Below are 72,089 nucleotides of genomic sequence, written 5' to 3' on the forward strand. Positions count from 1 at the left end.
ATAACGGAGGTTGGCTCTTTGGTTGTAATAGCTTTCTATTCTTTGCTTTTGAGCTGCCATCCTTATATGTGCCATGTCCCTACGTTCATCAAACAACTCCAAATTGACAAACATTACTTCATTGTTTTCTTCTTCATTTGCTTGAGAGTATCTCAAGGTAGGCTCCCCTACTTTCACCGGGATAAGGGATTCTGCTTCGTACACAAAGGAAAAGGGAGTTTCTCTCATGCTTGATTTGGCCATTATTCGGTACGCCTATAATACACTGGATAGCTCCTCGAGTCATTTGCCTTTAGATGCTTCCTATCTCTTTTTGAGATTTTGTATAATCACTTAGTTCCTTGACTCCTCTTGACCATTTACGCTCGGATGATAGGGCGAAGATGTGATCCTTTTGATTTTCAAGTCTTCGAGGAACTTTGTGACATTTGCGCCACTAAATTGCGACCCGTTGTCGCAAGCTATCTCTTTTGGTATCCCGAATATGCAAATTATGTTCTCCCATAAGAAATCCACCACTTCACATTCGCCGATCTTCGGATAAGGACCTGTTTTAACCTACTTAGAAAAATAGTCAGTTAAAATCAAAAGGAACCTTACCTTACCAAGGGCCAGTGGTAGTGTCCCAGCAATATCCATTCCCCACTTCATGAGCGGCCATGGAGACAATACCGAGTGCAATCGTTCCACTAGTTAATGTACCAACAGTGCATAGCGTATACACTTATAACATTTTTAAACAAAAGCTTTGGCGTCTTATTCCATTCGGAGCCAATAATATCCTGCCCTTACCAATTTTAGCACTAAGGATTCTGCGCCCGAATGATTTCCATAGATCCCTTCGTGGACTTCTCCCTTAACATAATTAGCTTCAGAGGCTCCAAAACATTGGGCTAGCAGGCCTTGGAAAGATTTCCTATATAATTGGCCTCCTTTTAAACTATACTGTGCTACTTTGGCATGCAACGCCCAGGATGCCTTAGGATTTTGAGGCAACTTTCCGTGCTCGAGGTAATCAATGATCTCATTCCTCCAGTCCTAGACCACATTAGTCGCGTTTACCTCGGAATAGCTATCTGCGTCCAGAACTGAGTGCATAAGTTGTACAACCGTACCGGAGTTCGATACCTTCATTTTCGTATGTGAGCCAAGGTTAACTAATGCATCCGCTTCTGCATTTTCTTCCCTCAGGGTATACATGATTGACCATTCCCGAAATCGAGCAAGTAGAGCCTGAACCTTCATTACGTATTACTACATGTGTTCCTCTTTGGCGTCGAAGATCCCGTAGACCTGATTTACCACCAGCTGGGAGTCGTATTTGATTTCAATGACCTCAGAATCTAGTCCCCAGGTCAGTTCGAGCCCTGCAATCAAAGCTTCGTACTCTGCTTCGTTATTAGTTAGAGGAACCGTTCTGATAGTCTGCCTTTGGGTTTCTCCCGAAGGCGTGGTTAATACTATGCTGAGCTCGGACCCTTTTACGTTGGAAGCTCCGTCCGTAAATAGGGTCCAAACTATTGATGTCGATTCTGACACCATTACAACTTCTTTTGTTGCCAAAGATAACAATCCCAGATTGAAATTGGCCACAAAGTCGGCCAAAACTTGTGACTTAATTGCAATCCTAGGCTTATATTCTATGTCAAATTCACTCATTTCGCTGGACCATTTGGTCAGCCTACCTGAAAGTTTGGGTTTATAAAGGATATTGCGTACCTTCGTTCTCACGGACTAAAATAGCGCTTACCGCTACCTCCGAGACTGCTAGGTAGATTAACAATTTTTCGCCTTCCTCCGGCTTCAACACAAACGGAGGACTTGACAAGTACCTTTTCAAATCCCTCAAATCCTGTTGACATCCCGGGGTCCATTAGAAGTTGTTCTTCTTTTTGATTAGTGAGAAGAAATGATGGCATTTCTTGGAAGACCAGAAAATGAACCTGTTCAAAGCGGTCAATTGCCTTGTGTGCCCTTGAACCTCTTTTACTCTTGACAACTGGTCCAGGATGTCTTCGATGGCTTTAATTTTATCGGGGTTGACATCAATCCCACTTTGTGACACCGGGAATCCCATGAACTTGCCGGAGCTGAACCCGAACACACACTTCTCCAGGTTAAGCTTCATGTTATGCTTCCTCAGGATGTCAAAAGTTTCTTGCAAGTGTTTAAGATGATCACCTCCATTCAAAGACTTAACAAGCATATCGTCTCTATAAACTTCCATGGTTATCCCTATCTATTTTTCAAACATTTTCTTTACGAGCCGCTGATAAGTGGCTCTGACATTCTTTTGCCCGAAGGGCATTATATTATAGCAATATGTGCCGAAATTCGTTATGAACAAAGTTTTTTCTTGATCCTCCGGGTTTATCTTAATTTAGTTGTACCCAAAGTAAGCATAGAGGAAACTCATTAACTCATGCCCGGCCATTGCATCAATCATTTGATTAATGTTTGGCAATGGGAACAAGTCCTTTGGGCACGCGTTATTTAAGTCTTTATAGTCTATGCACATGCGAATTTTATTCTTCTTCTTTGGAACTACTACGTTAGCTAGCAATTCTGGATACTTTACCTCTCGGATTGAACTGATATCAAGTAGGCGAGTAACCTCTTCTTTGACGAATTTGTTTCTCGCATCGGCAGTATGTCATTTTTTCTGTCTTACAAGAGGAATGCTGGGATCCAAGCTGAGCTTGTATACAACCACTTAGGGTGGGATACCTGTCATATCCATATATGACCACACAAAACAATCGATGTTAAATTTAAGAAACTCAATAAATCCGTACCTTAGTTCAGGGTGCAATCCTATCCCTATGTGGAATTTCCTCTCCAAGAATTTTTCGAACAATACGACTTGCTCAAGCTCTTCCGCTGTGGATTTTGTTGCGTCAGTCTCTTCTGGTAACTGGAAATACCCTGGAACTTGATAAGATTTTAATGCCTCTTCATTTTGGTTGACTTTTCTTGACTCGGGAGCAGGCGCCGATTCCTGTAATTGCTATGCCTCATGCTCTTTCTCTTTGCTACTGGAGACCGAAATTGCATTCATCTCCCTTGCTGCCAGTTGGTCACCTCTTATTTGTTTAATTACTTCGGGAGTCAGTAATTTCAGCAACTGGTGATATGTCGATAGCACAACCTTCATCTCATGCAACCATGATCTTCCCAGGATAATATTGTAGCCCATATCACCATCTACCACCTCGAAAAGGGTCGTCTTCATCACCCCTTTGGCATTAGTAGGCAGTCGGATCTCTCCTCGGGTTGTCATGCTTGCTAGGTTAAACCCGACGAGGAGTTTTATGGCCGGAATGATGCTTTCGGTGAGCTTGACTTGCTCCAACACTCTCCATTATATAATATTGGCTGAACTCCCTGGATCCACCAGAACACATTTAATATAAAAATCTAATACATTTAGAGAGATTACCAATGCATCATTTTGCGGTAGCAACAATCCATCTGCGTCCTGCTCTATGAAAGTGATGTCGTCTTCGACGACTTCTCGAAGTCTCTTGGTTTGGGTTATTGATACCTTCGTATTTTTTCTGCCTAGAAAGTAGCCTCGTTAATCGCATTCCCCCCGAAAATCATGTTGATCGTCAGAAGCAGGGGATCTTCTTCTGTTTCTGAGGGCTTCGTATTATCACGATTCCGATCGTAATTGTTTTTAGCCCGATAACTTAAGAATTCCTTGAGATGGCCAATTTTTAGTAGTGTTGCCACTTTTTCGCGCATGTGCCAGCAGTCCCCAGTCCGGTGACCATTCGTCCCGTGATATTCGCACCACAAATTAAGATCGCTCTAGATGAGATCAGATCTTATTGGTTTTGGAAATCGTGCTTCTTTAATGTTCCTCATAGCCAACACCAACTCTACTACACTGACGTTAAAGTTATATTCTGAAAGTCTAGGATAAGAAGAATCCCGAGAACATGACGTTTCCTTGTTTGGTAATGACATGTTGTTCCAAACACGATCAATTATTCTATCGGTAACGAACCTGTCAGCCGACCGGAAACTTCTATCGCGTCCTTCGGCCTGTTTATAGGGAAAAAACTGGCTCCTCGAAGACTGTCGATCTGTATCGAAATCGTCTTTTGACTTCTCTATTCTTCTTCTGGTCACGACCCTTAACTAACGTCGGAAAATCGAGTGATCATCCTCAATCCTTATCTTCGACTCATATCAGTTTTGAACATCCACCCAAGTTGTCGCTTAGAACTTGAGTAAGATTTCTTTTAACTTCTAGGAAGCATCAGAACTTCTCAGATTCAAACCCTTGGTGAATGCTTCAGCCGCCCATTCATCCGGAACGCTCGGGAGCAACATCCTTTCCTTCTAGAATCGGGTTACGAATTCCCGCAGCAACATCCTTTCTCTTGCACATTTCTGGTCTCAGCATGGGCCTTAATGAAAGAATTTGCGAGGATCTCGAAAGAGTCTATGGAATGCTCGGGTAAAAGCGAATACCACGTCAAGGCTCCCTTCGCGAGAGTCTCTCCAAATTTCTTCAGCAAAAGTGATTCAATATCGTAGGGAGCTAAATCGTTCCCCTTCACCTCCATTGTGTAGGTGGTGATATGCTCTTGAGGATCTGAAGTCCCATCATATTTCAGCATGGTTGGCATTTTAAATCGCTTCGGGATCAATTATGGTGCCGCGATTAGTTTGTACGACAATTGAGTGTACTTCTTTGAATACAACCCTTTCAACACTGGTGGTGCGACCGGGATTTGGTCCATGCGGGCGTTTACTTCCCTCATAAATCGTAAGAGTTTGTTTTTTAAAGGATCACTCTCGTTATTGTGACCGAAACCGTTTGCCCCGGCCTTATCGAAGCTGACCTCGCCCCTCGAGGTATTGTTATCGACCCTTTGCGTTGTTTGATTTGTGGGAGCACCGGGAGGAACTGGACCCCGTATATTCGCGTTATTGGAAGCACCCGATAACCCCTGCTTTATTTCTGTCATAACCTTATCTTGTCGTGTAAGATGACCTAAAATGGCTTCCTGTTGCTCCTACAATACCCTTACCGCTTCGACGACGTGCTCTTCTTCAGCATCATCACGAGTCGCTTCCCGAACATGTCATGGGTGCCGCCTATCGTGGACTGGAGTGGCCTCGTTCCCCTCACTGCGGGTATCACTGATTGAATCCTCGTGCCACGGCTGATATCTTTGGGCCTCGAGGTTGTGTGTTATTAACACCATTATCTGCCATTTTCTATGATATTTTGCTAAGAATAAATAATCAAACACGTCAGTAAAAGAGGCAAGGGCTAACTTAATTACACAACCGTCTAAGCCTCACTGAGGGTGCCAAACTGTTTACACGTAAAACGGTACAGTTAAATTTATACATGATTTATAGACGAATGAATTAATTTGATCCTAAAATAATAGATGAATTAGATAAAATATGATACTTATCCTTGAGATGGAGATAAAATAGCAGAAATAATAATTCAGGGAGCAGGGCTTCTGGGTACAATAGCAACGATATCAATAAACAAGAAGATAAAAATTATATTGAGCTTTGAATAAAATATAGCGTGTATTTGACAGAAAAGTCGTGTTTACAATCAATAGAGCTCGCTATTTATAGCTGTACCCAGGTAACACGGTCCTAGGATCAAGATTCTCTTCAATGTCAATTTTGAGGGCCATTGAAGAATATGTAACGGCATGCAGTGAATGCCATATTCCTTGTAACGTGTCGTGTACTTAATGCTATAGAATATTTCTCATTAAATGCATCCATTTCATCTATGTGAGTATCATTCTCCCCGGTAACAGACGGGATCGTCGTTTTTGAATTCAAATATCTTCTGTCATCGGCTCCACGTGTCATTTCCTCATGCGATCATTTAATATAAACATATTTTACCCTATACAAATATATGTGATATGCTTTTAAAATATAGTAATATTTTACCTACATATACAATATAATTTTTCGACGAAAGATGACCAATTGATCACCCTTACTAGAGTATACCTTCGCTCCGGGGTACTATTACCTCTAAAATGTAACATTTCCTATCTAAAATCTCCATGTAGTGCCAACGTGGCATGGAGAGTGGCTTCATTATTTTTTATAGTGTGTTAAAGCGAGAAATTAGGCAAAATATCCATAGACATTTTTTTCATTCATTTTTAAATTGTTATTTTTATTTCTTGTCTTGTGTATTTTTCTTTTTCTTTCTTATTCGATTTTTTTCTTATTAAATTATTTTTTTTCAAATCTTTTGCTATAACAATAAATTAGTTGAAACGTATAATATATATATATATATATAATAAAGCTTGGAAAATGAAAGATGATGTGGCATTTTTCTTTGACCAAGGATCACATTTGTCTTTTTTCTTATATTTTACACATTTTTTCTTATTTTTGCATTTAAAATATCTAACAATTAAGTATTCCTTACTTATTTATTTCATAATTTATATACTATTCATCTCTTTTCCTAAAACGTTTCTATACTTTTTTACCGTTACATGTTTTCCTTCACTTAAACCTCATCATTATTGCTATTTATTTCTTTCCTTTAAATCTTTTTATTTTCTTTCTATGCATTGGTTTTTTTCCCATAACTCAAAAATATTTTCAATGCTCAAGGACTGCTCCAATAGAAGTATTTTGCTCTCGAGACATCTAATTCTAATCCTATATTATTTTGTAACTTTATTTGTTTTACTTGATATCATCCGAAATTATAGTTTGTGTAACATTTTTATTCATGTTTGATTTCCTCAATTGTATTTGAATTTGGAAATGGTAGCTTCAGTCTTTCTTTGTTTTCCTGCCTCCCAATAAAAATAGAGATCAAAGGACTATGGTTAGCCAGAAATTGGTAGAAAAATAAAAGATATATCACTATTTTTTTTATAAATAAAAGAATATTACCCTATTAAAATGGAGTCATGATTATGCACCAATAAATTGACTTCTTTACCATTCTCCTATTCTGATTTTTGATTCTCACTTCTCCCAAATTCTTTTCACATAATTCTTGAAGTTTATTGGAAGGATTAAAAGTTTTTATAACACTTTATTTTTATATTTTTTTTTCTTTTGATTTACTTTTAATTGTTATACTGTAAGAAAATTATTACATTAATATGGTCTACAAATTTCCTGAATAAATTTAATGAAATGTAGTAAAACTAAAGAATTCACATTTTTAAAAAATCAGCTGATTATTATTTATAGATGTAAATGTTATGGGAATGTTGTATTTGCTAATACTTTTGGTTTCCTGGTCATACCTTCGAGCCATGTTTACGAGCATCCCGACGAACTATTTACTTTTTGGTCCGTTAAAAAAAAAATGACGTGAGAAGTTTCTATAACCACACAAATACTTTGAGCGCGTCTTTTGATTTATTTAGGATTTTTTCTTAAACTCCGTGTCAAGTCAAACATTCAAACATGCGGAGTATAAGATTAGAATCTAGTATGTAAATGCCTTAATGGAAGCCAAAAAAAACATTAAAATTGGTGTTTGGATTAGGAAAAGCTTTATTTTGAGTCTTGTACGGTGTTGTAAGAATTACTCCAATATGACAACAACAATAACAACAAACCAGTATAATCCCACTTAGTAAATGGTCTGGAGAGGTTAGTGTGTACGACTTAGGTCAGAGAGACTGTTTCCAAATAGACCCGGCATCCTTCCCTCCTCCAATAACTTTGCTAGACTCGAACTCGCAACCTCTCGGTTGTGTCACACCAACCTCCAACGTGAAAACAACAGAATTGGTTTTAATTGATTTATTTTTTCCTGAAAAACGAGAAAGGTGTTCGACCCATCCGTCAATTCAATCTCCTTCGGCTGCGAACTCATCGGCATTCTCTTTCTCCGAACGCAATCGACTTGTAAGTTTGGTTGTAATACTTTTAAATGTATAAAAAAGACTTCAATCCTACTTTCTGTAGTTCAAATTTGCACTTCCATTTATGGGTTGAATCAAACTTCTATTACAGCAAGGGATGATGCTGAACCTAGGTGAGCTTTCACGTTTGCTACCGAGGATCAGTGCTTGAATGTGTTATATTTGATGAAAGCTCTCACGGGTTACTTAGAAAATATCATCAGGAAAATGCTGAGTTATAGTCTTAACTGTTTATTGAAGTGCTTGTTGTTGGATTTTGACCAAATGCCATTCAATTTATGATTATTTTTTTTGATTTTGCACCGGGTGTCCGAGTCTCTTCGAGACCCGACTATTCCCGGGGGTGCACAGGCCCTCGGAAAGGAGTTTCCCGCAAGTGCACCACGGTTAATTCAGGTTTTACCCAGTCCGATGGCCCTCAAAAATTGTTTGCACCCAGTGAGTTTCGAACTTGAGACCTTGAAAGGGAGCAAACCCCAAGGCTCAAGTCAATTGCCACCAGGCCAACCCCTGAGGGTTCATTCAATTTATGATTATGCCACCTACAGTTTGAGCTATCTAGAATTTAATGTTATATACATTTAGACCTAGAACATGCTTAAACATTGAGCTGTGGCTAACACTAAACACCCTTAGAAAATACCTTCTAGCCATAAACCTAGTATATGAGTAACAAAAAAGGCTATGTGACTTCTTTCCATTTGGTTAAGCCTTGGTAGATAGAATTAATCGATGTATGTATTGGTAAGAGGTAGCAGGCTATGTTGCTCGGACTCTTCGAAAATGTTGCAGAGTGCGTGCCGGATCCTCCAAAAATAGTGCATTTTTGGAGGATCTGACATTGGTACGACACCATTTTGAAGAGTCCGTGCAACATAGGTAGCAGGTACCTGGTGAATTGGTTGATGGGACATCCAAGTCTAAGTATAGAGCATATCAATTGAGGAACTTTCTTGAAAAGTAGGTTTAGAAATGTAGTTCCATGACGTAGATAAGTATAAAGAGCTCTGTTATAGGTAGAAGTTAAAGTGCCTATGGTTGGGGAGTGATGGAGGAACCACAGAGAGAGTACCATTATGCTTATGGTTCAAACGGGGGTAAGAATACAAAGTTCTTCAAACATGCTTCGGAGGTTTAATTACATTGACAAGTTGATTGGACAACAATGTTTTAAAATGTGGAGGGGTAATAATACAAAGTTTTTCAAACATCCAAGTCTAGAGCGATGGGACTGTTGTATTTGCTAATACTTTGGTTTCCTGGTCATTTACTAGTGCAGATGCATTCTTCCGATGTCAAACCTTATTTTTACACCTTCCAGCCATGTTTATGAACTTCCTGACTGTTGGCATGGGACGATTGCATAAGTTGTGAAGTGGCAAGTTGGTTTTCTAGAATCTGTCACCTTGAGGACTAATCCTGGCCAGTAAAAGATGGTTGAAGATGATGGTGCCATAAAAATAGGCATAAGCATGGGAGAATGAATCTGTCAGTAGTGGCTGTTTAGGTGTTATAAATTGCTTATCAAAGGTTCCACACTAGGGTATCACTGCACCTGTGCACCATAAGGATGGGATTTTTTTTTGTTTTGACAGAGAGAAGCCAAAAAATAATAAAAATTAATAATAATCTTTTTGAGAGAAAGGATGAGAAGCTTGTTTGTTCGCCTTTTTAATTGTTGGTAAAACTTCCGATCTAGTTGGATTTTACCCTTTCATTCCTTATTCTTATTTATGAATATTCCACAATGTATCCCTCTGATAAGCTTCATGTTCCTTTCTGCTGGGCTGGTTCTTACACATGCAGTCAGGAACTGCTGTGGTGTCAGTTTCACTCAGTTTCACTTGCTTTCTGTAGTACTTTGGATTGTTTCTAACAGGATCTCTGTGCTTGATTTGTGCATGGATTTTTATTTTCTGTTAATCGGGCATGAAGCTATTGTTGGACTTGCTGTTCTGCTGATAAACTTTCTCCTGCATTATTCCTAATTTGGTCGGATACACGTGCGGGTATCCGATACGGGTGCAAATCTAGAGGCCGGATCCTTCATGGTCTAAATTTTACGATTCGGAGATACGAATTCAGGTATGAATACCGGTGTGGGAATTCGTCTATATCTAAAAATAGATCTATAATAATATGCCTAAATTATGAGATATCTTGTGGAAAACTTACATGTAGCTTGTAGAGTGTAGTAACTCAATCTTTTATTAGGTTGCTATCTAGAAATCTATAGTAGCTTTTGTCTTGAGAAATCGATGCCAAATCTTATTTGAATGATGAAGAATCCATTTTAGACGTTATAGAATCCTTGTAAGAAGAACAAGGATACGTTTTTGCTTCTTTTGGAATCTGTAAATGGTTACTAGTACAACCTTGTGCTGGGCTTTTTTAACACATTAATGTTACCTTTGTCAAAAAGAAAAATCAATGCCAAATCTTATTTTTAATTTCCCTGTAATTTGTGGTCAAAATACCCAATGTTAATTGACCAAATCCGGTACGTATTGCACACCCATACTAGTGTTGAAGTGGTGTCGACACGGATGCAGCACAACAAATGAAGAGTCCACGGAACTTAGTTATTTTCCCTCTTACAACAACAACATAAACAACATACCCAGTATTATCCCACACCGTGGGATCTGGGAAGGGTAGTGTGTACGCAGACCTTACCGCTACCTTGTGAGGATAGAGAGGTTGTTTCCAATAGAGCCTCGGCTCCGGATATTTTCCCTCTCTTATTGTGCTTAAATATTTACTCATCAGTGCGCAGACTCTGTTCTCTTTTAAATTCTGATGTAGATACTGAAGCATTATGCAATCAAGAATGGCTGAACTCGAAGAGAAATAGGTAGACATAAAAACAGTCTCAGGACTAGTGCAACAGCAGTCTCTAAGGTGTAGTGCTCATGGCTACTCATCGCTAAGGCTGTTTTTTGGTACTAAAACTTTGGCGGATACCTGTTAACTTAGTTAGAGGTAGTAAATGCTCATTTTTTGTTCGTATTGCACAAGATTATTTTCTTAAGGTTTGCCCAAAACTGGAATGCAGGCCATTTATTTGTATGTTATTTTGTACAGGTTATTAGAGTGTTTCAAACTGCTCCTGCATTCATGTCCTGCTATTCTCTTTAGTGGTGATGGATCGACAAGCTCATGATTATGCTGCTATGGCTTTTTCTCAGCAGCAGCACCAAGCAGCTAGCATGCAACAGCAACAACAGTTTGGTTTTCATCCCCAGCATCAACAATTTCCTCGTTCAGTTCATGGTCCTCCATTTCTGCCTCCACATTCTTCTCTTCAACAGTTCCCTTACCCTCGCCCCATTCAGCAACCACAACTCCATCCACATACACTGCCTCCTCAACTTCAGCATCAACAGCAGCCACCTCCTGCGTTTCCTCTACATATGCCTCCTCATCATGCACCATCACCTTTCCACAATCCCTATGATTCTCCACCGCCTCCAGCTCCTCCACCATCTGATCCTGAACTCCAAAAGCGTATTGATAAATTAATAGAGTATGCTGTCAAAAATGGTCCCGAGTTTGAAGCAATGATCCGCGAAAAACAGCAAGATAATCCAGCTTACAGTTTCCTCTTTGGTGGTGAAGGCCATTACTACTACCGCTATAAGCTTTGGATGTCTACTCGCCCACCTGGTGGACCTTTTAATGCTCCTTTTCCATCCTCTTCTTTGCCCATGATGCATCCACCAAATCCTATGATCAGTCCATCACCTTTAAGTCCCACATATAGTGGCTCCAATACCGCTGCTGGGGCTTCTGCTGCAGTGTTGGGTCCACCTCATTTACATCAACCTCCTTTCCCACCATTCTTTGCACAGCAGTCCTCTCAGGCTTTCGGCTGCCCAGATTATGATAATTCATATAGGTCTTTCAAAGGTTTATCAAGGCCTCTTCCATCAGATGTTGAAATGGAATTGAATAATGTACTAAACACTCTTAGTGGTACCAAAGAGTCAATTAAAGGTGCAAAGAGTTGGTTCATGCAGAGGTCTCCATTTATACCTGCTTTGGCTGAGGCAATCAGAGATAGGGTATTTTCTGTAGATGACCCTGAGAGACAGCTGCATATAGTCTATCTTGCCAATGACATCCTATTCGAGAGGTAATATATCATTTAGTTACCTGATAATTTACTGCACAAGTAGATACCTCTGCCTGAATGAATTCTCTATCTTGCCCGAAATATGAACTAGACTTCCTTTATTTCCTTTTCACACACACAAAAAAAGAGAAGCTTTTTTCAGTTTAGCCTTTTTCTAGAAGGAAAAAAATGTCATCTTTTCCTAAAAAGTTGTGTCACTTTGGTGCATCTTATTGATTTCTTGTTACAGCTAAGCAGTATTAAACATGCCCTTATAATCATAAAGAATTAAAGAAACTGAGTACCTGAAACACTCTTAGGCATCTGAAGGCAGCTTTATATCACAGATCTTTCTCTGTCTTTCGATTCCCCCGTCCTCCCAAAGTCCGGCAGTTTGATAAGGTTATACTTGATGAATGTGAATTTGAGTTATATGAACTTTAATATCAGCCCCACCATCACAAGCTGATGCCAGCTTTGAATTAAGCAAGGAAAATGGGTGTACTCCTAAAAATGGTAGGAGGTATAGAACTTGGAAGAAAACTATTTTATCAAAGTGGAAGGTAATCCTAGCTATGATGCTCATCTTATGATTTTATGGTCTTTTCTTTAATTTGGGGGAAGAGCAATGCCGAAATGTGGAGATGGTACACCCTTAGATAGTGGCCAGATAGACACCTCTACTTGACGAAGATGTGTCTCGTAAACTTCCATATCTTGCCTGGCATATAGTGTGTCTCACACTCAATATTAAGCGAGTAAAGTTTTGATTGTACTGACAAAGTTTAAAGATATTAATTAAAAAAAAATCCCCCCCCCCCCCCCCAACCACCAAAAAAAAACTCTATTCATTGCAGATTACCCATTGCCGCCATCAACAACATAAAGAATCATTGGAACATCGATCTCTTGAAGAAACTTAGGGTTGCAGGAATACAACCAAAAGCAAAATGAACTAATAAAGCAGTAAAAAAGTAATACGGAAAGACAAATAAGAGAAACCAAGAGAGGCCGCAAATGAGAAGAAGAAAAAACATATGGGTGAGCAGTAAGGATTACAGATGGACATTATCCAAGCAAAATTTGTAGTATCTAGTTGAGTTTTGAGGAAGAAAAAAAAAAAGGATCCAGCGGTTATTCCAAGTTCATCATTGTTTGTGCTTGAATTAGAAGACAATATTGTTATTTGAGAGAAGCTTCAGTTTGATGAATTGCTGATAGGAGGGGGCTGATGGAGGAGAACAGAGTACTCCATTTGTTCCATTTTATGTAGCAACATTTCTTTTTTAGTTCGTCCGGAAAAGAATGACAACTTTCTAAATTTGAAAATAATTTCATTTAAACTTACCTTTTTATCCTTAATGAGAAGCTTTTATAGCTGCACAAATGTTATGGAACATTTTTAAGACCACAAGTTTCGAAAGTCTTATTACCACACAAATGTTATGGCATGTTTATGACCACAAGTTTCAAAGTCTTCTTTTATTTCAAACTTTGCCATATAAATTGGAATAGAGAGAGTATTTGATAGCTTACATGTGAATTTGCAGAAGAAAAATGGAGGGTAAAGTTTGCCTATTTTTTTCTTCTGGGAAGAAGGAGATGGGGTTGGGTGTGGAGAGGGGTTTTTATTTTTCATTTTTGCATTTTTTCTTCTAATGACACGTTTCTATTTTTTGATGTGTCTCTTTATCTCATTCGTCCATTGACACATCATCGGCATTTAATTTTTACGCGCTTGATTTTGCTGGCCAGTGTATTTAAGAAAGACACTTCTGTCAAATATAGGTGTCTATCTGGTTACTAGCTAAGTTAGAGTGTCTAATTGAGAAAATCGTGCCAAGTTTGAGGGGCTATCTGTGTATATTTTTTTGGCAATTAATTTCCTTTTGTATTAATCACCGAAGATCAAGCTTTACTATTCCATAGTCCAGCATAATACTCCGCTGACTATCTCAAGTTGTGAAACGTACTGCTAAGTTACAGAGAAATTAACTAAATTACTCTTCTAACAAAAACTGCTGCATTTGATTCCTAGCTCTAGGAACTACTCTTAACATTACAAATGTAAGCTATTTCTCTTGCTAACACATCACTGTTACAATATCTTTGGTCAAAAATACGTGTGTTCCTTTCAATCCATAATGCATATGAAGTTTCAGCATATACCATTCTGAAGATACTGGCCTTGTTTACTTCCCTTTGCCTTTCTTGATAACCCATTGGAGATGCTGATCCCAGTTGTGATTGGTCATTTGATCCTCTTGAATCCATCTCGGTACTTTCTTCCACAAAGCTGCTAACGAACATAGTATAAACAAGTGATCTCTTGTTTCCATATGTCCTTGGCACAGAATACATTGCTGATTGATATTCGATCCCCAGCTAGCTAACCTGTCCTTGGTAGGCAATCTTCCTTGAAGCATTAACCATAAGTTGAAAACAGCCTTTGGTCGAGCAGAATTCTGAAACAGTATACACTTCCAACTTATTTTTGGTAAGTCACCTAATAACTGTAAGTATAGTTGTCTTATACTGCCAATGTGACCATTTGATTTCTGAGCATGCTGTAAAAAACTTCTTGAACCAATTATTTTCCTTACCATCCAACTAGCCTGTTGTGGGATTGGCATGTGCTGTAATTGCTGCTGCTTGATGTAATAAGCATTAATCCACCGGATCCACAATTTATCTTCTTTATGGGCTATATCCCAGTATACCTTAGCAATTGCTGCCTTGTTCCACAGAGATAAGTTAATGAGGTTCAAGCCACCAACAGATTTAGGAGTACACATCTTCTCCCAAGCCACAAATGCCTTCTTAGTAATAGTGTTACTGCCAGACCACACGTAACTTCTGCAAAGAGCCTCAGTCATCTTTAGAACTATAACAGGTAGGATGAACAACTGAGCCCAATAGGCTTGGATGCCAAATATAACTGATTATACTAGTTGCACACTACCAGCATAGGATAGCTTCCTGGCAGTCCATGAGGAGATCTTGGTTGTGATTCTTTCAATCAAAGGCTGCCATTGGATCAGTGCTATTTTCTTAGTGGACAATGGGATGCCTAAATATTTGAAGGGTAAGGTTCCTTGCTTAAATCCTAGATGATCCAGGATCTGCTTCCTGAGTTCTAGCTTCACTCCACCAAAGTAAACTGAGCTTTTACCTAAGTTAGCTTGTAATCCTGAAGCCTCAGAAAATTGGGAGAAATATTTGTACATTGTGACTATAGAAGGCAGATCACCTCTGGCAAACAAGAGTAGGTCATCAGCAAAACTCATATGAGTTATGTCTAGTTTCTTGCATCTGGGGTGGTATTGAAAATTGGTTTCCTTTTTCAATTCATTGAGAGATCTACTCAGGTATTCCATCACAATAGCAAATAGGAAAGGAGATATAGGGTCTCCTTGTCTAAGCCCCTTAGCAGCATTAAAATGTTCAGTTGTTTTTCCATTCACAAGGACAGTATAGCTAACTGTTTTGATACACTCCACGATCCATTTGATGAATCTATCAGGGAAGCCAATCTCCTCCATCACCTACTGTAAGAAGATCCACTCAACTGAATCATAAGCTTTTTGGAGGTCAATCTTCACCATGCACCTAGGGGATATTTGGGCTCTAATATAAGACTTGACTAGTTCATGAGCCAAAATTATATTGTCTGCTATCTTTCTGCCAGGGATAAAACCAGCTTGGGCTTCACAGATTATACTTGGCCTTTCTGTAGTCTGGCAGCTAAGATTTTGGAAATTATTTTGTATAAAACTGTACAACAGGCTATTGGTCTGTACTCCTTGACTGTGGTGGGCTTATGTACTTTAGGTACTAGAGTAATGGTAGCACAATTCACTGGTTTATACATCTTACCAGTGGAGAAGAATTCTTTGACAGCTCTTTTAATTTGATTGCTGATGATGCCCCAAGCCTTCTTGAAGAATACTGCATTAAAACCATCAATCCCTGGTGCTTTGTCATCCCCAATAGTTTTAAGACTCTCCATAATTTCTTGATCTGTTACTTCTGCACATAACTCCATTCTTTGCTGATGAGACAGAACAGGACCATTTTTCATGTACAGTCTATTTATGGCAGTAAGTGAATTGGCTGCTGAACCCATTAGTATCTTGTAAAACTCCATAATCTCCTTTCCAATAGCTGTAGGATCAGTCACCTTATCCCCTAAACGTTCTTGTAAAACTCCATAATTTCCTTTTCAATAGCTGTAGGATCAGTCACCTTATCCCCTAAACCTGCTGTAATATCTGTAATCTGCTTTCTTTGAGCTCTATCTTTCATAACTGCAGTAAAATACTTAGTGTTAGAGTCACCCACTTGAATCCACTTTGCTCTTGCCTTCTGCTGCAATGCACTCTCCTCTATTAGAGACCACTTCTCAAGGTTGAGTAGTGTTTCTTTTTCCCTATGCAGCAAGCCATCAGTATAGGAGTTTGTAAGCTGCTCCTGGATATCCTTCAATTCTAGCCTAGCCCTTTCAATTCTCTGAGTAATGCCCTTGAATTCCTTAGCATTCAAAGCCTTTAAAGGAGCTTTCAATGCTTTTAATTTTATCCAAACTGATTTCAACGATCCATAAGTACTTGAAGAGTTCCAGATGTTTTCCACAATCTGATAGAAATCTGCATGAGTAGTCCATATGTTGAAAAATCTGAAAGGCACTCTTCCTGTCCAAGATGAAGCTGCTAATGTTAGTAACATAGGAGTATGATCTGAGATTTGGGGTAGATCATAGATAGTCTCCACATGTCTCCAAGACATCATCCACTCATAGTTGCCAAATACTCTGTCTAATCTGCTACTCACCCTATCTACACCCTACACCAGGTTGTTTATTAGTCCATGTATAATATTCTCCCTTCCAAGATAATTCTGTTAATCCTGCTTGTTGAAGACAGTGACCAAACTCTTGAATCTCTGAATAGCTAACAGGGTTACGAGAAAGTCTGTCATTAGGATATAATACTGCATTGAAATCCCCTGCAATTAACCATGGGCTTATAATGCTTGTTGATAGTTGCTGCAGATTATCCCATAAAGTTCTTCTTTGCTCTATCCCATTAAAACCATAGACAACAGTAAGATAACAGTCTATATCCTCCCTTCTACTTCTTACTTGACAATGAATCATTTGGGGATCATCTTTAAGTCCAGTCACAATGAGATGGTTAGCATCCCACAGCAGCCATTACCTACCATTCCTAGCATCTTTGTAATTAGCCAGCATACTCCATCCAGGAACAAGTGCTTTTGAAATTCTTTGAGCATTTCCTTCTTTGACCTTGGTTTCTACAAGTCCTACTAACTTTATTTTATTGCTTCTAATATACTCCCTAACCTCCTTCTGTTTATATCTTTTATTTACACCTCTAATACTCCAGAATAACCAATTCATTATTGATTACTGGTTCCACCTCTATCCCCAAGTGGTATGTGAATCTCATACTTACTATTAGACACTGCTTCAAATCTGTTTCTCACTGGAATGGGAGAAAGAGGAGGAAAGTTGATGAGATTCAGTTCTAGACTTTGCACTGCTTTGCCTTTATCCTCTTGTCTTTCAGCTATAGTCACCACACTAGGCTGAACATTGCTTTCCTTAGGACCCTGGATATCATTTACTATGTTGATAGTAGCTTGTTGTGGCTCAGCTGGGGCTATTTCACTCTGCACAGGGCACTGTAGGCATTGGAGCCTTGGTCCTCCATTCCTGTGTGATGATCTTATTGGCTTTTGGTTTCTTAGTTTGAACAGGCTGTTGTGTCCCAGGTTTCATTTGGTTTGAGCATTTGTGTCCCACCACTAAACACTTCTCACAATAAGTAGGTCTCCAATCATATGTGACATTCTGTAAGAACTTCTTCCCAGTTGGATCCATCACCCAAATTTCACTTGGCAAATCTGTGGAAACATTAACCTCAATGAGCATCCAAGCAAATGATACTCTAGTCTTCTTAGTGGTGCGCTCATCAGCAAATATAGGTCTCCTAATCACACTAGCAATCCTGCTCAATGAACCTACTCCCCAACAAGACATAGGTAACTTGGGAAATTTAACCCATAATGGAATAACAGTAGGAAATTCCTTAGTGAAATCAAAATCAGGTGTCCATGGTATTAGGATTATAGGCTTATTAGCTATTGAATAGGGACCAACACACAGAATTTCATGGGCATCTTCAATGGTTTTGAATCTGATTATGTAGTAACCTTCATCATGATAGAATAAATCTGGCTCAGGTACAACCAATGCAAATTGATGTATCTCTTCATCGCATTGTACCCTGAGCCATCTCCTAAAATATAAGCAATCAAAGCACATTTCCATTTGTTTTCTTCCGCTTCCACTTCTAATTTGTCTAATTGAACCATAGGTTGTCCATCTACAATTGCCCATAGATTACCATTTGTAGCAAATCTGTTCTTCTGAAATAGTGTTGCCCATGAAGCTTTGGATTCTTCTACCTTTTCACTGACTTTCGCTGCTGAGCTTACTTGATTCTGAGCTGGTTTGTGCAAGTTCACTATTCCATTGGTTGGAACTATCATCGCAGCTGATATGGACCCAATCCAGCTTCTTAGAGACATTAGAATGGCTATCTGTGTATTTGCTCAAACCTAAACCAATTGTTTGAACAACTAGCAACAAGATTACACAATGTACGTTAATAGAGTAGTGAAGATAGGAGAAGCAAGATATAAGTTTGAGAAACAATCATAAGCAGAGGCGTATGTAGTGTTATAATACCGGGTTGATCTGAACCCAGTACTTTTGACGCGAAACATAAATTAAGTTAAAAAATTCACTAAAATTGCAACTTATAGTGTGTCTGAACCCATAACTTTATAAATACAATAGGTTCAATATTCAGAACTTTAAAGTTGAACTCATAGTATTTAAATCCTGGATCCACATCTGATCATAAGAAACAACAAAAAACAAAAACCTCCAAAGATAGATGGCCTTTTGTTGAAAAAACATATAAATTAGGTTATATAGTGTTTGTTAAGGCTCACCTAAGGTGTGAATAAGCCTCTCGGTCTAGCATGGGTTGGAAACTAGCCTCACTCAAGCGCACTTACTGCAAGCACTAAGATGCTAAGACATGCATATGATCACCATTGGGTTCCGTCTTGATGATGGCAATAATGAAAAATAAACTTAGTTGACAAAGTAATTTGTTAATTGGAAAGAGAACGTCAAGAATATGTGTGATAAAATAGGAATTGGAAATTAGAAATTTGGTATGAGTAAACAATTGTTGTATCAAAATTAGAAATTTAAAAGCATGTGAATCAACACTTTAACATGGTTTTTCTATTTGATTTACATCAAATTTATTTTACATGTCTCACTTAATTGCAATTTCTTCATTCGTTTTTCCATATAGCCATTGTTGGAGTTAACCGTATTCTTTTCTTTCTATTACCCACACGTATATACATTATATTGTATTCTAAAACGAGATCAGTATTTCAATTTTTTAAATTAAATGCAAAAACAATCTACACTAAATTAAACCGGTACTTTGGGTGCAATATGATTTGGATTGGTTAGTAAGCGGTTTTTAGAATTTTTGCTCAGCCCTACTTGCCTCTACTTGCTGTTGCTTTGGTGGTATTCACATGACAGCTGTGCTCAACTTCTGTTTGTGTATCACCTACATGAGGGTTTTAGGCTTTGTGGTCTTAGGCGCTTATTGACATGCACCAGTTGCATGTGCCCTTGACTTTCTCAAAAATAGCGAATCAAGTGAATGGATTAACAGCAATTTGGTTGGCTTAAAAAAATGTATATATTATTTCTCCTAAGTTTTAATGCATTTCCGCTTCCACAAAACTCCGACATATAAGTACTGTGTATGTGTGTGACTGCGTGTAAAAGTGTGTGTGTGTGAGAGGGAGAGACACATAGTTACTCATGTTGTTTTTGATATTTGCAGCTTGCAACGGCGAATCAATCCGCATGAGCTTGACAATGAGGCACTTGTTTTTAAGCCTGTTTTGGGTCCCATGCTTGCGAGGATATATCACAATCCTCAAAACAAGGAAGAAAATCAGTCTCGGCTACAGAAAATTTTACAGTTTTGGGGCTCCAAGGAAGTCTATGATCAGGATACAATTCGTGCACTTGAAAATGAGATGATGAGTAGGCTGCCTGCAAATTTTACTGGTCCTCAAAGGGAACTACTGGCGACAGATCCTCCTTCTGCTGCAGGTAGTTGTGCTGCTAATCTAGCTGTAATAACTGAAAGACTGTTTTTCGATTGTTATCTATTTCTTTCGGCCAATCTGAACATTTACTCATGGTTGATTTTCTTATTATTCTTTTCTGTACGGGTTTTTAGGATTGTCACACCAGGTAGCTAACCAGAGTGCTTTACAGTGGAAGCCTGACGAGCAGGTGCCTCCTATTCCTAATTTAGCCAATCAAGATAAAGCAGTTCCTCCAATGCCATCTGTGGCACCACATCAATTTCATCCTGGTGTAGTTCCACCCACTAGGTTTCCTGGGTTGATGCCTGTGCCGTCCTCTGTTCCACAAGGAAATCTACAAGCTGCAGCTCATCCCATGCCAGCATCAACTGCAAATGTAGGCGGAAAGTTGCCTCCGTACCCATTGTTTCCTCCTGGTCTTATTCCTAGTATGGTCAGGAAGATGCAGATTGGTAGTGGGGTGCCTTACTCTCCCATGAGCCCTTTGGATATCCCCACCATTATACCACCCTCCACCGTGTCAGAGTCTGAGATTCTGGAAAGAGTGTCCAAATTTTTTAGGGAGATTGGAGAAGTTAATCCATCAGAAGGTCCTGTTAAACCATCTGATTCAGCCAATAATTATGACGACTATGAGAGAGAGCCTCCTGTTCGTAAGGGAGGAGCGTGCATCCCTCCACCTCAGAATCTCCAAGTTGACCCTGAAACTGGGACTTACCCTGATGGAAGTGTGGAGCAAAAACCTGGATTGAATAATTCCGTCCGGTTAGGACTTGGAGCCACAATTAATCCAAATGAGTCAAGTCAATACGGTGATGTTTACTATTCCTACAGAAATGAAAGAAGCACCAACTACCATTCGTCGATGAGTGCAAGAGCTACGAGGTAAATTCCTCATCATTTTGACTAGTCTATAGACAGCAGATAGCATTCGTGACCAATATCTTTGCCCTTTTTTGTTGCTGTTGACAGGACTCAACAGTTCTTGTCTCTGTAATTTTTAAGTTGAGGCAGATGTTGAAAGACAGATTTGCTAACGTGCAATAGAATGAATTAGATCTTGCCATGTTCTTCCAATGAATAAATAACTAATTAGCTGTAATGGTTGGAGAAAACCAACGTAAAAGTTGAACAGATGATCTTTGAGACATCAAGTTCTCAACATCTTATGCTGTCACTTAAATGAAGTGGAGAAAACCTATCCTTATGCGTTGTAGGGAATGATGGCTATAATTTTGGCCAAAGCCAAATGGATACAGAGATCATTCCCAGGAAAACAATGTCCTGGATAAATTTTTTTAAATGGGCACAACTTCAAGTAATTATTGTTGTTGCATGTGCATTACCTATTTACTCTTTTGAAGTTTGTGGTTTTGGATGTCAAAAGCAATATAGCCTATTTGAAGCATCTTAGTAGGTGTTTGGACATAAAAATTTGTAATTTCTGAAGAAAAAAAAGTAGTAATTGGAGTTAAGTTGAAAAATGATATTTGGAATTTGAAATTATGTTTGGACATGCATTTCACTTGAAAAAATATTGCAGTTTTATGAGTGGGGAAGTAAAATTTCTGAAAAAGTGATTTTGGAAAACTCATTTTGGATTTTTTTTTCAAAAACTTGCAAAATTTCATGGACAAATACGTTTTTGAAAAAAAAATAATCTATGGACAAACTGGTCCGTAGTTCCTAGCATTTTTTCAGAGGATGGGGATGTCGTTCATGTCGGGTTCCAGACTCTCTTCCTTATACATATTCAGTTTTATTTTGAGAAGTATCGCTAAAGTATGGACCTAGAATAAACGTTGGGTTTATTCGTTAAGAAGTATAGGCTTAGGTTTAGAGGCATAATGCATTGTGATACATGGAAGATACTACTCGCTCTTGGAGGAACTATTGCCATTAGTGGTGTTCATAAAAACCTGAAAAACCGAACCAAACCGAAAGCTAAATCAAACCGACCAAAAAGCCGAAACTTTTTGGTTAAGTTTGGTTTTGGTTTTGAATTTTAAAAACCGATCAAATTTGATAAAAATTGAACCAAATTGACTACAGGAGTAGCTATTTCACATTTATTATTACACCTATATATATGTATATTTTTATACAAAATTTAAAATTTTTTATGGTTTGTTTAAAAGATGAAGTGATATTTGTCGTGTGCTTTAATTGTTGAGCTGTTACAAAGTTATCTTGTGTCAGTTATTATAAAATTTGTATTTCATAACTATTTGATGAAGTTGTTCAGTCTTCAAAGCAGTCGAAGAGTAGTGACTCAACTTCTCACTTTTTCTTTTGACATTTACAAAAATTGCATCACAAACATGTGCATCGTGGCTGACACTTGTATTTGTTATTCATTTAGATCCCTTGTATTTGCAGAAAGTGTTGAAGTGAAAATATGACTGATATTCTATTTTTTCGTCACTGACTGATATTGGAATTTTTGTTTATATTTTTTGGGTTGAAGAATGAAAGATAGACACTTTGGTTAGTGTTTATTTTATTGGATGTTGCAGTAAATTTAAATTCTTGTGAAATAGAACAGTTTTGAAAAGAGTTTTAGCAAAAATAAGTTTTAGCAAAAGAGTTCTTAAAATCTTATAAAACTGTTTTAGCTTTATACTGAAACTGTTTTACATTGCAAAACTGTTTTAGTTGTTTTATCTTATCGGGTAAACCGATAACCGAGCCGATAATGATCGATAACCGATTACCAATATCTTATCGGTTTGGTTATAGGGTTATGATATTTGTAAATCGATAACCGATAATATTCATAACCGAACCGACTGATGCCCACCCTAGTATCATGTATTGTTGGTACTTTTTATTACCAATTCGAGTTTCTTTGACTCGGGGAGCAATAACTAATTACTCAAGTTCCACAACAAACTTCAAGAAATTCTGAGCAAGTTTTTTCTAGTTTCAGAAAGACTGCCAAAATAAATAAGTACTCACTCTGTTTATTTTTACTTGACATATATATTAAAAATGGATTTTAATTTTTCTTGTCACTTTACGCATATTAAGAGAAGATAATTTTTTTTCCTGTTATACCTAAAGTATTTATTACCCATTTCAATTTATTTTTTCAAATTCAATAAAATATGTACTATCAATTAATATGAGTATCATGATAAATTATATAATTCATTTATTATTTCTTTAAGGAACGTGAAAAGTAAAAACGTATCAAGTAAAAGTGAACGGAGGGAGTACAACGGTGTAATTGAGTCAAAAGTGAGTGAACAACAGAATTTTCAGTAAAGTTACACCTTTGCCTAAGCGTTTCAAAGACCGATGTTTAACTCACACATTTGTGTAAATTTCAATTGAGATGTCATTAAATTGAATGCCTAGTTAGATTCCAAAACACAAAGATTTGCCCATTTAAGATTAGATTGTGTACTTGAGGTCTATCTTGTAGCCTGCGGTAACAACAACAACAACATCCCAGTATAATTTCACAAGTGGGACTGGGGAGAGTAATATGTACGCAGACTTTACCTCTACCCCGAGGGGCAGAGAGGCTGTTTCCAGGAGATCCTCAGCTCAAGAGAGGAACAAGAGACAGTATATTAGTACTATCAATAGACTCATAGTAAATAACATAAAATACATAACATAAAATAACAAAATAACAACAATATAAGAAATATAAGAAATACGAAAATGATGTAAGGTGAATATCCAAAAGATATAGCCTTGCATCAGTAGCCGATCAGTAGCATCCTAAGTCTAACTCCTAAATGGCTAGTCTCTCTCTAATGCGCTGTAGCCTGCAACAAGCAGTAACAAATTCATCAATCAATTTATTTAAATAAATGAAAAAGGAAGGTATCTAGACATAAATATTGGGGGAAATCAATTTGTTATTTTTAGCCCATTTTTGTCCCTGCGCAATCACACTTACCAAACGGGGTCAGCCATCAACAAAAGAATATCAAACTCTACTCGTGTGAGGCTTCGTAGCCAAGAAGAATCATAGAATCTAAATTGAATTTATTTTTCACTCTAACAACAACAACCCAGTATAATCCCACTAATGGGGTCTGAGGAGGGTAGTGTGTACGCAGACCTTACCCCTACCCTGGGGTAGACAGACTGTTTCCAAATAGACCCTCGGCATCCTTCCCTCCCAGAACTCCCCCATATTGCTCTTGGGATGACTCGAACTCACGACCTCTTGGTTGGAAGTGGAGGCTACTTACGATCAGAGCAACCCATGAACAATATATACATATAGAACAAAAGAAAAAAGAAAACGTAGGACATACTCGTTTTGAACTTACTGACTCTATCTTTCTTTGAGCTTAGATCATGGGGTAAAAGTCAATCTCAAGTCCTGCTTACAGTTGTACCCAGTGCAAATTAAATGGTTCCTTTTGTGAAAAATCACAGAAATGGAAGAACAACGTAACTTGCATCTGGTGCAACTATAGGTTGGGCTTGAGAAAGGAAACTACTAACTGCTCTAGCATTTCTAACCCCTTTATAATGTGTCTCCTGAAAAAAAAACCCTAGCTAGGGGCATTATTGGGTTTTCAAGATTTTAAAGTATTTTGACTAAAGAGACAAATTGAGCCGTCCACTCAAATTTTAAGTACTGTATTTAATTATTAACCGAGAGGTTGTGAGTTCGAGTCTCCCCAAGAGCAAGGTGGGAAGTTCTTGGAGGGAAGGATGCCGGGGGTCTATTTGGAAACAGTCTCTCTACCCAGGGTAGGGGTAAGGTCTGCGTACACACTACCCTCCCCAAACCCCACTAAGTAGGATTATACTGGGTTGTTGTTGTTGTATTTAATTATTAAGAGTAGATTTGAATTTTGAAGAGTTCAATTTAAAGTAGAGGTTAATGATGTATTTTTAATTATATTTTTAAATATTAAATGGAGTGTTGTTAATTTGAAAACAAAGTTAATGTTAAAAGTGTAGTCTAGTGTGATGAGGTTTTCATTTCACAAAAGCATTGTAATTCCTCTGTTCCAGTTTATGTGAACCTATTTCCTTTTTGGTCCGTTCCAAAAAGAATGAACCATTTCTAAATTTGGTAACAATTTAGCTTAAAGTTACAACTTTACCCTTAATGAGAAGCTTTTATAACCACACAAATACTCTGGGCCCATTTGGACTTGTTTAGGATCACAAATTCTAAAAGTCTTCATTTTTTTCTTAAACTCTGTGCCCAGTCAAACAAGTTCACATAAATTGGAACGGAGGGAGTAGTTACTATCTCAACCACTTCAAACTAATTGCTAATTCAAGAAAAAGGTTAATGTTAATTGTTAAAGCATACCAACAAGGTTCTACGTACTTATTTTATTCTTAATTAGAGGTTTCGGGTTCGAATTCTAGATATGATCGCCTCTGTTAGAGAACATTTAATGTGGCACTTCTTGGCACGAATCCGAATTTTGTCGGGCCTCCATGCGAATATCGAATACCAAGTGGGAAGCAAAAAACAAGATTGTTAAAGCATAGAGTAGTGTGATGAGATCCTGTTCGATCTCAACCATTTCAATTTTACTGTAAAGTCCGTGAAAAATTGGAGAAAAAATCGACATCAACATTATTTAAGTATTATGAATGTTATTACATAATTTTTTTTTAATAATAACTAGAATCAATGGACTACCTAAATATAACAAAAAGTCAGTAGAGAAAAAATATACGAGACATTGCGTCACAAAAAATAATTTATTTACTTGGTGCAATAAAGTAGTACTAATAGAGTAATAATTAGCAATTCATAAAATTATCCCTTATTTCCATATTATTCATTTGAATTTTCTAAGACTTAAAAGAAAATTATTTATAATCAATAATCATGATGGTAGCCAAATTGTATTACTACTCGTTGTTTCTTTAGTTTCGACTATCTTATTTTCTTGTTGTTATATTTTTTTTTTATAGCTTTACTGCTACTGTATTTTTTTCCGAAACAACTATAATTATGCTCTCTTGAGCCGGAAGTTTATTAGAAATAATCTCTCTATTTTTACAAGATATGAGTAAAATCTACGTACATACTATTTTTCCTAAATTTAACTTGTAAAATTATACTGTGCATGCTATTATTATTATTATTATTATTATTATTATTATTATTATTATTATTATTATTATTATTATTATTATTAATAGTTGTCAAAAACCCGGCGGCGGGCGCAAAGATAAGCATGAGTAATATCATGCATGTGTGGTTGCCCTAATAAGTCTTTGTTTCTTGAACCTTCTTTTCCCCAACTTTAAATATTACTTTCTCCGTTGTATATTAACAATTTGTTATTAAAAATAATTGTTTTAAATTATTTGTTATTTTAGAAGTTCAAGATAAAATTAATTTTTTTTCTTTTTTACCTTTAATAATAGTTGTTCTTGAAGATGGAAATAACACATAAATAGAATAAATATTCAATCAAGAGAGATTACTTAAGACATAAATAAGGATAATTGTTCTTCCATCTTTTTCGTACTTCCTATATTTCTTATATTGCTGGTATTTTTATTTTATGTTATGCTATGTTATTTTATGTTATTTTATTATGAGTCTATTGATAGTACTAATATACCGTCTTTTGTCGCTGTGTTAAGCCGAGGGTCTCCTGGAAACAAACTCTCTGTCCCTCGGTGTAGGGGTAAGGTCTGCGTACATATTACCCTCACCAGACCCCACTTGTGAGATTATACTGGGCTGTTGTTCAATCCCTTTCATAATTAAAATTTATTAAGGGGCATGTAAAAAAGAAACACGACAGATGATACGAGACAGGGGAGTAAAATCTTTATAGTCTTTTGGAACGGTTTCAAAATTTCAAAAGTTTCTTTTCACATTATCTTCTTTCAATAAATAGGCCCCTACTGATTTCAAAAGACAATCCTAACCCAAATGAAAAATCAGTATGAAAAGGAGAGAGAAGTTCATCCATGGTGTCAAGAGAAGAGATTGAGCTTTCAACCATGGATTTTTGTGGAGGATAGCTAATAGATCTATCTTACAGTTATACCCAGTGCAATTTATTTCTTATATGATGTGTTCTGATCTGCAAATTATTTTTAAATTTTTTACCATTCTATCAGTCATTATGTAAGAATTTTTAAATTAATCCTTCGCTTATTGAAACTTGTAGTCTTGTTTTGATAGTCATTTCTTATGAAAGGCTACAAAGAAGACAAAGAGAGCGAGGGATTTGATATCAAATGTAAATTTGATGTGCGGCTGCATTTGTCGATGAAGAAGATAATTCCTGGGGAGTTATACATTTGTGTATTGATAAGACCGTTTACTATTTCTTGAAGTTTCTTGTCGGGTAAGTTCCGACCCGCACGAAAGGCGTAACGATCTGGGCAATGTCTCGGAGAGAGGCTCGGTGAAATAGACATGTCTGTGAAGATGCGGACTACCTGCACCTGGACAGAAAGACCCTATGAAGCTTAACCCTACAAATGAAATAGGGATTGAAAGAGTTAATATTCGCCCGCGAAAACTTTTTTAACATCGACATAAGAAAAAGTGGTTATTTCATCAAAAAATGTAGTAAATTGTTTGTGTATTGTATTCTACTTTAGAACCTAAGTACTCAAAATCGTATAATTGAGTTTTATAATACAGTTGTATCCAGTGCAATTTTCTATTTTGGAAGATACAGTTTATGAAGATCTTTTTTTTTTCCCTATTGTTATCCTTTTGTCATGATATTATCTATCCCAATGATGTCAATAGCTAGTATTATTCTCTTGACGTGATTAATAAATGTAATTTTATCTCTCAAATCTTGAGTTGGAAAAAAAATATTTGGTTCATCTTTTAAATGAGATACTAAAACCTTAATCCGAAATTAACGGTTAAAATAGGTTATAATATACAACAATAACAACATACCCAGTAAAATAGGTTATAATATATATCCTATATAACAACACTTCACTGTAACATCCAAAAATATTCGGAACAAATGAGGTTGTTATAGAGATGTTTGACTATAACATTATTTAGCGATGTTTAAGTTCCGAGTAGCTCTCTTAAGTATTACACTAAGCCAATAAAAATATGATCTGCTATGGTACATAGAGTTTTGCCACTCAATCCTGGAGAATGTACAATCGGGTTACAACAAACTAAACTTTGCCCATCAGGTGTTTGGTGGAAAGTCCGAAAGAAAAATTGATGTTGAAATAATGTACGCTAAGCCAATAACAATATGATCTGCTATGGTACATAGAGTTTTGCCACTCAATCCTGGAGAATGTACAATCGGGTTACAACAAACTGAACTTTGCCCATCAGGTGTTTGGTGGAAAGTCCGAAAGAAAAATTGATGTTGTAGATGTTGAAATAATGTACACTAAGCCAATAAAAATATGATCTGCTATGGTACATAGAGTTTTGCCACTCAATCCTGGAATGCACAATCGGATTACAACAAACTGAACTTTGCCCATCAGGTGTTTGGTGGAAAGTCCGAAAGAAAAACTGATGTTGTAGATGTTGAAATAATGTACACTAAGCCAATAAAAATATGATCTGCTATGGTACATAGAGTTTTGCCACTCAATCCTGGAGAATGCACAATCGGGTTACAACAAACTGAACTTTGCCCATCAGGTGTTTGGTGGAAAGTCCGAAAGAAAAACTGATGTTGTAGATGTTGAAATAATGTACACTAAGCCAATAAAAATATGATCTGCTATGGTACATAGAGTTTTGCCACTCAATCCTGGAGAATGCACAATCGGGTTACAACAAACTGAACTTTGCCCATCAGGTGTTTGGTGGAAAGCCCGAAAGAAAAACTGATGTTGTAGATGTTGAAATAATGTTACCATCACCAGATGCATGAGACCAGAGGGTTGTATCGAGAATTCTAATTGAAAATGACGGTGCTGAAATTTTTGCAACTCAAACGTAAGAGGAGATTTGTCACTCAGTTTTGGATGAGACTACAGAGGAGGCAGGCTTCCCCTTGCCGCAATACTTTGTTGAGCCATCTGTTTACAACAGCAACAATGAGGCGCATAAGGTGTTCGATGAAATATCGGATTGGTCTAAAGATGCTATTCTAGAACCACACAGGGAGTGTACGCTGACAACTGTGATGCTATTGAGGCATAATTCCCTACTAAACATGCGTATCCAGTCGCTCCGAGTGATGCGGTGAAGGACTATGCTATTGCTATTGCAAATGAAGACAAGAACACGGATGAGGAAATTGTTACCACTGGAAAAGAACTAACTGCAATTTGTTCCTGCAATTGTAGAGAAACCTCTATTATGGATTGGTTCTACATTTTTTAGTTCCAGTGACCTTTTCATGCCTAATATTCAACATGTACTTGGGCTAGCCTAATGCTTGAAAGAGATTTCAGCTTGCAGTTACAACCAACTCATAAATAGAGGTACAAGTAATTGTATATTCTATTCTGCTTCGAGTGACAAGAAAGTGCCACCGTTACTAAAAGGTAAGTTTTATAGAGCAGTGGTTAGGTCTGCCATGTTATATGGAACTGAATGTTGGCCGGTAAAGAACTCACACACCCAGAAGATGAAAGTAGCAGAGACGAGGATGTTGAGGTGGATGTGCGAGCATACAAGGATGGATAAGATTATGAATGAAGATATTCAAGAGAAGGTGGGCGTGGCCCCCATGGAGGACAAGATGCGGGAAGTAAGACTCTGATGGTTCGGGCACATTCAGAGGAGAAGCACTGATGCACCGGTGAGGAGGTGTGAGCGACTGACTGTAGTGGGCACGCGGAGAGGTAGATGACGACCTAAGAAGTATTGGGGAGAGGTGATCAGACAGGACATGACGCGACTTAGGATTACTGAGGACATGACCCTTGACAGGGAATTATGGAGGTCGAGCATTAAGGTTGTAGGTTAAGGGAAAGTTGTGAATAGTTCTACAGCACAATAGAGTGAGACTAGCTAGTTAGGAGTTAGACTAAGAATATAATTGGTCGTCTATTGATGCAGGGCTTTACCTGCTAGTTTTACTATACCAGCCATTTATTTCGTATTTCGTATTCTGTATTTCATATCTCTTATATTGCTGTTATTGTATTATGCATTTTTTATGGTACTAGTATATCGGCTCCTGTTGCTTTTTTTGAGCCGAGGGTCTCCTGTTGCGTTTATTGTATTAGCTGGTGATTATGAATTTGGAAATTCAGATTATATGAAAATTGAGGCAGAAGAATGGTTGGTGAATAATGGTATTATTGGTTCATGTTCAAGAATGCAGCCTATGGAGTTAAATCAGTACTATCCTTTCATATGCAATGGCTCTACTCAAATGCCTTATGGATAATTTCAGTAGATTTTGATTAGATTGTTATATGACAAACAATTGAAATGATATTTTTGTATATATTTAGTAGTTTCTCCTTTGTTTGCTTTTTTTTTTTTTGGTCAGAAAGATAACATATATTACTAGTGAATACGTACAGAGAGTCGGGCCTAACTGGCTCCCTATTACAAGCCGTAATGTTAGATTCAAGCCATAAGCTACTACAACTATTTACTTTAAAAGCAGTTGGAGCAAAGGAACTTCTTTTGTTAGATTAAATATATCATGTAATATTATAGCTTTAGTGCTCCTACTTGCAATCTCTTTTGTAATGATACGTATTAGTTATACATAATATTTCCTTTTTAATAAAAAAAAAAAAAAAATCCCCCCGTCTCAGATTATTTGGTCGTGATTTTAAAAAAAAGTTGTCTGAAATTATATGTCATTTTAGAAGTTCAAGACAAAATTGATTATTATTTTTTCATTTTATCCTTAATAAATATTCAATGAAGAGGAATTATATCTATAAGACATAAACAAGAGTAAAATAGTCTAAAATCTCTTTTAATTAATATATTTTTTAAAAGATATGTAAAAGAGAAATACGACTGACAATTTGAGACGCAATGAGCAAGTAATCTTCAATGCCCGAAACTTGAGTCTATTTTCTTTTAGTGTAATATTAGGAATTACGACAAGATTTTTGAAAGTTTCGTATTGGGAAACCCAAAAGTTTGAGATTGAATATTTTTAATTAGAATAGCAGAGATTAATTTTGAAAATTACCAATATGCTTTATATAAGCTAAATTCTAGAGGCTTCCTTCTGTGATTTTCTTCCTCTATTCGACATTACTAGTCTTATGGTGCGCGCTTTGCACGTGTATTTATATCAAGAGGTATACAAAAAGATCACATAATATAAAAATAAAATTTTAAAAAGGGTAAGTTCTTGAAAATAATGAATGTTAATCTCATTTAGCTAATTCAATGAAAAAAAGCCAGAAAAGTCTTTTTACAAATAAATTATTTTAAAATTATTTTCTTTTACCTAATACTAAAAACAAATAAATCACAAAAATAATTTTCAATAAAATAAATAAAAAAATTAAATATTTTGGTATTTTAGAGATTTGGAAATAAAGAGGTTGCCTGTAGCTCATAGAAAAAATTTACAGGTAATGATGCAAAGTTTAAATTTGACTAATGTTGCATTAATATTTTATCAAAATAATTTAATATATAAAAAATATAGGGAGCTACCATATGTTGAATGAACGTGAAAAGAAACAAAAAAATTAATACCAATAATTCATTTTAAAGTAATAGATATTAGATGTTTGCAAAACAAAAACAATGAAATAGGTAATTAACCTATCAATTTAGATTTCCAATAAGGATGGGATAATAAAAATTAGCGCTTCAAATAGTGGACTTTTTAACTATTTATTTAAGGTAAAATTAATTGATTTAAACTCCTAAATTTTAATTATAGAATTCAAATTAGTAAAAATTTAATAACAAAATTTCAATGAACTTTCAAGTCCTAAATATTAATAAAATAATTAAATAGTTATTTAGTCTAATGTAAAATATATTTTTGAAGGGAGAATCATAAAGGATCCCGGTTAAATATATTTTGACATTAAAGGTGAAGAAAGAGAAAGAAAAAACAACAAAAGTGATTTAACAAAACGCTTAGATTAATTTATTGATATAGCCACAAAGAGTTTTTGTGCTTCTGCTTTTTTTGGTTTTCGTTGGTCTCTTTGCTTTTTATGAACCAGCCATCTTTTTCGTATTTCGTATTCTGTATTTCATATCTATTGTATCGCTGTTATTTTATTATGCATTTTTATGGTACTAATATATCGACTTCTGTTGTTTTTTGAGCCGAGGGTCTCCTGGAAACAGTCTCTCTATCCTTCGGGGTAGGGGTAAGGTCTGCGTACATATTACCCTCCCCAGACCCCACGTGTGAGATTATACTGGGTTGTTGTTGTTGTTGTTTTGTTCTTTGCTTTTTATGAACCACTTAAAAATCATATTTTTATTCGTGAATATTATGAGAATCAAAATTTTTATTTATCTGTAACGTAACGTGAAAGAAGCTTAAAAGTGAGATGTTATTACTTGGCCTAATTTATAGAAAATTTCGAGGTAAAAATCTTACTCAATCTCAAATTCCTAAATATTAGGAGTTTTACATAGATCAAATAAGAAAAAATTTATTTGATTTCAAAATCCTAAATATTAGAAAAATAATTAATTACAATCTTGTCCAATGTGAACTCTATTTTAAAGGGTAAAAAAGACGAACGATATTTCGCTAACGACTTTCGTGCTTTTAATTAGGGGTGTGCATTCGAATCGGTTTATCGATAAATCGAATCGATTATTTGTTATCGGTTTATCAATTTCGATTTTTCGGTCTATCGATTTCGATTTCGATTTCAAAATTTTCCTTATCGATTTATCGATTTCGATTTCGATTTTGTCCTCTTCGATTATCGGTTTATCGATAAACCGATAAGCTACAGTAAATTGTTTTTAATTTTTTTAATTTTTTTTATTTTATTTTTATTTTTTTTACCCTTATTCTATAATACCCTTTCCTTTACCCTAAGTCTCTAACCCTATTATTTCCTCTACCACATTTAAGAAATGATCATATTTAAAGCTCAAGGGAATGAAGTTCAAATTAATGGAAAACAGAATTAGCCGTGATAATGTATTTTGATTTTTTATTTGTTTATACCGTTGGAGTGTTGGTGACATACATTTGATCCCTTACTTTAGTTTCGTTGCATGTGCTTGTTGACACAATTTTTATGTTATAAACGGTGCTCTTCTTATTTTAGCTTCCTTTTGTCCATATTAGTTAGGTGTGTTTGCAGCAATATACTTTCCGTGGAATCCCGTAAATTTTCTTATTGGTGTAATCGATAACCGAATCGATAAGCCCCAAAAATCGATAAATCGAAATCGAAAAAATCGAAACCTTATTGAAACGATAACGATATGCATATGTACAAATCGATAATCGATAAGTAATTATCGATAAGGGTCAAAATCGAATCGATAAATCGAATGCACGCCCCTACTTTTAATATTGTATATTTTAGTTCATGAGGGAGCCTCTTTTTTATATATTTTCTAACTAATTGCACCAAATCACATAAGAAATTGGGGGGGGGGGGGGCAAATACTATCTTTTATAAAACTAACTTATATACTGCACCAACTCAACTGAATACAACCTCTGTTTTAAAAGCCAGAATTAGAACTCGCTCGGATCTCGCCCCAAGACGGTGCACTCATAAAACATCTCTGGGCTTATGTGTGGGCCGGGCTTAGTTTCATGAAACTTACTCTTCGACCGTCGGGACACACCCGTCTTTTAGAACATTATGCAATTGTATGTAACTAACCTTGTAAACCTCGAATTTTCTTAATAAATCGTTGACTATTCAAAGTTACTTTTTTTAATCATAAATCATTAAGTTTAGAGTATTTTATGTCATAACTAAAATAAAATTTATTGCACGTTATCCACTAAGGCTGCTATGATAGTAAATTTTAAATAAATATTTATTTATTAACTTTTGTTACGTCTTTATTATATAATAGTCCATAATTTTTTTATAATTATTTTCCTAAATATTATTTTTTTCACGTTTACGAGATACAATACTTATTAATTTAATAGCTCAGTATTAGCTAGTAACTATTTACAAACAATTAGTTATCATGGTATTGCATGGTGAATTATGTGTCACTTTATTAACTTGTTGAAACTTAAAAATAAATGATGCTAGTGAATCATATTTAAATTGTTAATTATATTTTTATATAAGTTCTCTTTCAAATAGAAAGTATATTAAATAATATGAGTATTTTAAAAAAAATATCAAATATATCGAAATTCTTTCAAGATTCATTGTTCCTTAAGAGATACGTATAAGATTTCGTATCGAATACATTACTTTTGATGTTTGAGTTGTAATGACGTTGCACCTAATTTGCATATTATGATATATGTCATATTTTTCGTATTATTCATAGTTGAATTATAATTTATAAATATTTTAAATAGATTATTTGTTATAATTTTGTGATTTTAATGTAATTTTTATAATTATTTATGACTTTATACTATCTTAAAATTAATAAAATTTAAAGATCTGTGGGACTTACGCCCCATATCTCAGGGCTTACGTCTGGCCTCGCTTCACGCCCCCGTCTTTTAAAACATTGAATACGACATCCTACTTGATCAAACTGGACCAAAATAACATCTTTTTTTAAGAATGAAATACAAGAGAATAATCCACTTCATATTTCTCTGGAAAAAAAAAAAAAAAAAAGAGATTGGTAACAAGAAAATAAAATGACCAAAGAATCTACATAATCAGTTTTGAAAACTTTTTCTTTCCGTAAACAAGTTACCAAAAGTGAAAAAAGAATCTACATAATAAATTGAGTAAGTTAATTGAAACCATTATATAAATTTACAACAATATACCATATATTGGCATAGTGTATATTGATACTTAGTTACTTATCTTCTATATATACAATCTAGGCAGCATTTTAATTTACATTTAAAAATTTAAAACTCCTATCCTATAGATTCGATTCCTTTTTTTATTTAGATAGCTTCTTAAATTACTTTTCCTCCTTTTTAGGTAAATGCTTAAATAATATATATATTACTATTCTTTTCAGAGACTATAAATACATGCAGAAAATAAAATTTCAATACAAGAAAAATAATATACTCATACTCATATACTTTCATTGTTGAGATGGCAAAGGCAACATTGACTTTGTTTGTTATGTTTTGCTTAGTTTTTTGCAAATTTAGCCATATTGGGGAATCCTTTGAATTGGAAAAACAAAATCATTTGAATGATGTTAAGATAAATAAGGCTCAATGCCATAATGATGATGATTGTGTGAAATATTGTAAAGATCATCTTGGTTTCCCAGGTTGTGGATGTGAGATCAGTGGAATGTGTCGTTGTTGCGTTCCTTCACCGCCTAATGTTCAGATATAATGTACTTTGGATAATTTTATTTTGAGTAAAATGAAGATTTATAAGCTCTGACCATTTTGAGAACTTCTACTTCTACTTTGGATAAATAACCTGTTGTGGTGGTGGCTCATTGTCACGCCCCAAAACCTAGGAGCCCGATCGGCGCTTAACCGAGTAAACCCAACTGAGCAAGCCTGTTAGATTTCATTCTATCCAAATCAATTTATAAATAACGAGGAGATGTACTCCATTAATCAAACACTAAGTAGTTTTATTTAGCAACCTCCATTTCATTTCCGTTAGTAGATTCATTCATAATCTCCAAAATATTATAAGTTTATAGATTTAATGAAAATCATGTTTGTTAAATTCCCCACATTAAGCACTACCCACAATCTGTCTACGGAGCCTCTAAGTACGACTGAAGAGTAATAAGGAAATGCCGGCAGCAAAGCTCCGGCTATACCTCAAAACATGATAAGAAAATGAATAAAAGATACATGACATGTGTCACGACCCAAAATTCGACTAGCCATGATGACACTTAACCTCACCTGCTAGGTAAGCCAAATAACAAAAATTCGATTCAATTAATATTTAACTGTCTCTAATACACTCCCCAAGGACTGGTAGTATAAATCATGAGCTTCTAAGATTAGAATTTACAAAGCTGGTGTGAAATAAAATACATCATCTGTTTGAAATATACATGAACAAATTAATAATTCTAAAGCTACCAAGAACAAGAGGCAGTTGAGTCTGGATCGCAGGTACATCATCAATGCTTGTTCCACCGCCATGCACAATAACATCGGTATCCGAGATCTGCACGCAATGTGCAGAAGTGTAGTATGAGTACAACCAACCCCATGTACTTAATGAGTAACAAACTTAAACCATAGGTTGAAAGTAGTGATGAGCTGGAACATGTTCGGATCCAACACTAGTAGCCAACAACAATTCATAACAACGTAGAGCATATAAATAAGGAAGTAACTCAAAGATAAAATGCTCTGCATTTTCATATTTTTCTGAAATAGCTTCGCTTTTCAAGAATATCAGTAAAAACCCAAATTCGTCCGAAATCATCGAAAAATATGAGATATAATTTTAATAGAAACTCCTTTCCATAATAAATAAGATGTTTCATTTTCTTTCCAAATAGCAAGTGTGAAATACCTCTCTATGCCCACATATCAATGTATGTAAAAAGTCATGAATGACGTTATACCGTACATCACGAGGAAAAATGCATCTCTATGCATGTATGTCATATGTGCATGCCAATGCCATGTATCTTAGAGACAAATCATGTACTCACACTCTCAGAGTACTCAATCTCACTGGCTCACACTTTCCACTCATCATGCTCAAGCACTTAATACTGTATATGACCAATTCGGCCCAGGGAAGATCCATCTCGGAATATATACATCAAATAACTATTATACACTCAGTACCGAGGAAGGTCAATCCGGCCCATGGAGAAGATCCATCTCCTGGTATATATAAATACTCAACCACTCGGTACTGTATATGGACCATACGGCCCAAGGAAGATCGATCCCGAAATATATATACATCACTGACCATCAGTTTCCAGTACCGAGAAAGGCCAATCTAGCCCCATGGAGAAGATCCATCTCCAAGTATATAAATGCTTCGGACAAGATCCATCCCTCAATATAATCAACCGCGTTCACTGGGGGTGTGTACAGACTCCGGAGGGCTCCTTCAACCCAAGCGCTATCATAAATCAGTATATCCATTGCGGTGTGCAGCCCGATCCTATAACTATCACTCATAATCAGGATCTCGACCTCACTAAGTCATCAATCTCTCCAGTCTCACTCACAGGCTCACAATGTCATGAAGCTAGCCCGACAACAATGATATGATATATCAATAAATAACAACTTAGAATGAGATATGATATGAATGCATGAATATGACTGAGTACGAAATATCAATGAAATCAGTGAGATGACAGCAAGAAACGACCACTTTGGGTCCAAACAATATCGGCTTAAAGCATATGCATGATTGATAGCTCAATTACTTTATCACATGGTGAAAATAATGATATCAACAAAATAGGACCACTATACAATGCCATGGAAACAATAGAGTCACAATTCACAGGGCGCACGCCCATCAACTAGCATGTGCGTCACCTCAAAACCAATCACTCGGCACGTAATTTGGGGTTTTATACCCTCAGCACTAAGTTTAGAAGAGTTACTTATCTCAAATCGCGTAATTCTTTTACTCCGCTATGCCCTTGCCTCGAGAATTGGCCTCCGAACGCCTCGAATCTAGCCACAATTAATTCGATTCAGTCAATACAAGTTATAGGAATTAATTCCATATGAAAATACTAATTTTCCACAAAAAATCCGAATTTAACTCAAAAATCGCCCATGGGGCCCACGTCTCAGAATCCGACGAAAGTTATGAAATATGAATACCCATTCCAATATGAGTTTAACCATACCAATTTTATCAAATTCCGACAATGAATCAACCTCCAAATCTAAAATTTTCGTTTTTGAAAAGTTTTACAAATTTCTCCAATTTCTTCCATTTGATTCATTAATAAAAGATGAAAATAATCATGGAATCAAGAAATATAATAAAAACCAAGTATGGAACACTTACCCCAATCCATTTGGAGAAAATTCTCTCAAAAATCGCCCAAATCCGAGTTCCCTAGCTCCAAAAATGTTGAAATGAGCTAAAAGATGAAACTGCTCAATAAAAATACGATTTTAGTCGCTAAAAGCCCACGTCCGTCGCTAAAAGTGCTAAATTTGGTCGCTAAAGGTGTGCACCAGATCATGTTGCACTAGCAATATTTTTTTCTCACTAAAAAGTCTCTAACTCCATCATATGAACTCGGAATTTGACGATTCTTATTCCTAAGAGTCACAAATAATAATACGAACCTAGTCCTTTAATCGAAACTCAATTCGAAGCTCATTTGCTCAATGCGATACCCATTTCGCTCGTTAAACAATTAACTCATATTTCGCGCTAAAAACCCAATCGCGACTTGATGAAATTAGACCAAACTTTCCAGATCATTCCTATAATTCATTATCAAACTCCCGGAAGTCTCAAAATAGAATTTAGATCTCTAGAACTAAAAATGGACCTTTGGATCATTACATGCTTATGCTTAAAATACCAAACTCTTCCAAAACTCATCCGAACCCTAGGAGACCCCAACCAAGTATACTAGCAAGTCCCATAATATGACACGAATTTAGTTGATACCTCAAATTACATTGAACAATACTAAAACACGAATCGCACCCCAATTCAAGCTTATTCAAAACTAACAAATTCCAAATTATACATTCGATGTCGAAATCTGTCAAATCAATTCCGATTGACCTCAAATTTTGCACCCAAGTTATAAATGACATAACAAAGCTGTTTCAATTTCCAGAATCCAATTTCGATCCCAATATCAAAAAATTAACTCCCCGGTCAAACTTCGAAACTTAAATTTCCTATTTTAGCCATTTCAAGCCTAATTTAGCTACGGACCTCAAAATAAATATTCGAACACACTCCTAAGTCCAAAATCGCCATACAGAGCTATTGGAACTATCAGAATTCCATTCCGGAGTCATTTACACATAATTCACTATCCGATCAATTATTTCAACTTTAGCTCCCAAAACATGAATTGTTCTTTCAATCAAATCACGAATTATTAGAAAACCAAACTTGACCACCCTCGCAAGTCATAATACACATTTCAAAGCTTCCCGAAACCTTAAGCCACCGAACAGAATGCTAATTCTCAAAACAACAAGTCGGGTCGTTACATTCTCCCCAATTTAAACATACGTTCGTCTTCGAACGTGCCAAGAGTTGTTCCTAAACCTTCCAATCATTATTCCACCTTACCACGCATATACCCGGGGGTGATACCACGTCACCCTTTGTTATAGATGCCTGACAACACAACATATCTCAAAGTCATTAATTTAGACTTAGCCCATAAACCTTGGAATCTAATTTCCAACATCCAAAATTTCTTTTTAAGACCCGAATCTCACAGCTACACACTATATGGGTCTTACCAAGCTGTATTAAGCCTTAGTCATAACTCCAGATATAATCACATAACATGCTGCACAACTCACAACATCATTCCCAATCACAATAACTACTCAAAACCAACTAAGTGCTAGTATTAAACCCCACATTCCACAAAACCTCGTTCCAAAACCTTCATGCATTGCCGATAGTGAAAGAAACATACCGGAATTCACAACCACTTATCAGATCAACAATTCATGGAGCTTTCTCTCGTTCAACAAGTACCATAGCTAATTATTTAAGTTGAATTCTAAATTGTTCTTCCAACACGCTGTAATCAAACCTGATAGTATCCATTCTAGGTCCAATGAACTTATATCACCAAACATAAATACTCTAGCTATTCCGGTGTAATCTTGCCTTTTCGGCACATAAACATTATTTAAAACCAACTCATCAAACTCCGTGAGAAGAACATATTTGTGTTCATATGCACAATTTCCTCAATTTTCCCTGTAGAGGAAGGAAACAATTAATAAGATAAACAATCGAGGAATCACAAATTCCACACGCTGCATGGAAAACTCATGTGCTAACAATAATACCCGCACAGAGTATTCACGTGCCAATAATATCAATATATGGATCTGCACGGACAACTCATGTGCTAACAATAGTACCCGCACGGATAACTCACGTGCCAATAATATCAACATATGGATCTACAGAGACAACTCACGTGCTAATAACATAATCCGCCCGGTATAGTCCCAAGCCTCCAGTCCAAATATATTATATGGGGACATTTAAACAGGTATACATGTATATGATGAGTAAGATAAGATTCTCATGCTCCTAGACTGGTATAAATGACATGCTAAAGTGTAGGCATGTACAAAGTGTGCTATTGTAGCTTAAATCGAAAATCTTTCATTACTGAGGCATTTATCAAGTTCATTCAGGGATTTTAACTCCTATGTAGACTCAATCACGACTCAAATAGCTCATGCAATGTTATAGATATGAGAAACATCATAGCTTAAAGCTCAATAGTTGATTCCAGGCTTATTATACCCCAAATGCAATCTGAGCATGGATAAATAGACCTCTAGAAAGTCCTCAATGACTTAACCATAACAATACTATTATGTAGTTAACTTGGCCACACTTTCATAGTCTACGGCCCCGAAACAATTTGCTTTTGAGAACTCCCAGTCCCAAATTCATAGAACATATGAACCACCATAACTAATCACAACTCCAACACTCGAATGACTAAAACATCCCTCATGCACGATCATCCCACTAGGAATACTTCCATAATTCTTCCTTTCCATATAACAATAATTCGAATATCAGCAGTCTATCAACCAGGTGAGTACTGCAATACCAATGAACATCCGTAAGTCAAAACACAATGCGCCTTATGAGATACACATCATTCTCAGGAATTACAGGGAATTTAATAATATTCATCTAAATATCTGAAACTGGACATGATGTCCAAAATTCATGATCTTCCATTCAAGATTGAACTACCACCTTGTACATGCAATTCTTAATCCTGCCTGACATACCACCTCTATTAGACCACCATACAAAAAGTACGAGAATTTCATATCAACTCTGAGTCACCAGTAGAATGCATACCCAGTTAGTTAGAAATCTTCCATCTGCTCCCTTCTAGAAGGAAATCACAATACACAACAAATTCCTCACACCAGTAGAAAATATCTGTAACCATAGTAAAAACCATCAAGAACACTTTGAAATCTGTTTGCACATAACCAAGCTATCAAAACTGAATTCCTCTAACTCGACCAAGCCACGTAGGTTACCAAACCCAAGAATATTGCTGCCAAAATATCTGTAGATCCTCACCATATCATAACTACCCTCATAAATACAACAACTGAGACACCCACTCTAAAAAGACCTTCCGTGGACTTAAAATTGTTCTTTTACCTTTCTTATACTGGAATATAGAATTCATAATCATACAGAATTATTGCAAGTCCTGTCACCATCAAATGCAAATCTCAGATTCTATCCATACACAAGTCCGGAAAAATTCTCAATTGTCATATATAAATATTGGACCCATTAGAACCTTCTCGAGAGTCACCTACTCTGCTCAAACCTGAATTGCACTGCCCAAATGGGACAAAAGACACATGCCCCATTAGCACAACAATACTCAAAGAAGTAACCCTGCCTTAACACCACCGGTCAAATTCATATTCCATGTGAGCTACATTCTTCGCAATTAACAACTTAATCCTTCCATGATTTTTTTCCATACTTTTATAAGTGCATTATATCCCATATTCAGGAATTTCCTTACTCGAGTCATCATCAATCTCAGCCTATGCAGTCATAATTGTTCCACAAGTTTTTTTCCGGACCAAAACCTAAATTTAACCAATAACCATGAAATCGAATTGTCAATAGTAGGCTCCCCCACTTGGCTCAAAGCCATAGATCAAAACATTCAATAATTTACAATACCCATACTCAATTACTGTCATAATACCGTAGTGCGATTTGATTAAATTCTTTACAAGCTCATGCAACACAAACCAGTTAGTGCTTCAATTAATTTGCTAATCCCGCCTTCATTCTCGTGACAGTCAAGTCAACTTTCTCAACTAATTCAAATTCAAATCTTGACACATATAACTCGCATGTTTAGCCTCAACTAGCATCTTTCTATACCCTTTCACATCGACAATTACTACACAATCATTTAATCTCTTTGAGTTTGAACTCATTTACAATTCATGAGAATTTAATTTGTCCCACAATTTAACCACGTGATAGATCATTCAACACACTTATAACTCAAGACTATAAGTCACATCAAGACATTTCAAGCAAACTCCTTTCATCACAATCAAACCATCCGAACACATCACGCAGTCGCCACATACTCATCATATAGCCATTCTACCGCTCATCAAGCCACATATTTCAACTCATAAGGACACTACCGGATACATAAGTCCAACTCACAAGTTTTCACAACTAAAACTACTGAGCCCAAGCTATGGTCTACACCTGGCCTCAAGTCCTCCAGACAGGCCTATTACCGAAACACAGCATACACATCTCGAATATCGTTCATGGAATCATATGTCAGCGATGGACAACTGATACTGAGCGCTCACATACGCATACAAGTGAGTGAAACAAATTCAAAGAAGTACGCTTCAAGATAAATCAATGCTGCACGATAGGAAAAGAAAGATAGGAAGTTTTATCCTAAATGCCCTGTAGCCTCTCGAAAATTAGTATGGACGTCATCATACCGATCTGCAACACTCTGCTAGACACTTGTTCATGACTTGTAGAACCTATGAACCGAGAGCTCTGATACCAATTTGTCATAACCCAAAATCCGACTAGTTGTGATGGCACCTAAACTCACACGCTAGGTAATCCAAATAACAAAAATCTGATTCAATTAATATGTAACTGTGTCTAATACACTCCCCAAGAACTGGTAGTACAAAACATGAGCTTCTAAGATTAGAATTTACAAAGCTGGTGTGAAATAAAATACATCATCTATTTGAAATATACATGAACAGATTAATAATTCTAAAGCTACCAAGAACAAGAGGCAGCTGAGTCTGGATCGCTGGTACATTATCAATTCTCGCTCCCGCCATGCACAACAACATCGGCATTCGAGATCTGCATGCAATGTGCAGAAGTATAGTATGAGTACAACCGATCCCATATACTTAATAAGTAACAAAATAGATGATGTATTTTATTTCACACATTACCTTAGGTTGAAAGTAGTGACGAGCTGGAACATGGTTGGATCCAACACCAGTAGCCAACATAATTCATAACAACGTAGAACATATAAATAATGAAGTAACTCAGAGATAAAATGCTCAGCATTTTCATACTTTTTCAAAAATAGTTTCGCTTTTCAAGAATATTAGTGAAAACCCAAATCCTTTACTGAAATCGTCGAAAAATATGAGATAATTTGAAAACTATAATTTTAATTGAAAATCCTTTCCACAATAAATAAAATATTTCATTTTCTTTCCAAATAGCAAGTGTGAAATACCTCTCTATGCCCGCATATCAATGTGTGTAAAAAGTCATGAATGACATGATACCGTACATCACGAGAAAAAATGCATCTCTATGCATGCATCTCTATGCATGATTTATCTACGCATCTCAGAGATAAATCATGTACTCATACTATCGGAGTACTCAATCTTACTAGCTCACACTTTCCACTCATCATGCTCAACCACTCAATACTGTATAGACCAATCCGACCCAGGGAAGATCTATCCCGAAATATATATATCAACTGACCATCATACACTCAGTACCAAGGAAGGACAATCCGGCCCATGGAGAAGATCCATCTCCTGGTATATACAAATGCTCAATCACTCGGTAATATATATGGACCATACGACCCAGGGAAGATCCATCCTGAAATATATATACATCATTGACCATCAGTTGCCAATACCAAGGAAGGCCAATCCAACCCCATGAAGAAGATCCATCTCCAAGTATATAAATGCTTCAGACAAGATCTATGTCCAGGGAAGATCCATCCCTCAATATAATCAACCACGCTCACTGGGGGTGTGTACAGACTCTGGAGGGGCTCCTTCAACCCAAGAACTATCATAAATTAGTATATCCGCTGCGGCGTGCAACCCGATCCCATAACTGTCACTCATAATCAGGATCTCGGCCTTACTCACTCATCAATCTCTCCAGTCTCACTCACGGGATCACAATGTCATGAAACTAACCCGACAACAATGATATGATATATCAATAAATAACAACTGAGATTGAGATATGATATGAATGTATGAATGTGATTGAGTACGAAATATCAATGAAATCAGTGAAATGACAGCAAGAAATGACTACTTTTGGTCCAAACAATATCGGCATAAAGCTAAGTATGATTGACAGCTCAATTACTTTATCACATGGTGAAAATAATGATATCAACATAATAGGACCACTATACAATGCCATGAAAATAACAGAGTCACAATTCACAGGGCGCACGCCCGTCAGCTAGCATGTGCGTCACCTTAAAACCAATCATATGGCACATAATTCGGGGTTTCATACCCTCAACACTAAGTTTAGAAGAGTTACTTATCTCAAATCGCGTAATTCTTTTACTCCGCTATGCCCTTGCCTCGCGAATCGGCCTCTAAACACCTCAAATCTAGCCATAATTAATTCGATTCAGTCAATACAAGTTATAGGAATTAATTCCATATGAAAATACTAATTTTCCACAAAAAATCCGAATTTAACTCAAAAATTGCTAGTGGGGACCACGTCTCAAAATCTGACGAAAGTTACAAAATATGAATACCCATTCCAATACGAGTTCAACCATACCAATTTTATCAAATTCCGATAATGAATCGACCTTCAAATCTAAAATTTTCATTGTTGAAAAGTTTTACAAATTTCTCCAATTTCTTCTATTTGATTCACTAATAAAAGATTAAAATAATCATGGAATCATGAAATATAATGAAAACAGAGTAGGAAACACTTACCCCAATCCATTTGGAGAAAATCCTCTCAAAAATCGCACAAATCCGAGTTCCTTAGCTTCAAATATAATGAAAACCGAGTAGGAAACACTTACCCCAATCCATTTGGAGAAAATCCTCTCAAAAATCGCGCAAATCCGAGTTCCTTAGCTTCAAAAATGTGGAAATGACCTAAAAGACAAAACTGCTCAATAAAAATACAATTTTGGTCGCTAAAAGCCCACTTTCGTCGCTAAAAGTACCAAATTTGATCGCTAAAGGTGTGCACCAGATCATGTTGCACCAGCAATATTTATTTTCACTAAAATGGCTCTAACTCCATCATACAAACTCAAAATTCGACGAATCTTGTTCCAACGAGTCACAAATAATAATACGAACCTAGTCCTTTAATCGAAACTCAATTCAGAGCTCATTTGCTCAATACGACGCTCATTTTGCTGGTTAAACAATTAACTCATGTTTCGCGCTAAAAACCCAATCGCGACTTGATAAAATTAGACCAAACTTTCCAGATCATTCCTATATTTCATTATCAAACTCCCGGAAGTATCGAAATAGAATTTCGATCTCTAGAACTAAAAATGAACCTTTTGATCAGTACATGTTTATGCTCAAAACACCAAACTCTTCCAAAACGTATCCGAGCCCTAGGAGACCCCAACCAAGTATACTAACAAGTCCCATAATATGACACAAATTTTGTTGATGCCTCAAATTACATTGAACAACACTAAAACACGATCGTACCCCAATTCAAGCTTATTCAAAACTAACAAATTCCACATTCTACATTCGATGTCGAAACCTGTCAAATCAATTCCGGTTGACCTCAAATTTTGCACACAAGTTGTAAATGACATAATGGAGCTGTTCCAATTTCCAGAATTGGGTTTTGATCCCGATATTAAAAAGTCATCTCCCCGGTCAAACTTCCAAACTTAAATTCCCTATTTTCGCCATTTCAAGCCTAATTTAGCTACGGACCTCAAAATATATATATCCCGACACACTCCTAAGTTCAAAATTTCCATATGGAGATATTGGAACTATTTGAAATCCATTTTGGGGTCGTTTACACATAATTCATCATCCGGTCAATTATTTCAACTTAAGCTTCCAAAACAAGAAATTGTTCTTTCAATTAAATCCCAAATCATTCGAAAACCAAACTTGACCACCCTCGCAAGTCATAATACACTTTTCAAAGCTGCCCGAGACCTTAAGCCATCGAACAGAATGCTAATTCTTAAAACGACAAGTCGGATCGTTACAACATGACCCCACGATGAAGTGGGGCTCACCAAGTCTGTTGGCAAGAGAATACCACTATCACTAATCGATGCCACCTGCTGTGGGACCACCTGTGTCATTTAAAGATACAGCGCCCCCGACAAAAAAGGATGTTAGTGCTGTCAAATAGAGCTAGCATGTATAGCTAAATGTCCTCTTTCAAAATAGAATAACCATACAAGAAAAGAAACCATAGAAACAACAAGTCACAATTAACAATATCCAAATGGCCAATTGAAAAATAATGATTTTTAAAGTAAGAAAGTAATATCTATATTTTTGGTTGGGAGATCATTAGCACCGATATACCACCATCTTGTTAGCACAGAGTCCGTTCACGACCCGATCGGCTAGGTCGTCTCCTTGGAGACATTCACCACAATCACAATCCTAGTTTAAATTTCCAGTTCTAATTTCCAGCACAGTACCACAATGTGCGCAACATGGCATCTGATCTCCACCCGATCAGCTAGGACGCCTTCCCACGTATGCCGTGTGGGTTGACTTTTCCAATTCACAGTTGTTATTAATTTCATCCAAATTAAGAGGAATAATTACAATTTCAGCAGTATTTCAATTTCATCCCAAATGAGGGGAATAACTACAATTTCAGTAGTATTTCAATTTCATTCCAAATGAGGGAAATAATCACAATCCACCCCTACACCGATACATGTAGTTTCAGGAATGGGCCTTATGACCTACCCTTTTTCGGTTTTTGCTAATGATACTCCAATAACATTTTTAATTTGGTTTGCACACAAAGATAACATAAGCAGAAATGTATTGATCTCACCATCTTTCACATTGTATACATCTTTATTAGTATTTTCAACCTCTCATAATAACAATATTTCCTTGGCTCTTTGGGCCTTTCACAAGATTCATTGTTCATGGTACGATGACTGCATTTTATATTCTATACTTTCACTTAATTTAATTTCAAGGATCATCACCAATTACCAGCATATAGAGTATTTCAGAAATCATACACCTCAAGTTCATTAGTAATGGAACTTAAAACACAAAGGATTATTCCCGAAGAAGGGGACATATCAACCAACAATAGAAATACACATCAAAGTCATACACAAGCAGTACACCAATTATCCTTGAATATTTTTTTTCAATCACGATAAGGTACAATTTCAACACTGGAGTATGTGAGAACTCAGATCATATTGGATGTATTTATCAGGCAAAGCATTATCTAAAATAGCCACTTATAAGCATAAATTGAGTATAAAGCCTTAAGCCCATTCTATTTTTGAAGTCATTATGAATAGTAAAGTCGGGGCTCATTTCATAATCCGTTTCACATTTTCTCATTTCATAGGCATCACTAGGCACAATTATAACTTAAGTTCTCAGCACATTGGCCACACTCTATTTTCCAAATTCATTTAATTCATTTCAAATATCTTTATTGATTATCAACAACTGGACACAATCAATCAGGGTATTTAGTACACACAAGAGCAATTAGGAGTATTAAGCATATCGAGTTTTTCTCACCCAATTAGTATACTAATTTTCATTTAAAATACGATTCAAAGCCATACATTTTAATAAGCAACCCATACTTTGAACATCTATCCTTCAATATAAGGCTCATTCTAAATAATCAAGTTTATAGGGGATAACCTGGAATATAGAATTTAGGGATTTGAGCCGACCATACCTAAACTTACGGAAATATTATGGGATTCAATTCCGAGAGAGAAAGTTTAGCCAACATACCTTGTTTGAGCTTTCCTTAAGTTACTACAACACACCAACACTTTTAGAAATAACAATTTATAGGAAGATAACAAAAATTGATTAATAATTAGAAAGACCCCCATGGTGCAACTCTCTTAGGGATTTCATCAAGTACCTAACATGTGAAATAGACTACAAAGTTCTATAATGGAAACCCCTTCTCCCCTCAAACAATTTCAACAAAAAACTACCTAAAATAGTTCATTAATCCCACATACTATAACCTAGTGCACATGCATGGCTTATTTCTAACCATACAATATATTTGAACTCTTAACCTCTTACATAAAAGCTTTAGAAGTAGGAATTACCCGGGTAGATGATAATCTAGTGGCTAGCTTCCTTGATTCTTGAAGATGTGAGTAAGATGGATGATTAGAATGATAGGTTCCCTCATTATCTCTCTAAAGTGCTCCTACCACTCTCTAAACTCTCCAGAAAATCATCCCAAATGAAGCCCCAAATGATATTTATCGAAATGGGCTCAGGTTAAAAGAATAGAAAAGTGGACCCTCTGACTTGGGTATGCGATCGCAGAAATGGCCGCATAACAGATGTGCGGCCCGCAAAATGGTCACACAATTGATGATCAGAACTGGGGGATTCCGGGTTAGGTCTGCGGTAGGTCTGCGGCCCGCAGACCTATTCTGCAACCGTAGAATGCACCGCAGACCTGATCTGCAGTCGCATAATGTGCCGCATAATGGTCCTCAACTAAGCTCGACTTCTGCTTCGCTTTGCGACGGGAGTACGGTCCGCATATCAATTTTGTGGTCGCAATTCGGACTGCAGAATTGCATTATTCTGCCAAAAAGTTTCATCCTCTAACCAGAAATTTTAAAACATAAAATACTGAAGTGTACTTCTTATCTTGGGTCCACCTCGGATAGTGCATGTGTAAGCCATCTCCTTTGCAATAATTTCCCAGTTCCTACTCCTTTCCTAAAAGATTCTTTGATTCCACTCCATCCAAATTGCATGGACATATTCCGCAAATATCATCCTAAATACTTGAGAATATTGAGATCGTTCCTTGGAACATGTGGGGTATTGTTCCCATATTGCAACAGTCACATGGTATTTTCGTAGCCATTGAAGCACTCTTGCCCATAGACTCTGTGCAAACATACAGTTTACAAACATGTGGTCTTTGGATTCATCCTTGGCTTGACATAGGACACAGGTTGGATTAGCAGGTATTCCCCTTTATATCAACCTGTCATTTGTCAATAATTTACCTTGCAAATATAGACACATGCATGGGCGAAGCTACATGTTTTAAAGGGTGGTCAACCGACCACCCTTTGCCGGAAAATTACATTGTATATATAGGTAAAATATTAGGTTTTAGAGGTATATAACATATATTGAACACTCTTTGTCGGAGAATTTTTTTCACTTCTTTCAAGTTTGAATACCCTTAAGTAAATTCCTGGCTTTGCCGCTGGACACATGGTAAAATTGGCCTTAGGTTGAAAATCATTTTTGAACACCAAGCACTTCCATGGGAATCTTGTAAAGTCAGGTAATAGTTGCATGTAAACGTTCCTAATTATACTCTACTTATGTGAATGTGAAAATTGAACTTGTTCAAGTGTACTTCTAGCTCCTATAATCTGTCTAACCATCCTTGATGCTTGTTATGGCATAGTGATCTCATTAAGTTGTTTGCCTTTGATATAATAAGTATGGATCCATCTAATACATAGTTTATCCTCTTTGTGAGATAAATCCCACCAGGTCTTGGCAATAGCAGCTTTATTCCAAAGTTGCACATTAATCAGATTCAAACCACCCACAGACCTAGGAGTATAAATTTTATCTCAAGATACTAATGCTTTTTCTTTTATAATCATATTAGTCCCAGTCCACAACACTTTTTCCCATGTTAGATTGAAATCCTGAGACCTCAGAGAACAATATAAAACACTTGTGTAATGTAGTAATAGAAAGAAGGTCTCCTCTGTTAAACAAAAGGAGATCATCTGCAAAACTCAAATGTGTAATTTTCAGTTTAGCACCTAAGATGGAACTTGAACTCCTTTCTTCTTTTGAGTTCATTTAAGCTTCTGCTAAGATACTCTATGGATTTAGCAAATAAGAAAGGTAAGATATGATCTCCTTTTCGAACCCCTTTTGCATCATTAAACGGTTTAGAAGAGTACGATGTAATTGACAGCCTGAACATATTCCATTATCCATGTCCTAAATATGGCAGGAAATCCCAGTTCTAGCATAACTTGTTCTAGGTAAGGCCATTCCATAAAGTCATATGCTTTCTATAAATCAATTTTATCATGTATCTGGCAGAAATATGTTTTCTAATATATGATTTAACCAATTCATGTGCCAAAATAATATTGTCAGCAATTTTTCTTCCAAGTATGAACCTATCTTGAGCATCACATATAACTGCAGATATTACTTTTTGAAGTCTTGCGGCCAAAGTCTTGGATATCATCTTATAAATAAGAGTGCAACATACAATTGGCCTGAAATCTTTCACTGTAGTAGGATTAGTAGTTTTAGGCACCAAAGTAATAATAGTGCAATTTATGGCCTTACACAACTTCCATGTTATAAAAAATTCTGAACAACTTCAATCACCTCTTCCTTTATGATATGCCAAGATTTCCTAAAGAAAACTGCATTAAACCCATCTACCCCTGGCGCCTTGTCATCTCCAATGGAGCATAGTGTGCCGCCATGCCAAGTTGCCTGCTAATTTTTTCGCCTAATGTGCCACAATTCAATTCAATCTTAGCTACCAAAGGTCATAGAGTCTTTCCAAACAACATGCCAACATTTGGGAGGGTCAAAGACAATCATGGAGGCTGATTAATGCAAATTGGTACTTGTTCTCAATAACTGGGCATGGTCCATGCTGCAAAGCCTATCAGTGAAAGGGACAACTCTGAAAGTCAAGGCAAAACATGCATGTTTTAGGCAATAGTGGATTGGCACCCCCAAGAAGCCCTTTCCTCTTTTAGTTAGGTACATTTAGGGTGTATTCCTTTATAATTCAGGACAATTAGTGGCTGGTTCAATTATATATACATGCATAGGCTTTAATAGAAGACATCTCATACTTTTACCCTTGTATCAAGTACATCTGAAATTGGCTATGGCCTCCCAAACATTGTGTGTCTTTTCCTTCATTATCTTTACTGTCTTTTTGTATGTGTGTGTGTATATATGTGTATTTTCCTTATATTAAGCACAACTTGGTTCTTAGCTTCTTGGCTAGGACTGAAGCTTTGGAGAGCATATAGGATGCCAAGCTATCTGCACTCGCTTACTTGAGTTAAGCTCGTGACAGTTGGTATTAGAGCAAGGCATTGGGCATGACAAATGAGGGAGATGATGTTGTTCTAGGCAAAATTCATGGGAGAAATAAGTCACCAAGAAGGATGCAAAAGTAGAAGAAGAGGGGGACGAGAAAGGTGCGAGATCCTACCATGGGCGTAACGAGTGAGAGGCTAACTTATGGGTGTAAGGCCCCAAAAAAATTTCGTTGAGTAATTTAAGGTTTTGTGGTGCCACTCTTCCATTCATTCTTCAACCCAAAAAATACGAAAATAAATTTTACTACTTCTCAACACTTTAGCTCAATTTGGTACCACAAAACCTTAAATTAGTCAGCAAAATTTTTCCGAGGCCTTACACTCATAAGTTAGCCCCTCACTCGTTACACCCATGGCAGGATCTCACACCTTTCTTGTTCCTCTTTTCTTCTGCTTTTTCTTCTTTGTTGGTGACTCATCTCTCCCATGAATGTTGCCTAGAACAACACCATCTCCCTCATTTGTCATGCCCAATGCCTTTGTAACGACCCGATCGATCGTTTTGAGCTCTAGTGCATTGTTCAATAGTTTGAGGCCATGAGGAGCTTCACTTGAGGTATTATGACTTATATGCATAGTCGGAATTAAGATTCATGGAGTTCGGAGTTGATTTAGAAAGAGAATTCTCATTCCAGAAGCTTAAAGTTGGAAGAATCTGACTAAGGGTTGCTTTTGAGTAAACGACCTTGGAATCAGGATTTGAAGGTTCCAACAGGTTCGTATGATGATTTTGGACTTGGGTGTATGTTCGGATTGTGTTTTGGATGACCCGAGAGCGTTTCAATGCATATTGTGGAAGTTAGCATTTTGGAAGATTTTCATAAATTTAGGTTAAAGTGAATTTCAATATTTTCGATGTCCGTTTGGGATTCCGAGCCTAGGAATAGCTTCGTATGGTGATTCTGGTATTGGGGGCGCATCCGAAAGTGGATTCGGAGGTTCGTATGTCATTTTGGGGGTCATTTAGCTAAAGTTAGAAATTTGAAGGTTTTGAGAAGTTTGACCGGAAGTGGACCTTTTGATATCGGGGTCAGGTTTCGATTTCAGAAGTTGGAGTAGGTTTGTAATTTTAAATACGACTTGTGTGCAAAATTTTAGGTCAATCGGACGTGATTTGATAGGTTTCAGCATCGAACGAAGAACTTTGAAGTTCAAAAGTTCATAAAGCTCGAATTGGGGTGTAATTCATGATTTCGATGTTGTTCGATGTGATTTGAGGCCTCGAGCAGGTCTGCATTATGTTTTGGGACAGGTTGGTATGATTGGATGAGGTTTCGAGGGCCTCGGATGGATTCCGGGTGGTTAACGGATCGAATTTAGAATTTGAAGAAGGATTTAGGAATTTGACATCTGGTGTAACCGCACCTGCGAGGTTTTGGCCGCAGGTGCGGAGCCACAGAAGAGGCCTAGGAACCGCAGAAGCGGGCAGGAGTGCAGGTGCGGGGGAAGATTCGCACCTACGAAGGCGCAGGTGCGGTAGGGAGATTGCAGAAGCAGAAGCGCAATTTCCGCAGGTGCAGAGCTGCAGAAGTGGCTACTGGACCACAGGTGCGAAGGTTGGGGTTGGGCAGTGTCTTCTTTAGAATGAAGGATTTGGATCGATTTCATTTTATTTCGTCCATGGGAGCTGAATTTTGAGCAATGTGGAGTACCATCTTCATCAGCTAGTATTGGGTAAGTGCTTGCTTCCCAATTTTGAGTTAAATACATAATTTTATATGGATTTAATCATGAACAATTAGTGCGAATTTGAGGGTTTTGGTGGAAAAACCAAAAATTTATATTTTATTTTGGACATGGAACTTGGAATAAGTTATATATTTGAGTTCATGCCGTTATGGGTAAAGTTTATCTTCGAAAATTTTGGAATCCGGGCACGTAGGCCCGAGGGTTATTTTTATCGACTTTTTGATCGGGGTTAGAAATTATTATAAATTGGATTATAATGAGTATTTGAGTATATATTAATGGGTTTGCATAATTATTGGCTAGTTTTGGAGCGTTGAGCATCGATTCGAGTTGTTTGAAGGGCTCAGAAGCTGTTTATGGAACTTCAGAGCAAGGTAAGTCTCCTTTCTAATGTTTTAAGAGGGAATTTATCCCATAGGTGAAATAAATCAATATGTGTTCCTATTTTTATGGGCTACATACGCACGAGGTGTCGAGACTCTGTGCGTAGCTACTATTAAGTTCGGGTAATCTAGGACCCAAAAGCATGTTTTACTTGTAATATTTGCAATTTTGTTGTCAATTTAAAATGCTTAAATCATATCAGACTTTGTAAATAAATTTCTAAAAGGCTAGACATCGTTTTCTTGACTTTTAAAAGAGAAATTGTCTTTTCCTTGGATATTGCCCCTTAGTAAATTCTTGATTGTCTGTTTGAATATGTTTATCTTTTGTGGAACGGGCTGAATGCCTCGGTAGATTAAATAGATGCATCTATGGTTCGCGCCATTCGACCATCTGGCAGTGCACAGTTTAAATATTTTGTTGGATCTGGCTGTACGACCTCGAAATGATTTGCGGATGCTTGTATTGCTTACCTTGAAATTTATAAATAATGATATTGCCTTCCTGGTCTGAGATAAATTGATAAATGATAAAATATGAATTTGGAAATCTCTTATTAGCAAAAGGACTGTTTACTTGTTTCATGATTTTCTTGAGTTTACTGTCATTTTTAATAAATCCACGACTAATTATATATTGATGGCCATAGTAAGTGTCAGAGTCGACCTCTCGTCACTACTTCTTCGAGATTAGACTGGATACTTACTAGGTACGCGTTGTTTTCGTACTCATACTACATTTGCTGTACATTTTGTTGTACAACACATGTATGTTCAGTGGTCTTGTGGGCGTAACAACATGATTGATATGAGGAATTAGGTGGGTTGAATCTTATGAGACGATCCGCAACCAGCAAAGTCTCCTTCAGAGTACTTGTATTTTCCTTTCTGTCCAATTTGTATTCCAGACAGTCATTGTATGTTATTTTTACTTCCTAGTAGATGCTCATATACTTGTGACACCGGGTTCTGGGATGATTATGGGATTATTCAGTATTAAAATTTGTTAAAAACACTATTATTTACTCTATGAAGTTTACCATTTATTATTTGACTTAAGGAAATTATGATTTCAAAAATACTAAAATGAGAACCAAATTAATTATTTATTGTTGGCTTGACTGGCAGTGGTGTCCGGCATCACAACTTTTAATAATTTTTTGGTCGTGATAATATGGTATAAGAGAACTAGGTTCACTTAGGTCTCACGAGTCATGAGCAAGTCTAGTAGAGTCTTGCGGATCGGTACGGAGACGTATGTACTTATATTCGAGAGGCTATAGGGCTGTTAGGAGCACTTGCCTTCTTGATTTCCTCATCATGCAATTTTATTCCTTTGAGGCTTATGCCTTTGTTTTTTTCCTTTTCAATGTTATGCGATGTGAAGCGCTTGTTATAAATAGGGAATTGAGGAATTGTAATGGTACTGCAGATGTGGTGCAGGATGTTTCTCCCTGCGTATTTGATTGGGCTATTGTCATCACCTTGCGAAAGGCCGTTCTGTCATTTCGGCTCAGTATCAGTACTACTTAAGGATTTGAGATTTGGCATTGATTGTTATGGCAATTCATGCATTGCTATTGCACAACATTGGCGTAATGGTAGGGTACTTGCCTATGCGTCGAAGCAGTGAATAACTTGAAGGGAGGTTTGCTCGGGGCATGATTCAGATATTCAATATTTTATTTCTGGCAAAGTAAAAGCAATCGGCGTACGAATGTCCAGATTTGGGTTGATGGAGTAACGAGACTTGGTATTTTTGAGCGTGGTGGAATTTTTATCTACGATGTGGTATCTTCGTCCTTGATTGAATGTATAAAGTTCACCGGTGTTATGGTCTTCATCAATTTGCCTTTGGGGTAGGGTATTGTGAAATAAAGTCGGGGAAGTGGCTAGCAGAGATTGCGGTGTGCGGTAATTCAGGATTGAATCAGTGTTTTTGGTGTCTATAGCTCGAGGAAGATGATCTTCGGAGAGGTTTTAAGTCAGTAACGATCTATGGGTTCTGGGGTAGGATGACTACACACCCTGAGAAAAGTCTAGAGTGATTTGGGATTCAGTTTGGACAATGACTAGGTCTACGGACTCAATTTGGAATATTGGCTATTAGGCGGTGAGAGATTTGATGCGACAGAAAGAAGTTGTTTGATATGAAGAAGGATACAACATGACTTAGGATTGGAAGATATTGTCGTACATTTAGTTGATGTCCATGAGGAGTGAATAAACTTGTGCAGCCGGTGAATGAGCACAGGCTCAGGATGGGTTACCGACTTTGAAGTGATTGTACCCCATACTGCGACGTTGGAAGATGTAGGCATGTAATCTCCACAGGTGGGTTGTCTCCTATGAGCAGGTCAGCGGTCATGTTGTTGACGAAGCTCTATGAAGAATTCTACTGACTATCCAATAAGAGGTCGAATATATGAATGTGGTTAGTGATTCTGAGTGTTCATGAAAGGTCAAATAGAAGGATTTCGAGGACTTTGGCGAGCTGGTTGTGCAAGATCAGTTCAATGATGAAGAAAGAATCTTGGTGGGTTTTAGAGTTATGTAACAGTAGCTTCAAGCTAAGTGGGAGAGTCCCACCGCCTACGGCGGGATTGCATGGTCATCTATTTGTGAGATTCCTAGTTATCGACATATTGATAGTATATTATGACTAAGGAAAAGGGTCATCAGTGGTGATTTAGGCAAAGAATTTGAGGGATGTGTGCTATAATTGGCCTTAACAATTATGTTCAGGCTTGGAGAAAGTTTAGGATTTATGCTTCGTGTAGATGTGAGTTACAAGGAAAGTGATTCGGCCGGGTGATTCGCTGAGAGGGTGTTCATGTGCCAGAGGAGCCTTGGACTTGATTATATTCGGGACCAAGCCAGAGTGGGTGACTCTCAACAACGGTCCTAGCGAATTCAAAGGTTAAAATGCAGTGCCTAAGGATTTCAAGCCCGCGGTATGGTTAGGAATCGAGCTTTTGCAGCAGATTATGAAAGGAGACTTGGAATGTTCTATGATATCTTCGGATTGCAGTGTAGGATTTTGAGGAATGAGAGGAAATGAATTTGTATTCGTAGAGGAATTATCAGAATGGGTGTATGAATTGAGGATGTGAATATGCGCACAAGGAGAGTATGAGATGGTTCATGGGATTTGAGACAGGCTGGTCTCATGATACAAGGCTACTCTTTGAGTTTGTTATGTGTTGAATGGAGTTATTATTATTTCAAAGATAGGTTAAAGAAAAGTTAGAGGAAGTCAAATCAGTTAGTCATGGTTGAATTGACATGATGGTGGGAGTAATCTGTTCCTCCAGCATGATTAAATTATGCATGTGATTTGGGGCAGCGCGCGGAAGGCTTGACGGCTATCGTAATTGATTGTATTTAGATTCATTCGAGTATTATGGCCTGTTTTGTGTAGGCAGATCCCGAAAGAGTTATGATGGTTCAGACCATTACTTGAGGATTGTGTGTTCTACGGTTAAGAGAATTCGGTCATGTATTGCAATAATCTTTCTGAAATGAATAGAGTGAAAGGTTATACAAAGTAAAGTGTGTATCCTATTAGTGGTTTAGGAGTTATGATGAAATTCTTAGGTTCTCGCATATTGGTAAGATAAGTGGGGTGAGCATCATGAAATTTGAAAGTTAAGGACCAAAGTTGCAGCTCGGTGTTGACGAGGATGTCACGAGCTCGGATGAGCAGGAGAAAATTTATATGCTTAGAGTAAGCTGGTATTGTCTTCAGTGTCACCTGAGATTAGTGCCTGAGGCTTTGCGTATAATACGCAGATCCTTGATTCGCTTTATATCATTAGTGTGGCCGATGGTGTGGATGTGCAGACGTGTTGCCTGGTGTGGAAGCTTGTGGCAGCGTGTCCCACGGGAAGACTGTATAAGAGTGTCATGTAGTCACTTAATTGAGTAAATATTGAAACCAAGTATGAAGATTGTGGTGATATCGCTAATTCGAGAATTTATGCCTAGAGGGCACTCAGTTCATTTGGTTGTGGACTGTGGAAGCTTGTTTCGGTTACGATAGCTAATCTTACGTGTTATGGAAAAAAGGGTTATTATGGATCCTTGAAAGCTTATTAGCCTAGTACGGTGCGATCAGAATCGGCTTGAGATCTGTGGATGGATTTAAATGTGAATATAGGCTCTATGTCAGGCCGAATGTGTTCATTTCAGCATAGCGCTTCTTATGGAGGAGTATTCGGATGTTGGATGTTATTTCGTCGCTGGCTATTTCATGTAATACTATATTGTGCTGTGTGAGTTGTGAAACGGCTTGATAAATTTCTTATGTGTTGAGGTTCCGCGTAGCGATGGTGTTATGTGAGCAGGATGGCTCTCGAGATTCAGATCATATATCGCACCTTAGTTGTGCTTGGGTTTTGTAGCGTATGGCACTGTTTGTCCTCCCAAGGATGGTATTATGCGCTTAGTGTGCTTGTGGCCGATATTCAGATATTTTGTAGTAATGAGTATTCTAGCTCGATAAGTATTTCCTTATAGGTTTTATGTGTGGATCGGGTGGCACACCGCCATGGGTATGTTGTTTGGATCGGATTACACGCCGCAACAGTGTAATGTTGAGTACAGTCCCCTATATTCTATTTTGTGTTTTTTGTTTCCCATTTTTTGAGGAAGGTTCATCACACCTTTTTGGTTGTCTAATTAGTTACATGGGTTGAGTAGTCCCTTCCGGAGTTCGTTTTCCTTATGTACCATGTCAAGCTTGTAGCTTATTGGCACATTGTGACATCACATGAGACTTTTGGCAGCGTATAAGGTGGCTTATTGCCTGAACAACTTATACTGGATGAGACGAGATTATTGGATACGGGATCAGTGCGATCAGATTATATGAAGCATAGTAAAGAGAAAATACCATTATTTGGTTATAATGGGGTGATGATTCTAGTCAGGAGGAGAGACTCAATGATTTGTTGACTCGGCAGTTGGTTATGAATTTCTACACGTCTCTTCCGTCATGGCGGTATTGCAAGAGTTGGAACCAGACTTATATATGTCATGAGGTGTATAGTGAGCATCAGATTCGGGGAATGTCAGCTATTATGATCAGAGAACGTTATTATGGTCCTGTAAATGATGTGGTACATGGTGTAAATTCAAGAGAGGTATGTAGTCATGTTCTGGTACATCGTGCAGTGATTGACACAGTGTTCATATGATGGAAACAGGCCTTTCAGAGAATTCTGGATGTTGGAATTGGGCTCTAGGGCTCGTTTGGCTAAGTAAAAAGGGAAAAATTCTTCAAATTTGTTTGAGCAGATGTGCTCAACTGAGTTGTGGTAGCACGGGTAGATGCACAATGTATTAAACAGTGATTTCAGACAACTCTAGCACAGGTCTTAGCATGTTCGAGGACGAACATATGTTTAAATAGGAGGGAATGTAACGACCCGACCGGTCATTTTGAGCTCTAGTACGTTGTTCAGCAGTTTGAGGCCATGAGCAGTTTCACTTCAGGTATTATGACTTATACGCATAGTCGGAATTGAGATTTAGGGAGTTCGGAGTTGATTTGGAAAGAGAATTCTCATTTCGGAAGCTTAAAGTTGGAAGAATCTGATTAAGGGTCGATTTTGAGTAAACAACCTTGGAATAGGGATTTGAAAGTTCCAATAGGTTTGTATGATGATTTCGGTCTTGGATGTATGTATGTATTGGGTTTTGGATGACTCGAGAGCGTTTCGGTGCCTATTGTGGAAGTTAGAATTTTGGAAGAATTTCATTAATTTAGGTTGAAGCATTTCAATGTTTTCGATGTTCGTTTGGGATTCTGAACCTGGGAATAGCTCCGTATGGTGATTAATGTATTGGGGGCATGTCCGGAAGTGGATTCGGAGGTCCGTAGGTCATTTTGGAGTCATCTGGCTAAAGTTAGAAATTTGAAGGTTTTGAGAAGTTTGACCGAAAGTGGACATTTTGATATCGGGGTCGGATTCCGATTCTAGAAGTTGGAGTAGGTTTGTAATGTCAAATATGACTACTGTGCAAAATTTGAGGTCAATCGGACGTGATTTGATAGGTTTCGGCATCGAACGAAGAAGTTTGAAGTTCTAAAGTTCATAAAGCTCGAATTGGGGTGTGATTCGTGATTTCAACGTTGTTTGATGTGATTTCAGGACTCGAGCAGGTCCTTGTTATGTTTTAGGACATGTTGGTGTGATTGGATGAGGTCCCGAGGGCATCGAATGGATTCTAGGTGGTTAAGGATCGAATTTAGAATTTGAAGAAGAATTTAGGAAGTTGGCATCTGGTGTAACCGCACCTGCGAGATTTTGGCCGCAGGTGTGGAGCCGCAGAAGCGGCCTAGGAATCATAGAAGTGGGCAGGAGCATAGGTGCGAGGGAAGATCCGCACCTGCGATGGCGCAAATTCGGAAGGGAGATCACAGAAGCGGAAGCTGCTGGGTTGACTTAGAGCCGCACCTGCGATGGATTTCCGCAGGTGCGGAGCCGCAGAAGCGGCTACTGGACCGCATGTGCGAAGGTTGGGGCTGGGCAGTGTCTTTTTTAAAACGAAGGGTTTGGCTCAATTTCTTTTTATTTTGTCCATGGGAGCTGATTTTGGAGCAATGTGGAGTGCCATCTTCATCAACTAGTAAGAGGTAAATGCTTTCTTCCCAATTTTGAGTTAAATACATGATTTTATATGGATTTAATCATGGAAAATTAGTGGGAATTTGGGGTTTTGGTGGAAGAACCTAGAATTTATAATTTTGGATTTTGACCACAATTTTGGACATGGAACTTTGAATAAGTTATATATTTGAGTTCGTGGCGTTATGGGTAAAGTTCATCTTTGAAATTTTTTGGAATCCAGGCACGTGGGCCCGAGGGTGATTTTTATCGACTTTTCGATCGGGGTTTCAAATTGTTATAAATTGGATTATAATGAGTATTTAAGTATATATTAATGGGTTTGCATAATTATTGTCTAGTTTTGGAGCGTTGAGCATCGATTCGAGTTGTTTGAAAGGCTCGAAAGCCGGTTATGGAACTTCAGAGTGAGGTAAGTCTCCTTTCTAATGTTGTAAGAGAGAATTTACCCCATAGGTGAAATAAATCTTGATGTAACATAGGTTTGAGGGGGAGATTGATAGGACCAAACCTATTGTTGTATGTGAAAGTAGACAAAACAAAAGAAAGAAAAATCAAAAAGAGATGAAAATATGATGTAAGCGCTTACATCGACATTCTTGTGATGTAAGCGCTTACCTCAGCATTCTTATGATGTAAGCGCTTACATCGGCATTCTTATGATGTAAGCGCTTACCTCGGCAGGGCATTCAAATGCTTATAAATAGGGGTCTACATTTTCATTTGTAGATCATACCAAAACTTCTTATTTCTCTCTTCAATTAATAAAGAGCTATTCATTGTGTGGTCGTGGAGTAGGCAAAAATTCCCGAACCACGTAAATCTTGTCTTGTCTTGTCTTGTGCAATTTATTGTTTCTCTCCTAAATATCCTTTTCCTTCTATTATCTTGACACGCTTCCTCAACAATTGGTATCAGAGCACAGACAGTGTAATCCTGGTAGAAAAGTACAGTATTGGTGCAGGTACTATTCACAAGAATAGTGCGACACTATTGATCATCGTTACTATTCACAAGCACTATTCACATAAATTATTTTTGTGAAAAATGGCATCGGAAGAAGGGAAGGTTAAGATTGACAAGTTCAATGGCAAAGATTTTGGATTCTGGAAAATGCAAATAGAGGACTATTTGTACCAGAAAAAATTACACTTACCTCTGACCGAGGTGAAACCGGAGATTATGTCCAAAGCGGATTGGGATCTATTAGATCGCCAAGCTCTTGGTGTGATTCGTTTGACGCTAACACAAAATGTGGCGTTTAACATCATTGACGAGAAGACCACTGCAGGGCTGATGAAGGCGTTATCAAATATGTATGAGAAGCCATCTGCTTCAAATAAAGTCTATTTGATGCATCGATTGTTCAACTTAAAAATGACAGAAGGTGGATCAGTCACGGACCATATCAATGAGTTTAATACAATATTAACTCAGTTGAGTTCTGTTAATATAACAATTGATGACGAAATCAGGGCGTTGATTCTACTATCATCTCTACCGGAGAGTTGGTCTGCAACAGTAACTGCAGTTAGCAGTTCATCAGGAAGTACCAAACTCAAATTGAATGATATTAGAGACTTGGTTCTAAGTGAAGATATTCACCGAAGAGAATCAAGTGATTCCCTAGGATATGCTTTTAGTTCCGAAAGCAAGGGGAGAATCAACCAAAGAGGACAGATTTATGGTCGTGGCAGATCAAAATCAAGGATAAGAGGACAATCCAAAAATCGCAAGGACATTACTTGTTGGAATTGCGATAAAAAGGGTCACTACAGTAGTCAATGTAGAGAACCAAAGCAGAAGAAGGAAGAAAATTCAGCAAATGTAATTGCTGAACAAGTCGGTGATGCACTAATTTGAGAAGGGAATGAAGCTTTTGGCATACAAAAAGAAGTTGTCAAACCTAAAACATGTTGAATTAGGTTTGTGCGAAGATTGCATTTACGGGAAACAAAAGAGAGTTAGTTTCTCAAAGGTGGGAAGGACGCCAAAGAAAGAGAAGCTGGAACTAGTGCATACAGATGTGTGGGGACCAGCTCCTGTAACCTCTCTAGGAGGCTCACACTATTATGTCACCTTCATTGATAATTTCACAAGAAAGGTATGGGTTTATTTTCTGAAAAATAAATCTGATGTATTTATTACCTTTAAAAGATGGAAAGCTGAAGTTGAAAATCAGACAAGTCTAAAGTTAAAATGTCTGAAGTCTGACAATGGAGGAGAGTATGATAACCAAGAGTTCAAAGCATTTTGCTCGGAGAATGGGATCAGAATGATCAAGACAGTTCCTGGAACACCCGAACAAAATGGTGTTGCTGAGAGGATGAACAAAACCCTGAATGAACGAGCCAGAAGTATGAGAATACATTCTGGATTGCCGAAGTATTTTTGGGCTGAGGCTGTTAACACGGCAGCTTACCTCAGAAACAGGGGACCCTCTGTACCGCTGAATTTTGAAATTCCTAAGGAGGTATGGACAGGAAAGGAGGTAACTCTCTCACATCTGAATTTTTTTGGTTGTGTTGCTTATGTGCATGTAAACTCTAATGATAGAGATAAGCTTGATCCTAAAGCAAAGAAATGTTTCTTTATTGGCTATGGTGATGATAATTTTGGTTATCGGTTTTGGGATGATCAGAATAGAAAGATCCTAAGACACAGGAATGTCACATTTAATGAAAATGTGATGTAAAAGGACAAGCTTGAAGTAGAACCAACCAACACCAGCAAACAGACAATGTCTGAAATAGTTGAGTTAGAAGAAATCTCAGAAAATGAAGTAGCTAGAGGGATTACAACTGATTCTGAAATTAAAGATGAAGAACCAGAAGCCGAATTTGAAGAAGAACTAGAAGTCGAACCTGAAGCCGAACCAGAGATAGAATCAAATCCAGAACCAAATCTGGAATCAGGACCTGAATCAAATTCGGATTCTGTTACTCATGAACCTACATTGAGGAGATCTAAAAGAGTCACGAATGCTCCAGATAGGTTAACTCTCTCTCTTCACTATTTACTTCTTACTGATGCTGGAGAACCAGAGCATTTTGTTGAAGCAATGCAGGTGATAGACTCTGATAAGTGGAAGCTAGCCATGAAAGAAGAGATGAATTCTCTTCAAAAGAATAAAACATGGATACTTACGGAGTTACCAAAAGGAAAGAAGGCATTGCAGAACAAGTGGGTGTACAGAGTCAAGGAAGAGCATGATGGTAAGAAGAGATACAAAGCACGATTAGTAGTAAAAGGCTTTCAGCAGAAGAAAGGAATTGACTACACTGAGATCTTCTCTCCTGTAGTCAAATTAACTACTATCAGGTTGGTGCTAAGCATCGTAGCTGCAAAAAATTTGCATTTGGAGCAGCTAGATGTTAAAACTGCTTTTTTGCATGGTGACCTTGAAGAAGACATCTACATGAAGCAACCTGAAGTTTTTCAAGTTCCTGGTAAAGAAAACCTTGTGTGTAAGTTGAAGAAGAGTTTGCATGGTTTGAAACAAGCTCCCCGACAATGGTACAAGAAATTCGATGGATTCATGCATAAAAATGGTTTCACACGATGTGAGATAGACCATTGCTATTATATCAAAAATCTTGATGAATCCTATATCATTTTATTGTTGTACGTTGATGATATGCTAATTGCAGGATCTAGCATAAATGAGATCAACTTGGTTAAGCAACAACTGGCGGAGGAGTTTGAAATGAAAGACTTAGGACTAGCTAAGCAAATGCTTGGGATGAGGATTAGCAGAAACAGGTTGGAAGGAACCTTAAAGTTGTCTCAAGAAAAGTACATACAGAAGGTACTAAGCAGGTTCAGTCTTCATGATGCAAATACCAGAAGCACTCCACTTGGAATCCATATAAATCTGTCAAAGGACCAATCACCTAAGACAGATGAAGAAAGGAAGTACATGTCCAAAGTTCTGTATGCTTCAGCAGTAGGAAGTTTGATGTATGCTATGGTTTGCACTAGACCTGACATAGCCCATGCAGTTGGAGTTGTCAGTAGATACATGTCAGATCCAGGAAAGGAGCATTGGGAAGGTGTAAAATAGATATTGCGATATCTCAAAGGCACTTCAGGTATTACACTTTGTTTTAAAAAGAGCAATATTATCTTACAAGGTTTTGTTGATGCAAATTTAGGTGGCAATCTAGATAGTCGAAAAAGTACCACGGGCTACGTGTTCACCTTGGGTGGTACTGCTGTTAGTTGGATGTCCAGACTTCAGAAAAGTGTTGCTCTATCTACCACTGAAGCAGAGTACATGGCAATCTCAGAAGCTGGAAAAGAGATGATTTGGCTCAAGAATTTTCTTAAAGAGCTAGGTAAAGAACAGGACAATTGTGAGCTTTTCAGCGATAGCCAGAGTGCAATTCATCTTGCCAAGAATCCAGTGTTTCATGCAAGATCGAAGCATATCCAGTTGAGGTATCATCATATCCGAGAGTTGATAAATGAAGGAACTCTTTCCCTACAGAAGATACCAGGATCAAAGAAACCGTCAGACATGTTGACCAAAGTTGTCGTTGTTGACAAACTGAGGCTGTGCACTGCCTCAGTTATCCTTCAAGACTGATAGAGTGAAGGCGCCACCAGAGAATAGCAAATCTTTCTTTATTTTCTTTCTTGATGTAACATAGGTTTGAGGGGGAGATTGATAGGACCAAACCTATTGTTGTATGTGAAAGTAGACAAAACAAAAGAAAGAAAAATCAAAAAGAGATGAAAATATGATGTAAGCGCTTACATCGACATTCTTGTGATGTAAGCGCTTACCTCAGCATTCTTATGATGTAAGCGCTTACATCGGCATTCTTATGATGTAAGCGCTTACCTCGGCAGGGCATTCAAATGCTTATAAATAGGGGTCTACATTTTCATTTGTAGAATCATCCCAAAACTTCTTCTTTCTCTCTTCAATTAATAAAGAGCTATTCTTTGTGTGGCCGTGGAGTAGGCAAAAATTGCCGAACCACGTAAATCTTGTCTTGTCTTGTCTTGTGCAATTTATTGTTTCTCTCCTAAATATCCTTTTCCTTCTATTATCTTGACACACTTCCTCAACATTATGTACGCATGAGGTGACGAGACACCGTGCGTAGCTACTATTATGCTTAAGTTCGTGTGGTCTAGGACCCAAAAGCATGATTTACTTGTAATATTTGTAATCTGGTTGTTAATTTAAAATGCTTAAATCATATCGAGCTTTGTAAATAAATTTCTAAAAGGCTAGACATCGTTTTCTTGACTTTTAAAAGAGAAATTGTCTTTCCCTTGGATAATTGCCCCTTGATGAATTCTTGATTGACTGTTTGAATGTGTTTATCTTTTGTGGAACGGGTCGAACTCCTCAGTAGATTAAATAGATATATCTATGGTTCGCGCCATTCGACTCTTTGGCAGTGCACAATTTAAATATTATGCTAGATCGGCCCGTACGACCTAGGCATGATTTGCACATGCTTGTATTGCTTGCTTTAAAATTTATAAATAATGATATTTCCTCCCTGGTCTAAAATAAATTGATAAATGATCAATTATGAATTTGGAAATCTCTTATTAGCAAAAGGACTATTTACTTGTTTCATGATTTCCTTGAGTTTACTGTCGTTTTTAATAAATCCACGACTAATTATATTATTGATGGCCATAGTAAGTGTCGGAGTCGACCTCTCGTCACTACTTCTTCAAAATTAGACTGGATATTTACTGGGTTTGCGTTATTTTCATACTCATACTATACTTACTGTACATTTTGTTGTATATGCAAATATATGTTCAGTGGCCTTGTGAGCGTAGAGGGCGTGATTGATACGGGACTTAGGTGGGTTGCATATTATGAGACAATCCGTAGTCAGCAGATTCTCCTTCAGAGTACTTGTATTTTCCTTTCTGTCCAATTTGTATTCTGGATAGTCATTGTATATTATTTTTATTTCCTAGTAGATGCTCGTGCACTTGTGACACCGGGTTCTGGGATGATTATGGGATTATTCAGTATTGAAATTTGTTAAAAACATATTATTTACTTTGTGAAGTTCATCATTTATTATTTGACTTAAGGAAATTATAATTTCAAAAATACTAAAATAAGAACCAAATTAATTATTTATTGTTAGCTTGCCTGACAGTGGTGTCCGTCGCCATCACGTTCTTTAATGATTTTTGGGTCGTGACAACCTTGCTCTGATACCAACTGTTATGGACTAAACTCAAGTAAGCGACATGCAGACAGTTTGGCAACCTATATGCTCTCCAAAGCTTCAGTCCTAGCCAAGAAACCAAGCACCAAGTTGTGCTCAATATAAGGCAAACACAAACATACACAAAGACAGTAAAGACAATGAAGGAAAAGACACACAAGGTTTGGGAGACCAAGGCCAATTTTTAGATGTACTTGATACAAGGGAAATTACAAAAGTATGAGATGTCTTCTCTTAAGGCCTATCAATGTATATATAATTGAACCAGCCACTAATTGTCCTGGATTACAAAGGAATACACCCTAAATGTACCTAACTAAAAGAGGAAAGGGCTTCTTTGGGAGCCAATCCACTATTGCCTAAAATATACATGTTTTGCCTTGACTTTCAGGGCTGTCCCTTTCACTGGTAGGCTTTGCAGCATCGACCATGGACAGTTATTGGGAACAAGTACCAATTTGCATTAATTGGCCTCCATGCTTGTCTTTGACCCTCCTAAATGTTGGCATGTTTTGTGGAAAGACTCCATGACATTTGGAGGCTAAGTTTGAATCCAATTGTGGCACATTAGGTGGAAAAATCAGTAGACAACTTGGCATGGCGGCACACTATGCTCCATTGGAGATGACAAGGTGCCATGGGTAGATGGGTTTAATGTAGTTTTCTTTATGAAAGCTTGGCATATTATAAATGAGGAGGTGATTGAAGCTGTTCAGAAATTTTTATAACATGGAAGTTGTTTAAGGCCATAAATTGCACTGCTATTACTTTGGTGCCTAAAACTATTAATCCTACTACAGTGAAAGATTTCAGGACAATTGCATGTTGCACTCTTATTTATAAGATGCTATCCAAGATTTTGGCTATAAGACTTCAAAAAGTAATATCTTCAGTTATATGTGATGCTCACGCTAGGTTCATACTTGGAAGAAAAATTGCTGACAATATTATTTTGGCACATGAATTGGTTAAATCATATACTAGAAAATATATTTCTGCTAGATGCATGATAAAAATTGATTTACATAAAGTATATGACTTTGTGGAATGGCCTTACCTAGAACAAGTTATGCTAGAACTGGGATTTCCTGCCATATTTAGGACATGGATAATAGAATACGTTCATGTAATGACCCGACTAGTCATTTTACTTTATAGAATCTCGTTCCCCTAAATAAGACTTCCCGTACTTGCTTTAACTGATTTATGACTTACAAGGATGGTTCTTTCAGGATTTGGAAGGGTTTGGGTTGAAATCGGAACACTTGGTTCCTGAAGGTTGGCTTAAAGGCCAAGTTTGACTTCGGTCAATATTTTGAGTAAACGACCTTAGAATCGGGATTTGACAGTTCAAATAGGTTTGTGTGATGATTTTGGACTTGGGCGTATGTCCGGACCGGGTTTTGGATGACCGAGAGTGTTTTAGCGCATAATAGTAAAAGTTGGTTCTTGAAGATTTTAGAAGTTCTTTAAATTTGGTTTGGAGCGGGTTTTTGTGATATCCAGGTCTGAATGGAATTTCAAAACCAAGAATAGTTCTATAATGTTATTTAAGACTTGCACGCAAAATTTGGTGTCAATCCGAGTAGTATAAGTGTGTTTCGTCACATTGGAAGTAGATTGAAGAACTTGAAGTTCATAAGTTTGAATCAAATGGTTTTAGGGTGTGATTCCTAGTTTTAATATTGTTTTCGGCATTTTGAAGGTTTGAGCGAGTCAGTTTTATCATTACAAACTTGTCGGTATGTTCAGGCTGGGCCCCGGGGGCCCCGAGCGTCAACCGGATGAGGCTCGAGCTAAGTTGGAAATGTGAGAAGGAGCTGAAGCTCCAGGTTTCTGTCATAATCGCACCTGAAGTTAGCAAGCCGCAGGTGCGATCCCGCAAAAGTGGCTAGGCCATCGCAGATGCGGCCTAAGGCGCGAAGCCCAGGTTCCGCAGATGCGGCTCCTCTTCCGCAGAAGCGGAACCGTAGAAGCGGTCACCTGACCGTAGATGCGGTCACCTGACCGTAGATGCGTCCCCAGCTAGCTCGGCCCAATTTCGCAGAAGCGGACTATATCCTGTAGAAGCGAGACCGCAGATGCGGTCCCCTCACCGCAGATGCGGAAGTCGCTGAAGGCAGTGGCCTTCATTTAATACGGGAGTTGTGTCATTTTTGACACACTTCACTCCATACTTGGGCAATTTGTGAGCTTCAAAAGGGGAGATTTCAACCTAGCTTTGTGAGGTAAGTTATTTCTACTTAATGTGAGTTTAATACATAATTTATGGGTAGATTTTTCAATATGTAAATTAGTGAAAATTATGGGTTTAGAGCAAAACCTATGGTTTTGATAAAAATGAGATTTAGCTACGAAATTGGTTATGGAATGAAGTAAAATTCATATATTCTTGATCCTTAGGTTATGAGTAACAACTTCCTTCAAAAATTTCCGAAATCTGGGAACGTGGGTCCGAGGGATGAATTTTAGGAATCTTGCTTTTGGAGTTGGATAATCACTTTAATAGCTAGAATATGAACTTGTAAGCCTATGATTATTGGTTTTTACACTATTTGAATAGTTTCGGATTGTACGGCTCCGGTTTGACGTTTTGAGCGCATTTTTGAATTGGTAGTAGACTCGAAATGAGGTAAGTCTCTTTTCTAACCTTGTAAGAGGGAAATTTCCCTATAGATAAACTTAATTAATATATGATTAATTGTGGGGTATACGTACGCACGAAGTGATGAGAGTCCATACGTAGCAACTATTCCTGTTATGTCTGGGTAGTTCTAGGCCTACACCATGCTTTGTGGGTACCGTTATATGATTATAATTGTTGATTTGCATTGAATGAAACTTCATTGAGAATGTCATGATTTCAAGTAAATATTTATTTTGAAAATATTTAAGGAAACATTTAAGTTGTATTTATACTTTACCGCATCGCAAGTATATTTTGCGAGCGGGGTGATTATTTCCACTACTCTCATGGGAGCGGGCCGTTCGCCTCAGTAGGTTGATAATTGTATATATATGGTTCGGGCCGTTCAACCCTCTGCAATGCACAATTTACTTTTATGTTGGATCAAGCCGAATGTCCTCGGTGGTATTTGTGTGTGATAATAGAACCGGAACCCCTTATAATTTGTATGATTCATTGCTTGAAAGGTCATTTGTTTTAAATGAAGAAAGTGCCCAAATTTACTGATTTGATGAAAGGATTTTCAGTATTATTCTTGTTTGAGCTTGTTGTTACATACGTACATTGTGAATTAAAATATTGAACTTCATATTATTATATTTATTGACCCTAGTAAGTGTCAAGTTGACCCCTTGTCACTACTTCTTCGAGGTTGGACTGGATACTTACTGGGTACATATTGTTTATGTACTCATACTATGCTTCTGTACTTGATTGTACAAGCTTTGAGGCAGGTGCATCTGGCCATCAGTCCGATGCGTAGAGTGGACTTATTGGTTTGAGACTTCCGGTTAGCTGCTTTTCTGAGTTGTTCTGCAGCAGCTGGAGTATTTCTATGTCTTTACTTTTCCTGTCTATTTCCTTTCTAGATAGTAGGATATTATGGTTTTGTATATTCTACTAGATTGCCCACATACTTGTGACACCAAGTCTTGACACACACATTGGTAGACTTTTGATTTTTGGATTACTATCATGAATTAAGTTCGTAATTATTATTTTCATCTAATTAGGCTTAAGTTTCATGCTCCTAATTTCTTTATTAATAAGGAATGGTTTTCACGTATTAATTATTTAAATGAGGATTCACTAGTTGATTAGTGTTGGCCTGCCTAAAAACGGTGTTTGGCGCCATCACGACCTAATGTGGAATTTGGATCGTGACAACATGGTTTCAGAGCACTAGGTTCATGTAGGTCTCACAGGTTATGGGCAAACCTGGTAGAGGCTTGAGGATCGGTATGGAGACGTCTGTACTTATCTTTGAGAGGCTCTTGGGTGTTAGGAAACTACTTTTTATTCATCTTCTATCGTGCCCTCGATAGTGTACTAAATTTCCTTATTCTATTCTCTCACAAATGGTGAGGACACGTACGACGGACGTTCCGGACCCAGGAGGAGCTGCTCCCCCCGTTGCTAGAGGCCAAGGCAGAGGCCGGGAGAGGGCACCTGCCCGAGATAGGGGACGAGGGCATCCCTGAGCTGCCCCAGTTTCACCACTAGTGGATCCAGCAGGGGATTCCATTATTGAGAAGCAGGGCGAGGCCCCCACAGTAGCGCCTGCCCCGGCAGATTTCATGACAACATCAGGCTTTAGGAGGTCATGGGTCGTATGCTGCGGTTTATGGACTCCATGACTTAGGCTGGTTTATTTCTAGTAGACCCAGCCACATCTCAGGCAGGAGGGGGAGCACAGACCCCTACTGCTTAGGCTCCTATGCACGTAGCTGCCATATATCAGACTCCAGGTACTCTACCCACGTGCGGTGCTCAGTCAGTTGCAGTAGTGGCATCTGAGCCTAGACTAGCTATGGATGGCAATCCACAGAAGTTATTGGATAGATGGACTAGGCTACACCCTCCCATCTTCAGAGGTGAGCATCATGAGGATGCCCAGGATTTCATTGATAGGTACAGGGACAGACTGCACAACATGAGGATATTAGAGTCGCATGGAGTGGATTTCACTGCCTTCCAATTAGAGGGCAAGACCCGTAGATGGTGGCAATCTTACCTTCTTGGCAGACCAACAAGTTCTTCTATTGGACATGTATATTCCACCCACTCAGAGGGAAGAGTTACTGTGTCAGTTTGAGTAGCTCGAGCAGGGTCAGATGTCTGTGAACGACTATGAGGCAAGATTCTCTGAGTTGTCTCGCCATACACTCATGATACTTCCTACGGACGCAGAGCAACGGAGATTTGTTGCGGGGTTACACCCTAGTATTCGAGCTAGCATGGCCCGAGAGGTTGAGATGGGGACTGAGTATCAGCTAGTGGTGGAGATTTCTCAGAGGATTGAGGGTTACTGCTAGAGGGGTAGAAGCAGTTGCAGCAACACAAGAGGTCCCGATTCTCTGGAGAGTTTAAAGGTGCCACAACTAGGGGCAGAGGTCAGTTTGGGAGAGGTTAGCCCAGCAGGCCCCCATATTCAGATCCACCACCGCCTCCTCGATGTGCCCCAACGAGGCCTTATTTCAGTGCATTGCCGGAGACTTCTTATCGCTCGCCAGCTATTCAAGGTCCTCCAGCGGGTATTCTAGTCATCAGGATTCTTCTAGTGCCTACTTCAGTGCTATGCTAGAGAGTTCGTACTGCCCGCCAGCCATTCAGGGTTCTTCTAGTAGGTATTCGGGCTAACAAGGTCAGGCTTCAGGACATCAGTCTATATTACAGCGGGGTTGTTACAAGTGTGGGGATCTGAGTCACATGAAAAGATTTTGTGCCAGACTTTGGGGCAAGGCAGTACAACAGGGTCATCAACCCATGATTTCAGCACCAGCCATCCGACCGCCCAAAGGCGGAGGGCAGACAGGTAGGGACCGTCCTAGAGGTGGAGGCTAGGCAGGGGGAGGTTAGTCA

At 37.6% G+C, this 72,089-nt stretch overlaps 1 protein-coding gene and 1 long non-coding RNA gene across 11 annotated transcripts; one reads left to right on the plus strand and one right to left on the minus strand.

Annotated features, from left to right (window-relative positions):
* Positions 1 to 7,621: 7,621 nt before the first annotated feature.
* LOC104241064 (uncharacterized) lies at positions 7,622 to 21,429 on the plus strand. Of its 10 annotated transcripts, XM_009795971.2 has the most exons (8): positions 7,622 to 7,893; positions 8,002 to 8,023; positions 9,846 to 9,995; positions 10,716 to 10,892; positions 10,995 to 12,045; positions 19,992 to 20,266; positions 20,397 to 21,150; positions 21,238 to 21,429. In XM_009795971.2, exons 5-8 carry the CDS (start codon positions 11,054 to 11,056, stop codon positions 21,260 to 21,262), a joined length of 2,046 nt encoding a protein of 681 aa, XP_009794273.1. In that variant the 5' UTR covers positions 7,622 to 7,893; positions 8,002 to 8,023; positions 9,846 to 9,995; positions 10,716 to 10,892; positions 10,995 to 11,053; the 3' UTR covers positions 21,263 to 21,429. The 10 variants fall into 10 exon arrangements, with proteins under 10 accessions (XP_009794273.1, XP_070026736.1, XP_070026739.1 ...); XM_070170635.1 differs by having other exon boundaries at positions 8,002 to 9,995; XM_070170638.1 differs by lacking the exon at positions 9,846 to 9,995.
* Positions 21,430 to 23,867: 2,438 nt separating this feature from the next.
* On the minus strand, positions 23,868 to 24,713 carry LOC104241063 (uncharacterized). Its single transcript, XR_714616.2, has 2 exons — positions 24,179 to 24,713; positions 23,868 to 24,044 (listed from the first exon to the last, which is right to left on the minus strand). It is a non-coding gene; the product is annotated as an uncharacterized lncRNA (long non-coding RNA).
* Positions 24,714 to 72,089: the final 47,376 nt, after the last annotated feature.

This window comes from Nicotiana sylvestris, chromosome 3 (genome assembly GCF_000393655.2).
Source record: "Nicotiana sylvestris chromosome 3, ASM39365v2, whole genome shotgun sequence".
In the NCBI taxonomy this organism is placed as follows: Eukaryota; Viridiplantae; Streptophyta; class Magnoliopsida; order Solanales; family Solanaceae; genus Nicotiana; species Nicotiana sylvestris.

Excerpts from the sequence above, each read along its gene's own strand:
- LOC104241064 (XM_070170635.1), top strand. The coding sequence starts at position 11,054 with ATGGATCGACAAGCTCATGATTATGCTGCTATGGCTTTTTCTCAGCAG. Across the intron at positions 12,046-19,991 it reads AATGACATCCTATTCGAGAG|CTTGCAACGGCGAATCAATC; the intron begins GTAATATATCAT and ends TGATATTTGCAG. Across the intron at positions 21,151-21,237 it reads ATGAGTGCAAGAGCTACGAG|GACTCAACAGTTCTTGTCTC; the intron begins GTAAATTCCTCA and ends TGCTGTTGACAG.